The following is a 70,393-nucleotide window of genomic DNA, read 5'->3' as shown; positions in this document are numbered from 1 at the left end:
TGATGACAGCCATCCTAGTGGGTGTGAAGTGGTGTTTCACTGTGGTTTTGATTTGCATTTCCCTGATGACTAATGATGTTGTGCATCTTTTCATGTGCCTGTTGGCCATTTATACATCTTCTTTGGAGACATGTCTTTCAGATCCTTTGCTCATTTTAAAGTTGGATTATTTGGGTTTTTTATTGTTATATTCTAGACACCAGATAGTTATCAGATATATGGTTTGCCAATATTTCTTCCCATTCTGTGTGTTGCCTTTTCACTTTCTTGAGAATGTCCTTGGCAGCAAGTTATTAATTTTTTTTAATAGATCTTTATTGGAGTATAATTGCTTCACAATACCGTGTTAGTTTCTGTTGCACAACAAAGCGAATCAGCCATATGAATACACATGTCCCCATATCTCCTCCTTCTTGAGCCTCCCTCCCATCCTATCCCACCCGTCTAGGTCATCGCAAAGCATCGAGCCAATCTCCCTGTGCTATGCTGCTGCTTCCCATTAGCTAACTATTTTACATTTGGTAGTGTATATATGTCGATGCTACTCTCACTTTGCTCCAGCTTCGCCCTCCCACCCCATGTCATCAAGTCCACTCTCTATGTCTGCCTGTTTATTCCTGCCCTGCAACTAGGTTCATCAGTACCATTTTTTTTTAGAGCCCATATATGTGTATTAGCATACGGTATTTTTTTTTCTCTTTCTGACTTACTTCACTCTGTATGACAGACTCTAGGTCCATCCACCTCACTACAAATAACTCAATTTCATTTCTTTTTATGGCTGAGTAATATTCCATTGTATATATGTGCCACATCTTCTTTATCCATTCATCTGTCGATGGACACTTAGGTTGATTCCATATCCTGGCTATTGTAAATAGAGCTGCAATGAACATTGTGGTGCAAGTGTCTTTTTGAATTATGGGTTTTGCAGGGTATATGCCCAGTAGTGGGATTGCTGGGTCATATGGTAGTTCTATTTTTAGTTTTTTAAGGAACCTCCGTACTGTTTTCCATAGTGGTTGTATCAATTTACATATCCATCAACAGTGTAGGGGGGTTCCCTTTTCACCACACCCTTTCCAGCATTTATTGTTTCTAGCTTTTTTTGATAATGGCCATTCTGACCGGCGTGAGGTGATACTTCATTGTAGTTTTGATTTGCATTTCTCTAATAATTAGTGATGTTGAGTATCTTTTCATGTGCCTCTTGGCCATCTGTATGTCTTCCTTGGTGAAATGTCTATTTAGGTCTTCCGCCCATTTTTTAACTGGATTGTTTGCTTTTTAGATATTGAGCTCCATGAGCTGTTTGTATATTTTGGAGATCAATCCTTTGTCTGTTGTTTCATTTGCAAATATTTTCTCCCATTCTGAGGGTTGTCTTTTTGTCTTGTTTATGGTTTCCTTTGCTGTACAAAAGCTTTTAAGTTTAATTAAGTCCCATTTGTTTATTTTTGTTTTTATTTCCATTACTCTAGGAGGTGCGTCAAAAAAGATCTTGCTGTGGTTTATGTCAAAGAGTGATTTCCTATGTTTTCCTCTAAAAGTTTTATAGTGTCTGGTCTTACATTTAAGTCTTTAATCCATTTGGAGTTTATTTTTCTGTATGGTGTTTGGTAGTGTTCTAATTTCATTCTTTTACATGTAGCTGTCCAGTTTTCCCAGCACCATTTATTGAAGAGGCTGTCTTTTCTCCATTGTATGTTCTTGCCTGCTTTGTTGTAAATTAGGTGCCCATATGTGCGTGGGTTTATCTCTGGGCATTCTATCCTGTACCATTGATCTATATTTCTGTTTTTGTGCCAGTACCATACTGTCTTGATTACTGTAGCTTTGTGGTATAGTTTGAAGTCGGGGAACCTGATTCTTCCAACTCCATTTTTCTTTCTCAAGATTGCTTTGGCTATTCGGGGTCTTTTGTGTTTCCATACGAATTGTAAGATTTTCTGTTCTAATTCTGTGAAGAATGCCATTGGTAGTTTGATAGGGATTGCATTGAATCTGTAGATTGCTTTGGGTAGTATAGTCATTTTCACAATATTGAGTCTTCCAATCCAAGAACTTGGTATATTTCTCCATCTGTTTATGTCATCTTTGATTTCTTTCCTCAGTGTTTTATAGTTTTCTGAGTACAAGTCTTTCACCTCCTTAGGTAGGTTTATTCCTAGGTATTTTATTCTTTTTGTTGCAATGGTAAATGGGAGTGTTTCCTCAATTTCCCTTTCTGATTTTTCATTGTTGGTGTATAGGAATGCCAGAGATTTCTGTGCATTAATTTTGTATCCTGCAACCTTACCAAATTCATTGATTAGTTCTAGTAGTTTTCTGGTGGCATCTTTAGAATCTTCTATATATAGTATCATGTCATCGGCAAACAGTGACAGTTTTACTTCTTCTATTCCAATTTGTATTCCTTTTATTTCTTTTTCTTCTATGATTGCTGTGGCTTGCACTTCCAAAACTATGTTGAATAAGAGTGGTAAGAGTGGACATCCTTGTCTTGTTTCTGATCCTAGTGGAAATGCTTTCAGTTTTTCACCATTGAGAATGATGTTTGCTGTGGGTTTGTCATATATAGCCTTTATTATGTTGAGGTAGGTTCCCTCTATGCCCATTTTATGGAGAGTTTTTATCATAAATGGGTGTTGAATTTTGTCAAAAGTTTTTTCTGCATCTATTGAGATGATCATACGGTTTTTATTCCTTAATTTGTTAATGTGGTGTATCACATTGATTGATTTGTGTATATTGAAGAATCCTTGCATGCCTGGGATGAATCCCACTTAATCATGGTGTATGATACTTTTAATGTGCTGTTGGATTCTGTTTGCTAGTATTTTGTTCAGGATTTTTGGTTCTATGTTCACCAGTGATATTGATCTATAATTTTCTTTTTTTGTGATATATCTTTTTCTGTTTTTGGTATCAGGGTGATGGTGGCTTCATAGAATGAATTTGGGAGTATTTCTCCCTCTGCAATTTTTTGGAAGAGTTTGGGAAGGATGGGTGTTAGCTCTTCTCTAAATGTTTGATAGAATTCGCCTGTGAAGCCATCTGGTCCTGGACTTTTGTTTGTTGGAAGATTTTTAATTACAGTTTCAATTTCATTACCTGTGATAGGTCTGTTTATATTTTCTAATTTTTCAGTCTTGCAAAATTGTACCTTTCCAAGATTTTGTCCATTTCTTCGTGGTTGTCCATTTTATTGGCATATAGTTGTTTGTAGTAGTCTCTTATAATCCTTTGTATTTCTGCAATGTCAGTTGTGATTTCTCCTTTTTCATTTCTAATTTTATTGATTTGCGTCCTCTCCCTTTTTTTCTTGATGAGTCTGGCTAAGGGTTTTTCAATTTTGTTTATCTTCTCAAAGAACCAGCTTTTAGTTTTATTGACCTTTGCTATGTTTTCTTCATTTCTATTTCATTTATTTCTGCTCTGATCATTTTGATTTCTTTCCTTCTACTGACTTTGGGTTTTCTTTGTTCTTCTTTCTCTAGTTGTTTTAAGTGTAGGGTTAGATTGTTAATTTGAGATTTCTCTTGTTTCTTGAGGTGAGATTGAATTGCTACAAACTTCCCTCTTAGAACTGTTTTTGCTGTGTCCCATAGGTGTTGGGTCATCGTGTTTCATTGTCATTTGTTTCTCTGTATTTTTAATTTCTTCTTTGATTTCTTCAGTGTTCTCTTGGTTATTTAGTAGCGCACTGGTTAGCCTCCATGTATTTGTGTTTTTTACAGTTTTTTTTCCTGTAATTGATTTCCAATCTCATAGCGTTGTGGTCAGAAAAGACGCTTGATACGATTTCAATTTTCTTAAATTTTCTGAGGCTTGATTTGTGACCTACGATGTGATCTATCCTGGAGAATGTTCCATGTACACTTGAGAAGAAAGTGTATTCTGCCACTTTTGGGTGGAATGTTCTATAAATATCAATTAGATCTGTCTGGTCTGTTGTGTCATTTAAAGTTTGTGTTTCCTTATTTATTTTCTGTTTGGATGATCTGTCCATTGGTGTTAGTGGGGTGTTAAAGTCCCCTACTATTATTGTGTTACTGTCGATTTCTCCTTTCATGGTTGTTAGCATTTGTCTTAGGTATTGAGATGCTCCTATGTTGGGTGCATAAACATTATAATTGGTATATCTTCTTCTTGGATTGATGCTTTGATCATTATGTGGTGTTCCTCCTTATCTCTTGTAACACTCTTCATAAATTATTAATTTTGATGGAGTCCAGTGTATATATTTTTTCTTTTATTGATTATGCTTTTGGTTTTATATCTAAAAAAACTGTTGCCAAATCTGAGGTCACAAAGCCTTATACCTATGTTTCAAGTTATAGTTCTTACATTGAGGTCTTTGTGTTAATTTTGAGTTAATTTTTGTATATGATGTGAGGTAGGGGTCCAAATTCATTATCTTTTGCATGTGGCTGTCCAATTATTCCTCCACTATCTGTTAAAAAATACTATTCTTTCCCCATTGAGTGGTCTCGGTGTCCTTGTAGAAAATCAATTGGCCATAAGTGTATGGGTTATTTCTGGTCTCTAACTTCTACTCCATTGATCTATTTGTTAATCCTCATGCCAGAACCACACTGTCTCAATGACGCTAGCCTAGTAGTAAGTTCTGAAACCATGAAGTGTGCATCCTCTTTTCAAGGTGGTTTGGCTATTTGGGCTCCCTTTCAATGAGTTTTAGGGTCAGTGTATCCATTTCTGAAAAACAGGAAGTTAGAATTTTGATGGGGATTGCATTGAATCTGTAGATCATTTTGGGGAGTATTGCCTAAAATATTAAGCCTTCCAATCTATGGACACAAGAAGTCTTCCCATTTATTTAGGTCTTTAATTTCTTTCAACACTGTTTTTTATTTTAATATGTATTTATTTATTTGGTTGTGCCGGGTCTTAGTTGCGGCAAATGGGCTCCTTAGTTGCAGCATGCAAACTCTTAGTTGTGGCATGCATGTTGGATCTAGTTCCCTGACAGGATTGAACCCAGGCCTCCTGCATTGGGAGCATGGAGTCTTATCCACTGTGCCACCAGGGAAGCCCCTCAACACTGTTTTGAAGTTTGGTTAAATTTATTCTTTGGCTAAATTTATTCTTAAGTATTTCATTCTTTTTGATGCTATCAATGGAATTATTTTCTTGGATTGTCCATGGATAGTGTATAAGAATACAACTTATTTTTGTGTGTTGATCTCATATCCTACAACCTTGCTCCCCTTTTTAGTGACTCAGATGTTTCAGTGGATTCTTAAGGTTTTCTATATATAAGATCATGCCATATGTGAATCAAGATAGTTTTACTTCTTCTTTTACAATCTGGTTCCCTTTTATCTTTTTCTTGACTAATTGTCCTGGCTAGAACTTCTAGGACAATATTCAGTAGAAGTGATGCTCTTGCCTTGTTCCTGGTCTTAGGGAAAATCTTCCAGTCTTCCCCACTGAGTATGACGGTAGCCGTGCTTGTCTCATAGACACCCTTAATCAGGTTGAGGAAGTTTCCTTCTGTTCCAGTTTGTTGAGTGTTTTCATCATGAAAGGGTGTTGGATTTTATGATCATTTTTTAATCTCTTTTATCTCTTTTGTCCATACTGGATAATTTTTATTGCTCTATCTTCAAGTTCACTCACTTATTCTCCCATCATGTTCGTTCTGCTACTGAGTCCATACAACGAGTTTTTTATTTTGATAATTGTATTTATTTTCAGTTCTAACATTTTCATCTAGCTCTTCTTTATATCTTCTATTCCTTTGCCTAGATTTTTAATCCTTCTTTTCAGTAGTGTCCACCTTTTCTTCTTCGGTTATTTTTGCAATATTTGCCTTAAGTTTTAATCGGACAGTTATGACATCTTGGCATTGGTATCTGTTGGTGGTCTCTTCCCAGGTAAGTTGAAGTTTTCCTGGTTCTTCGTATGCCAAGTAATTCTGGATTGTATCCTGGACATTCAGAATATTATGTTATGAGACTCCGAGTCTTGTTTAAATCCTATGGAGAATATTGATATTTTTGTTGTAGCAGGTAATGGATCCGGCTGGGTCCAGCTCACAAGGATCCACCAGCTTTCTGTGGGTTGTGGTTTTAACATCAGTTCTGTTTTCAGTCTTTGCAGTGATTTATCCTGTGTGTGCACCACCCAGTGGCCAGTCCAGGACCTGAGAGGCTGTCTGCCTTAAATGGGTTCTCAATGTCTTGTTTGGCTGTTTATGATCAGATCTACACATGTGCAACCCAGGGGGCAAGCCAGGGGTTCAGGAACAGTGTTATGATGTCAGAGTCCAAGTTCCTTCCTCTTCATGATGTTCCCTGAGGTCCCCTCCTCTGTCTTTTAGCTGAAAGGCTAGGGCTCTATTTACCTTGTTTTGCTATACATTTCCTGGGACTACACCTGAGTCTAGGGCCAAGTAGTGGGAGAACAGGGGAAAAAGCAATTGGTTTTGTCCCACCCTCTTGGATTTCAGCTCCTCTGACTGGCAGAGGAAGGTGTGGGCACCTGTGGGCTCCCACTGCCACAGTTGCTAGTGCTGCCACTGTGGTCTGAGAGAAGCCTGGGTACAGCCCACCTGCCAGCACGGGTGGAGGCCTGGCACCTGGAACTCCGTCCTCAGATACAGCCCCCACATTCTCCCTTAGCCGTCGTCAGTCAGGTGCCCACCCACAGGGGCTTCTCCCTGCTCTGCTGAAAGCTTTCCCTACATGCAGGCTTCGTCTTGTTCACCTGGCAGCCCGCTGAAGCTCCTGAGACAGGCTGAGCCTCAGCTCCACTGCAGGACATCTGTTGGCTGACTCTTTTCAGGGGGAGCAATATTCCCTGCTCCCCCACCCCCTCTACTCCTTCTCTCCCTCTCCTCTTCCTCCCCCCCAACCTCTCCCCTCCTTCTCTCCCCCCTTACCCCCTGCCTTCCACGTCCATGTGGCACTCAGTCACACCTGAGCACACCTCACACGCACAGCCCAGGGCTTCTTTGTGTCCATCACTCCTTAGAGTCTGCAGTCCTTAAGGAAAGAGCTCTTAGAAAACCAAGGCTCAGAGAAGCTGAGGAAGTTACCCAAGGTTGCACAGTTCATCACGGCCACAGCTGGGCCTACAAGCTGCATCTACCAGACTCTGCCTTCCTTGCTCTTTGCACCACTGGTCTCCAGAGAAGTCACTGTCTTCCCTCTTATACTCCACACTGCCTTCCTCCCCTCAGGCCAGGCTGCAGCTTCTAGATAACAGTCAGGGTGAAATACAGGAAGATGCTTCCTGCTGATGTGCAGTGTCTAAGCAACAGGGCTACTGCTCCCTCCCTCTGTCCCTCCCTCCCTCCTTCTCTTCCTATCTTGTTTATCATTTGGATGCCGTATCAATGGCTCACACTGTCCTTGACCTACCAGGAAAACCAAGAGAGATATTCATTCATTCACTCACTCATTCACTTATTCCGGAGACAGGGTCTCTGGGTTACAGCAGAAGACCAGGGTTCCATCTCTGCTCTGTCCTGTGGGACCAGGGCTGGTGGCTCAGCATTCCTGCCTGTCCCTCCCACTTGTCCTGGCTCAGCCCTCCTTCTCCCTGTGGAAGGTGCTCCTGGTGGCCTCATGGAGCCCTTGTCACAGCTGCAATTTTCCATGTGGGTGGGCAAGTGTTTGCTAGAGCCCACCCCCCACCCCCAGAACTGTAAGTCCCCTAAGGGCAGGCATTGGATCTGGTTTTCTGCACCACCACCCCACCCCTGGCACATAGTAGGCGCTCAATAAAAAATGATTGAATTGGAAACTTATTTTTGGGGGTTGTGGGAAGAGGGGTCCTTTCTTGACCATTCCAGAAGAGGAGGGGCAAGAGTGTACCTGGACACCTTCAGCAAAGGATCCTGCCCCTTTCCGAGTTCCCACTTTATCAGGTCATCTCGAAGCCCTCACGCTCCACCCCCACCCAGAATCCAGCCTCTCCGCCAAGCGTCTGTGTCCACAGGGCAGAACCCTCACCCAGGCCGGTCCTGAGCCTCCCCCTTCCCACTGCCCACTTCCCTGGACAAGTGTCCTGGGGCCGCACGGCAAAGCCACCCCTGAACTCGCTAGTCCCCCATGGATTCCTCCTCCTGCAGTGGAGCCTTAACCTCTATCTTTTTATTTGGTTTTAGAGTCAGCACACACATTTCTCTGCCCCAAGACAAGAAAAAAAATAACAATGAGGGTAATGACCGGTTACTGCTGCGGGAAGAGTTCTCAGCGCCTCCCGTGCTTTGTCTCACCTAGTCCCCTCAGCAGCCCTAGGAGGAGGGTTGTTATGACCCTGTTTTACAGAGGAGGGGAATGAAGCACAGAGAGGTTTAGAAAGTTGCCCAGCATCACACAGCATGGCAGTGCTGCAGTCTGGGCGTGTGGGCACTATGTGTGTTGTCTCCACATGTGTGTCCTGTCAACCCCTCCCTAAGTAGCAGAAGCCTGGAGTTTCACACTTGGTAGCATCTCTAGGAATTTCCCATGGCTGCAGTAGCAAACCACCACAAATTGAGCATCTTTTTTTTTTTAATTTTAGAATTTTTTTTATTTTTTTATACAACAGGTTCTTATTAGTTATCTATTTTATACATACTAGTGTATACATGTCAATCCCAATCTCCCAATTCATCCCCCCACCCCCCGACCACCACTTTCACCCCTTGGACAAACTGGGCATCTTCAAGGAGCAGACATTTATTCTCTCACGGTTAGGGAGGCCAGAAGTCTGAATTCAAGGTGTCAGCAGGGCTGTTTCCCTCGGGACCCTTCCTGCCTCTCGCAGCTTCTAGTGGCCGCTGGCAACCCTTGGCTTGTGGCCGCATCCCTCTAATCCCTGCCTCCATCATCACATGGCCTTCCTCTCTGTGTGTCTTCTCTCCTTTTCTTCTCTTATAAGGATTTAGGATGCGTCCTAATCCAGGGTGATCTCATCTCAAGATCCCTAACTTGAGATGGGGTTGGTGGTCCGGACCGATGGCCTGGGCGCCCTGGGGTGGGTGCCACAAGGCTGGGCGTTCACATTCTCTCTCCTGCAGGCAGTGGCGACTGGAGCCCCCATCTTCTGGAGAGCAGGTTGTTACATATTCAGGAATGTCGGGAGCAGCTGTAAAGGGCTGGTCACTCTGAATCAGCCAAGGTGGGCGTATTTACACCATGGAAATTGTCAAGCTCTACAAATCAGGGCTATTCCTTCTTCCCTTTCCTGAGGGGGTTTGCCAGCACCCTGCACAGGGAGGAGAGACGGGGTCTACCTACGCTCCCAGGACCTTCTCTTCCTGCTAGGCCTCACATCACACCTGCCACCAGCTTCCACCCCCCAGAACACTTGTACTGCCACCCACGGATTTCAGACAGCTCCATCTGGCAAGCACCTGTGAGCACAGTTCGTGTAATAGCATCTCACACGAAATAGGGCTTTGTAACGCTGTTGGTAAGTGAGCACAGTGGGATAGAGGCCTGAGCCCCACAGCTGGCAGGTGGCAGGGCTGCGACTCACCGCCCTGGACGGGGGAGGGCTGAGCTCAGGCCCTTCTTGTGCCCTGACCTTGCCCCCAGAGCCCAGCAACCGGCCTGGTTGGCCATGGGGCTTGGTGAGTAAATGTTGAGTGGCAGGATAAATGGGTTGAATCCACCACCTTGCAGGTTCTTCCTGCTTGAGGTTCTCTGATTCCGAGTCTGTCACCTTCTGGAAAGTGTTCCCAGCTGTTCTTCCTGGAACTCAGAGGACAGAGAGCTCCCTGATCTGAAGGCAGCTGGACCCCAGGGCCCATGGTTGGCAAGCAGTTCTGCACGGGGGACATGTGCCTTCTGCACCACATTGCATGTGGGGTGAAGGTCCGGGGAGACATGGGGGGTTTTCAGATTTCATTGTGAGCCCTTATCTGTAGCTGCTCTGTACCTACAATGACTTCAGCTCTCATGAGCAGCTGATCTGTAATTTCCTGGTCTGAAAAACAGAAACCCATCCAGGTACTCAAACAGAGGGGATTTAACACAAGGTGCTGGTCACAGTGCTGGAAGGAGTAGAGGAGCAGGGGAAAGGAGGTGATGCCCTGAGATCAGAAGCTGCTCCCTCCACTGGACTGAGCCCCACGTCCCTGCACAGCGGTGAAGATGCTGTCACAGCTCTGGGTCCGCTGAAGCAGTGCTGCCTTGACCGGCGGGGACCACAGCTGAGGCTGCCACTGCTGTCAACTCAGGTGCCTAGAGACACTGTGTGAAACTGGAACAGCAAAGAGTTTGCTTCTCCACCTGCCACCACCCCCCCCCCACCCACCCCCATCCACATCTCCCACTACTGGAGCTTAACTGGAGGCCACCTGGCCTGGGAGCCTGAGAAATGCCCCCATCACACAGAACAGGAGTGAGGCTGGGAGTAAAGCAGCAGGTGCCCAGCACAGTGGTAATGTACTTGTTAAAATACTCCATTTCCCAGCTTTCCTTGTAACCCAGGGTGGTTAAAGAGATGTAATGGAGGTCACTGTATGTGGCTACTGGGAAATCTTAAAAGGGGGACAGGCTACTTGTATATATCCTCTCTCTTTCCTTTCCCCTTCCTTCTGCTTTCTGCCTGGAATCTGAATGTGATGGCTGGAGCTCCAGCAGCCATTTTGGACCAGGAGGAGACCTAGAAGATATATGTCACTCTCTAAGGACAGTGAAACAGAAGGATGGTGCCTGGGTCCCAGATGACCATGGAGCTGCCTACTGCCCTGATTTTTCTTCCCTCTGGACTTTCATATGGGAGAGATGAAACCTCTGTCTTTTTGAGCCACTGACTGGGTTTTCTCTCTTATGCAGCTGAGCCAAATCCTGACTGGTGTCTTGATTTTCATTATCAACCAAAAAAACTGAGACACAAGTGCCCTGTCTATAAAATGGGGGCAGTATATGTCCATGTAGTCAGTTTATTGGGAAGACTGCATTGCTGGTGGCCAGCCACTGCTTGGCCCCTGGCTTATGAATGCCAGTTCCTCTGGGAAGGGGAGGGGTGTGCAGCCAGGGAAGCTGGGCATCTTTTGTTTGGGAATAAAAAATGAGACTCTCTGTGTGGCTCTCACTGGAACTATATGAATTCATGATCAGGTTTCAGGGAGGCAGCTCTGGGCCTGGTGTGGGGATATGGTGCTGCCAAGATATAGGGCTTGGTGCCCAGAGTTTACTGGGGGGAGGGCACATGTGAGCAGGTGATTATACAGCTCTGACAGGACAGGGAGGGGCATGGAACTGTTGGGCTCACGTCCTCCAGGCTGAGGAAGGGTCTGTGATTTCCAGGAGGTGAGACCTGAAGGAACTCAGAGCCAGCCTGAGCAGTGGAGCCTGGAACAGACTGGGGACAGTACACCAGGCAGAGGGCCTGGCATGTGCAAAGACAAGGTGAAGAGGAAGAAGCTCCGAAACATTCGAATAAGGGGATGAGCCCCCTTACAAACAAGTGAGTTCCCCATTCCTGGAGGCATCCAAGTGAAGGCTGATGTCCAAGGAGATGGACAGGACCTGCAGCTGGCTTGAGGAACAGCAGAAGGGAGTAGGAGTCACAGATGCTCCAAGGATTCTTGGGGTGGTGGGAGGACGGGGCTGCCCTGGAAGGGAGGGAACCTGGGAGAGCCTGAGGGTTGGGGGGACCTCAGTGGAGGTGGCTGGGAAGGAGCCGTGCAGAGGGACGAGGGAGGCTGGGGTCAGTGCTCAGCTGAGAAGTGCCACCCATCAGAGTCCTGCCCCTGGCAGGGTCCAAGACGGTGGGGGTCTAAGAAGAGGTGGATCCTGGGGGGGGTCTCCACTCTCAGCGGAGGGGTGGTCTCCAGAAACTCCCAGGACGAGGTTTGTCTGGCCTGCAGGCGGTAAGATCTGCCAAGTCAAGGTGCCCTTTGCCACCTGGGGGTGTGTGCAGAGAGGTCCGCAAGTGGTCAGTGAAGTCTTACGCTGCTTGTAGGCAAAGCTGCTGCTGGTGGAGGGGCTTGCCCCAGCCCTGCAGCCCCTCCAGTTGTGCTGGCATCACTGCTATGAGCGACTGATGTTGGGGACCACGGTGCGTCTGCTATATGCCCTGGGCCCAGCGAGGGCCAGCCCGGACCCAGTGCCTGGCACACGTTTGTTGAATGAATGCAAGACCCTGATACTCATCCAGTAACTCACCAGAGGCCTCAGCTGTTCGCTTCACCAGCGGAGGCTGTTTTCTGGTGTATGAAAGGGGATGAGGCCTCTTTTCTTCCAGGGTGGTTGTGAGGATTGAATGAGAAATGCATATAAGTAAAAGATCCTCAGGGTCCCCATGTCCTGCCCATAAAAGGAGGGACAGTATCAGCCATGGCTAAGGGCGCGCTGTGGCATCCCAGGATCGCAGAGCTGGGGCCTGGCCCAGATTCCGGGGCAGCTGGGTGGGGAGTGAGCCCCACAGCCAGGAACCAGACCAGACTGCCACATCAGCCATCTTGCCCAGCATGGCCGGGCCTCCAAACCAGCTGTTTCCCGCATTAGCCGCCCCCCTGGGAGGGCCTCCAACTCTTGAAAAATGGGAAAGAAGGGGTCCTGGGAGTCTTCCAGGCATTCAGGGTGGTCTCGGGGGTGCAGGTGGCCCGCAGTGAGGGTTCTGGGCTGTGTCCGCCTCCGCTAGGACCCAAGGGTCACGTTCCTTGCAACTGCACCCCCTCTGACCTCTGGGCCCTGGCCTCCCTGCCCGTGGGCTCTGGCAGGCCTGGCTGGGTCAGCTGGGCCCTGGAGACAGCTGCGTGGAGTCAGGGCAGTGGCCGATGCTGCAGGGCTGGGCACTGACCACAGCCCTGCTAATCAGGCCTAAGTGGCTGAAAACTTGGGCCAGTGTCTCCAACGACTGTGCCCAGGGTACGTGCGCTAATTCCTGCTAAGTGCTCAAGGGGTGAGGCTGCATGAGTGAGTGGCGGGTGTGAAGGCAGAATCCTGAGGTGACCCCAAGATGCCATTCCCTGGCGTGCAAGCTGAGATCATCAGCGCCCCTGGAATGTGGGCCCGGCCCATGAATCTGATAGGACTTCACTCTTGACTTCAAGAAAGGGGAAGTATCCTGGTGGGCCTGACCTAATCAGGGCTCCTCCTGAAGAGAGGGGTTCTACCTGGGGGATGTTCTTTGTTACCAGCTCTGGAGGTGGAGGACCACATGGCCAGGACCAAAGAGCAAGCCCCTGCCCTCAACCCCATGAGCTCAGAAAAGGACCCCATGTTCCAGGTGGGACTACAGCCCGGCTGTGTGAGACCCTGAGCCCAGGACCCAGCTAAGCCCTGCGCAGACTTCTCACCTACTGGAATGGAGATGATGAATGGATGTCGATTTAAGTGAGTAATTTGTTAGGCAGCGTAAACAATGAATACATAACTAAAAAGGACCCGAAAGCCCCTGTTTCACCTCATGAAGTCCCACTCACCCATCTTCACAGGAGCCAACCAGGGCCCTGCTCATTTCCAGGCCACCCAACCCCCAGCCCAGGCTCTGCCTTGAGGGTCTCCCATGGTGTGGATTGAATTAAAGAATTTTCAGAACTGCCTGGTTCCTGGAGCCCCCTGAGGGCAGGCCTGCATCCGGGAGGGGGTTGCTAGGAGAAGCATCCCTTGGCAGGCGAGGCTGGCCGGCCTGCAGAGGGTGCCCTGGCCCCGTCACCCAGGCTGCAGAGGAAACGACCTCAAGCTGTGCTTCAAGACTGGAAGTATCAATAAAAGAACAGATGCATATTTCTCCATGGCTTCTCTGCGGGTGATCATACAGAGAATTGTTGTGAAAATAGTATTTTTGTTTTTTTAAATAGGATCTGCATATCATTAAGAAGTAAAATAAATACACAGGAGATTAAAAACAATTAAAAAAAATCAGACCATGTCCTGTTCCTAGAGAAATCAATGTTGAACCTTTTGGTGAACCTCATGTCAGCTTTTTATGGGTACACACAAATCACCCCCCACGTGCATGTATGCTCACCTGCACACACCTGCACCACACACACACAGACATAGGTTCACAGTGAAACCCTACCATAATATGTGATACGTGACTTCGTGTGTCTTCTCTTTTTGTTAACTCAGTAATAAGCCTGGACAGATTCCTGGGCCCATTTCGACCTGAACCATGGTTCCCTGGCTTCGCAACTAATGGTGAGGAAGCAGTCTTTCCTTTTTCCCTGTGTAACTTTGATCATTAGGAACCTGGAACAATGTTTCACATAGTTATGGTTCCTGGCATTTGTATATTTGTATCTCTCTCTCTCTCATTCCAGTTTGTTTACTGCCAGTTTTTCTACTATTTTTCATCCCTTTAAAAGACTTCTGAGTGTGGAGATTTGTTCAAGATGGTGGAGTAGAAGGACATGCTCTCACTCCCTCTTACAAGAACACCAGAATCACAACTAACTGCTGAACAGTCATCAGGAAGACACTGGAACTCACCAAAAAAGATACCCCACATCCAAAGACAGAGGAGAAGCCACAATGAGACGGTAGGAGGGGAGCAATCACAATAAAATCAAATCCCATAACTGCTGGGTGGGTGACTCACAGACTGGAGAACACTTATACTGCAGAAGTCCACCCACTGGAGTGAAGGTTCTGAGCCCCACGTCAGGCTTCGCAATCTGGGGATCCGGCAACGGGAGGAGGAATTCCTAGAGAATCAGACTTTGAAGGCTAGTGGGATTTGATTGCAGGACTTCGATAGGACTGGGAGAAATAGAGACTCCACTCTTGGAAGGCACACACAAAGTAGTATGCTTATCGGGACCCAGGGGAAGGAGCAGTGACCCCATAGGAGACTGAACCAGACTTACTTGCTAGTGTTGGAGGGTCTCCTGCAGAGGCTGGGAGTGGCTGTGTGTCACTGTGAGGGCAAGGACACTGGCAGCAGAAGTTCTGGGAAGTACTCCTTGGCGTGAGCCCTCCCAGAGTCCGCCAATAGCCCCACCAAAGAGCCTGGGTATGCTCCAGTGTTGGGTTGCCTCAGGCCAAACAACCAACAGGGAGGGAACCCAGCCCCACCCATCAGCAGACAAGCAGATTAAAGTTTTACTGAACTCTGCCCACCAAAGCAACAGCCAGCTCTACCCACCACCAGTCCCTCCCATCAGGAAACTTGCAGAAGCCTCTTAGATAGCCTCACCCACCAGGGGGCAGGCAACAACAGCAAGAAGAACTACAGTCCCGCAGCCTGTGGAACAAAAACCACATTCACAGAAAGATAGACAAGAAGAAAAGACAGAGGGCTATGTACCAGATGAAGGAACAGGATAAAACCCCAGAAAAACAACTAAATGAAGTGGAGATAGGCAACCTTCCAGAAAAAGAATTCAGAATAATGATAGTGAAGATGATCCAGGACCTCGGGAAAAAGAATGGAGGCAAAGATCAAGAAGATGCAAGAAATGTTTAACAAAGATCTAGAAGAATTAAGGAACAAACAAACAGAGATGAACAACACAATAACTGAAATGAAAACTACACTAGAAGGAATCAATAGCAGAATAACTGAGGCAGAAGAATGGATAAGTGACCTGGAAGACAGAATGGTGGAATTCACTGCTGCAGAACAGAATAAAGAAAAAAGAATGAAAAGAAATGAAGACAGCCTAAGAGACTTCTGGGACAACATTAAATGCAACAACATTCGCATTATAGGGGTCCCAGAAGGAAAAGAGAGAGAGAAAGGGCCCGAGAAAATATTTGAAGAGATTATAGTCGAAAACTTCCCGAACATGGGAAAGGAAATAACCACCCAAGTCCAGGAAGTGCAGTGAGTCCCATACAGGATAAACCCAAGGAGAAACACGCCAAGACACATAGTAATCAAATTGGCAAAAATTAAAGACAAAGAAAAATTATTGAAAGCAGCAAGGGTAAAACGAAAAATAACATACAAGGGAACTCCCATAAGGTTAACAGCTGATTTCTCAGCAGAAACTCTACAAGCCAGAAGGGAGTGGCATGATATACTTAAAGTGATGAAAGGGAAGAACCTACAACCAAGATTACTCTGCCCGGCAAGGATCTCATTCAGATTCGATGGAGAAATCAAAAGCTCTACAGACAGGCAAAAGCTAAGAGAATTCAGCACCACCAAACCAGCTCTACAACAAATGCTAGAGGAACTTCTCTAAGTGGGAAACATAAGAGAAGAAAAGGACCTACATAAACAAACAAACCCAAAACAATTAAGAAAATGGTAATAGGAACATACATATCGATAATTACCTTAAACGTGAATGGATTAAATGCTCCAACCAAAAGACACAGGCTTACTGAATGGATACAAAAACAAGACCCATATATATGCTGTCTACAAGAGACCCACTTCAGACCTAGGGACACATTCAGACTGAAGCTGAGGGGATAGAAAAAGATATTCCATGCAAATGGAAATCAAAAGAAAGCTGGAGTAGCAATACTCATATCAGATAAAATAGACTTTAAAATAAAGAATGTTACAAGAGACAAGGAAGGACACTATATAATGATCAAGGGATCAATCCAGGAAGAAGATATAACAATTATAAATATATATGCACCCAACATAGGAGCACCTCAATACATAAGGCAACTGCTAACAGCTCTAAAAGAGGAAATTGACAGTAACACAATAATAGTAGGGGACTTTAACAACTCACTTACACCAATGGACAGATCATCCAAACAGAAAATTAATAAGGAAACACAAGCTTTAAATGACACAATAGACCAGATAGATTTAATTGATATTTATAGGACATTCCATCCAAAAAACACAGATTACACTTTCTTCTCAAGTGTGCACAGAACATTCTTGAGGATAACTCATATCTTTGGTCACAAATCAAGCCTCAGTAAATTTAAGAAAATTGAAATCATATCAAGCATCTTTTCTGACCACAATGCTATGAGATTAGAAATCAATTACAGGGAAAAAAACGTAAAAAACACAAACACATGGTGGCTAAACAATACGTTACTAAATAACCAAGAGGTCACTGAAGAAATCAAAGAGGAAATCAAAAAATACCTAGAGACAAATGACAATGAAAACACGACGATCCAAAACCTATGGGATGCAGCAAAAGCAGTTCTAAGAGGGAAGTTTATAGCTATACAAGCCTACCTCAAGAAACAAGAAAAATTTCAAATAAACAATCTAACGTTACACCTAAAGGAACTAGAGAAAGAAGAACAAACAAAACCCAAAGTTAGCAGAAGGAAAGAAATCATAATGTTCAGAGCAGAAATAAATGAAATAGAAACAAAACAATAGCAAAGATCAATAAAACTAAAAGCTGGTTCTTTGAGAAGATAAACAAAACTGATAAACCATTAGCCAGACTCATCAAGAAAAAGAGAGAGAGGACTCAAATCAATAAAATTAGAAATGAAAAAGGAGAAATCACAACTGACACTGCAGAAATACAAAGGATTATAAGAGATTACTACAAACAACTATATGCCAATAAAATGGACAACCTGGAAGAAATGCACAAATTCTTAGAAAGGTATAAGCTTCCAAGACTGAACCAGGAAGAAATAGAAAATATGAACAGACCAATCACAAGTAATGAAATTGAAACTGTGATTAAAAATCTTCCAACAAACAAAAGTCCAGGACCAGGTGTCTTCACAGGTGAATTCTATCAAACATTTAGAGAAGAGCTAATACCCATCCTTCTCAAACTCTTCCAAAAAATTGCAGAGGAAGGAAAATTCCTAAACTCATTCTATGAGGCCACCATCACCCTGATACCAAAACCAGACAAAGATACTACAAAAAAAGAAAATTACAGACCAATATCACTGATGAATATAGATGCAAAAATCCTCAACAAAATACTAGCAAACAGAATCCAACAACACATTAAAAGGATCATGCACCATGATCAAGTGGGATTTATCCCAGGGATGCAAGGATTCTTCAATATATGCAAATCAATCAATGTGATACACCACATTAACAAATGGAAGAATAAAAACCATATGATCATCTCAATAGATGCAGAAAAAACTTTTGACAAAGTTCAACACCCATTTATGATAAAAACTCTCCAGAAAGTGGGCATAGAGGGAACCTACCTCAACATAATAAAGACCATATATGACAAACCCACAGCAAACATCATTCTCAATGGTGAAAAACTGAAAGCATTTCCCCTAAGATCAGGAACAAGACAAGGATGTCCACTCTCACCACTATTATTCAACATAGTTTTGGAAGTCCTAGCCACGACAATCAGAGAACAAAAAGAAATAAAAGGAATACAAATTGGAAAAGAAGAAGTAAAACTGTCACTGTTTGCAGACGACATGATACTATACATAGAGAATCCTAAAGATGCCACCAGAAAACTACTAGAGCTAATCAATGAATTTAGTAAAGTTGCAGGATACAAAATTAATGCACAGAAATCTCTTGCATTCCTATATACTAATGATGAAAAATCTGAAAGAGAAATTAAGGAAACACCCCCATTTACCATTGCAACAAAAATAAAATACCTAGGAATAAACCTACCTAGGGAGACAAAAGACCTGTATGCAGAAAACTATAAGACACTGTTGAAAGAAATTAAAGATGATACCAAGAAATGGAGAGATATTCCATTCTTGGATTGGAAGAATCAATATTGTGAAAATGACTATACTACCCAAAGCAATCTACAGATTCAATGCAATCCCTATCAAATTACCAATGGCATGTTTTACAGAACTAGAACAAAAAATCTTAAAATTTGTATGGAGACACAAAAGACCCCGAATAGCCAAAGCAGTCTTGAGGGAAAAAAACGGAGCTGGAGGAATCAGACTCCCTGACTTCAGACTATACTACAAAGCTACAGCAATCAAGACAATATGGTACTGGCACAAAAACAGAAATATAGATCAATGGAACAGGACAGAAAGCCCAGAGATAAACCCACGCACTTATGGTCAACTAATCTATGACAAAGGAGGCAAGGGTATACAATGGAGAAAAGACAGTCTCTTCAATAAGTGGTGCTGGGAAAACTGGACAGCTACATGTAAAAGAATGAAATTAGAACACTCCCTAACGCCATACACAAAAATAAACTCAAAATGGATTAGAGACCTAAATGTAAGACCGGACACTATAAAACCCTTAGAGGAAAACATAGGAAGAACACCCTTTGACATAAATCACAGCAAGATCTTTTTTGATCCACCCCCTAGAGTAATGGAAATAAAAACAAAAATAAACAAATGGGACCTAATGAAACTTAAAACCTTTTGCAAAGCAAAGGAAACTACAAACAAGACGAAAAGACAACCCTCAGAATGGGAGAAAATATCTGCTAACAAATCAACGGACAAAGGATTAATCTCCAAAATATATAAACAGCTCATGCAGCTCAATATTAAAAAAACAAACAACCCAATCAAAAAATGGGCAGAAGACCTAAATAGACATTTCTCCAAAGAGAACATACAGATGGCCAAGAAGCACATGAAAAGATACTCAACATCACTAATTATTAGAGAAATACAAATCAAAACTACAATGAGGTATCACCTCACACCAGTTAGAATGAGCATCATCAGAAAATCTACAAACAACAAATGCTGGAGAGGGTGTGGAGAAAAGGGAACCCTCTTGCACTGTTGGTGGGAATGTAAATTGATACAGCCACTATGGAGAACAGTATGGAGGTTCCTTAAAAAACTAAAAATAGAATTACCATATGATCCAGCAATCCCACTACTGGGCATATACCCAGAGGAAACCATAATTCAAAAAGACACATGCACCCCAATGTTCATTGCTGCACTATTTACAATAACCAGGTCATGGAAGCAACCTAAGTGCCCATCAACAGACGAATGGATAAAGAAGATGTGGTACAAATATGCAATGGAATATTACTCAGCCATAAAAAGGAACGAAATTGGGTCATTTGTAGAGACGTGGATGAATCTAGAGACTGTCATACAGAGTGAAGTAAGTCAGAAAGAGAAAAACAAATATCGTATATTAACGCATATATGTGGAACCTAGAAAAATGGTACAGATGAACCGGTTTGCAGGGCAGAAATAGTGACACAGATGTGGAGAACAAACGTATGGACACCAAGGGGGGAAAGCAGTGGTGGTGTGATGAATTGGGAGATTGGGATTGACATGTATACACTGATGTGTATAAAATGGATGACTATTAAGAACCTGCTGTATAAAAAAATGAGTAAAATTAAATTAAAAAAAAAAAAAAAGACTTCTGAGTGTTCCTCCCCACTAGGCTGGGCATGAGGGTCTGAAGGCAGGAGCGATATGTGAGCATTTTGCTGCAGAAAGGAAGGGTGCGACCCCCCCCAAATGCAGAAAGGAAGGGTCGGACCCCCCCCCCCCGCCCGGGTGGGACCCCCTCCCCCCTGGCGGGTTGGACCCCTCCCCACGCCGGCGTTCCTTCTCCTCACCCCAGGGTGGAGGCGGCCACCCGGGGTTCTGTGTGGATGCAGAAAGTAGGTTCCAGGAAGGAACTTGTAGTCTCAAGAAGGTTCTCAGAGAGCCAAGCCTTCTCGGTGTGCAGAGAGAGAAATGACTCGCCCCAAAGCCGATAGGATGGAAAGGAAGCCAAGCCGGGAAGGAAGGGGGGCTGCGGCTGGCCTCAGTTTTCTCATCTGTGAAACGGGACTCGTGACTTTCCTGCCTTGCTAGGTCCCAGGCCCTGTCTTCTCATCGGCCGCTGTGGTCCAGAGCAGGCGCTCAGTGGGTATTTATTTAGGGAGAGTGTGGATGGACAAGACCTGGGGGTGCAGACCTGCCTGGTCAGCTCGCCCGCCCCACCCCTTCCCCATCCTTCCCAGGATCGGCTTACTGGTTTGGCACAGAATTCAGCTTGTTTTTTTTCCACTGAGAGGAGAACGGGCAGCTCGTGTTCAAAAGACCCAAACTCCCACAAGGTGAGCTTTCAGGGAAGGGTTTTTAAAAGACAGCGTGAGGGAGGGGTTCGCGGGGTGCGTGATCAGCTCGTGCACAGCTCTCTGATTGGTTGGTGGTGAGGTAACTGGGTGACGTTTCGGGAATCTCAACCATCAACCTTCTGGTTCCAGCCAGTCTGGGGTCTACGTGCTGGTGGGCAGCCTGCGTAACTTCTTCCACCTGGTGGGGGTCTCAGTACCTGCAGAACAGCTCAAGGACACGGCACAGGATGTTATCTAGAGCCCCTGAGGAGGAACTTAAAGTCCTTGACTTTGTTTTAGGGCTAAGCTATAATTATTTTGTCTTGCTTGACTGCTTTCCTTTGTTTCTGCATTTTCTCACTTCTCTGATTCAATTTGCTCTTTGGAACTCAGGGAAGGCCTAGGAGGCTAAAGATTTTCTACAAACAAGAGGAGGGGGATACTGGAGGTTCTGTTCCCAGGAAGGCCTCACGGGGTCCTGCTCAGTCTCAGCTCCAAGCCCAGTGTCTCCTCCACACCTCGGGCTGCCCTGTGGGTCAGGACCCTGAAGCTCTCCGATAAGACACACACTGCGCTGAGGGGGCGACACGTTAGAAAGTGGGCGGGGGGCTCACGGGGGCTCTGCTTTAGCCACCACAGAGCCAGGTCGCAGGGATGGGACTGGACAGGTACATTTTGATGGAGGGAAGGAGGGAGGGAGGAAGGAGGTACCATTGGAGCTCAGGGGGTCTGAATGGCATGGTGCTGCAGGGCGCCTGGGAATGTGGCCCATGCTTAGCAGGGAGCGGGGCAGCAGAGGATCAAACAAATTAGAGACCTGAGCTTCACCCGATTTGCTGTGGGCGCAAGGGGCCCTTCGCAGAGCTCTGGCCTGGCAGTCACCACCCACACATCTGAGGGCAGCAGCGTTCCCTGGAACCCCTCACCTCCTAGGATGGAGGGAAGACCAAGGCGCAAACCCCAGCCTCGAGGGGCTGGCCGGGGAGACAGCTGGGCAAGCAGACAAAAGGCGGTGCATTGGTTGTTTTGACTCTGATGAGCTGCAAGTAACATCTCACCATTGGTTAAACTTGGTGGCTGTCATGATGGTCAGTTTTATGGGTCATCTAGGCCAGGCTATAGATTCCAGCTGTTCAATCAAATGCAAATCTAGATTTTGCTGGGAAGGTATTTGCAGATGTGGTTAAAGTCCACAATCAGCTGACTTTAAATAAAAGAGATTATCCTAGGTCATCTGGGTGGCTGATCTAGCTCCCTGCCAAGGGAGGAATCCGCTGTGGCCGCAGCCTCACCTAGTGCCCCAGTCCCAGCTGGCTCTTCCCAACCACCTGCCCCATGGATTCCAACTTGCCTAGTCAGACCCCACAATCACGCAAGCCAATTCCTCGAAAAAAATCCCTACGATAAACCTCCTGCTGGTTCCGCTTCCCTGGTTGATGGACTGATATGGTGGTTATAATCCAGTAATGAGAACCACACTTTTAAAAATACTCTTTCATTCCACAAGTATTTGTTGAGCACCTACTAAGTGCAGTCTCTGGAAGGACCTGGGGTCCAGCAGTGGGGAGGGGAGCAGGGCCATCTCGGAAAGAGCTGGGCACAGAGGACAGGGGCATGCTGGGCCACCAGCCTCTGAGGGCCCTCACAATCTTTGTTGAGTGATGAGTGATGGGCGCTAACACATTTGATCAAATCTCGCTTTGGCCTGTGGGTCAGTCTGTTTGATGTGCAATGACCTGTTTCCCTGCCCTATTCACAGGAACCATCTGAGCACCCCCCTGGCCTCCTGTCTCCAGAAATTCCTTCTTCTCTCCTTGGCCACTGAGCCTTCCCGGGCCTGGCATCACACCCAACCCTTTTCCTGTGGGGTCTCAGCCATTCTTGCAAGAACCACTGAGGGAAACAGCCGTATCTCAGCTCCAACACCAAATACCTGCTAGATCTTGGGTGAGTTTTTATCCTCTCTGTGCCTCAATTTCCTCAACTTTAAAATAAAGATAATCGCAATATCTACCTCACAGGTGAGAGGATTGAGTGGGATAATATATCCAAAGGACTTAGCTGGTGACTAGAACGTGATGGATTCTCATTAAATGTGTATATTGACATCGTAACACCATCATCACCCTCATTATCACCACTACCATCATAGTCACCATCACCATCGTCCTCATCATTATCACCATTATCATTATTAAAACCACCGTCTTCCTCACCATCATCACCATCACCATCGTCATCACCATCATCATCACCATCACTATCATCACCATCATCATCATCACCATCATCATCACTACCATCACCATCACCATCATCACCATCACCATCATCATCACCATCATCATCATCACCATCATCATCACTACCATCAACATCACCATCATCACCATCGTCATCACCATCATCATCACCATCACTATCATCACCATCATCATCATCACCATCACCATCACTACCATCAACATCACCATCATCACCATCACCATCACCATCATCATCACCATCACTACCATCAACATCACCATCACCATCATCATCACCATCACTACCATCAACATCACCATCATCATCATCATCATCATCACCATCACCATCATCATCACCATCACTATCATCACCATCACCAACATCACCATCACCATCACCATCACCACCATCACCATCATCTCCATCATCATCACCTTCAATATCACTGAGCCCTGGTTTTGTCCCTCCATGTCCTCATACCTGCATCAGATGTTTCCTGAATGAACCAAAGAATGAACAAATGGAGTATTTATTTTAAATCTTGTTTCCATGGAGACGAGTCTCAGGTCGAGGGCTTTCTGTAGCCTCGCACATCCCTTCCCTCCTACTCTCCACATCGTCAACATTTTCTTTACAATGAGCTTCAGTGGAAATATAACACAAGTCTCCCCAAGCTGTGATCTGAATGTTTGCATGCCTCAAATTCACATGTGGAAACCCTAACGTCCGTAATGTGCGGGATCAGGAGGTGGGACCCTTGGGAGCCCCCCGATGGCATTAGTGTTCTAACAAGAGAGACCCCACAGAGCTCTCTCGCCCTTTCCACGAGTGAGGACGCGAGAAGTCTGCAACTCAGAAGAGGGACCCCTGAGGATCCTGACCGTGCTCCAGCCTCCAGACCTGTGAGAAATAAATTTCTGTGTTTATAAGCCACCCGGTCTGTGGTATTCTGTCATAGCGGCCTGGAGGGACTGAGACATTCCCCAGAGGCTAAGCCCCCAACCCAGACGAAGTGATGGCTACTTGCTAAATCGTGTGTGTGCAGCCAGGAGGGATGCGGAGGGAGGGGGGGGTCGTCTCCTGGTCTCTGCTCGCCCTGTCTTCCCACAGTGAATCTACTTTCATGGAGACAAAAGTGAGGGGTTTCTCTGACACATGGGAACCAGGCTGCACAGGGATTGGGACGCCGGGCCTCTGCGGCTGGTTCCCAGCTTGGCTGTGTGTCTGTTGTGTGGCCATCGATCCAGATGTGCTATGAGGGTGCAGATGCCCGTAGACAGGGTGGTCCCGTCTTGGACTGCTGTCACTCACAGGATGGGACTCAGTGACCCATCTGGCACAGCTTGTGATCTCTGGAGCAGGACAGAAAGCAGCGTTTCATCTTAGAGCCATTTACAAGGCATTACCTCTGGGGAATCTGGGGTTTCCGGAGCACTCCACGTGGAGTTCCCAGCCCTGGAGCCGGATGCGCCTGTGCTCCTCTCTCTCAGAAAGGGAGTCTTTGCCCATCAGCCTGGTGCCTGCAGGGGCTCCCACTGGTCGGCGCTCAGTATACACGTTTGACTGAATTGGAAAACCTGAGGTCCAGACTTGGCCAGTGGGTCCACCTTCAAGCTCTCCTAATACCATCACACTGGGTGTTAGGATGCTACATAGGAATTTTGGGGACACAAACATTCAGCCTGTGGCAATGGTGTTCCCATTTTACAGACAAGGAAACCGAGGCTCAGGTTCCCAAGGCCTCACTGCTCAGAAGGCAATGAGCCAGGATCGGAGCCCAGGCCACTCGCTTCCAGTGCTCAGGACGCCTCTGGGAAGAGCTTTTGGAGAATTTCGAGCACTTCAGGAGAAGGAGGACAGACTCAGGGCTGGGCGTGATCTAACGGCTGTGGGGCTGCAGGATGAACAGAGGTGGTCCAGGTAGGCAGGGCTCCAGGCTGATCATTGACCTTGAGCTGCTGCCTCCAGGACCTCCTGAGACTCTCCTGGCTCCCCACCTCCTTCCCCATCCCGAGAGGGTCTTCATACGGGCTGCACACGGGCTGGGTTCCTGCGCAGAGGTGGCCCTTACCTGCTCAGCACTCCTAGCACTGACCAGACCCCACAGGCCTCCAGGGCTGCCAGCCTGAGGGATCCAGAGCCTTTAGGGACAAACCTGGCTCGTGTAGCCCAACATGCAGGTTTCCTAGGGTCTGTGCCCGCCACAGGCTACGATTATCTATCTTACTTGCTCCTTCTTGGCCTGACTCTTGCGTCCTTGTTCTGGGGAGACCCAGGCCGGGTTAGGGGCCACACCCAGGCTCCCCCAGAGCCCTGGGTCTCCCTCTATCACAGCCCTGATCCTGCAGGGGGTCATGTCCAGGCTCTGGCTTGCTCTCCATCTTATCTGCATCCTGTGAACCCCAGATGTGACTCATCCAGCATCCGCAGGTGCCGGCTCCCTGGTGCTTGGGGACTCCTCCCTGATTCACAGAGGACTTAATTGTTGTTAATGCAGACGAGGGTGATGGCTGAGAAGTCTGGACAATATCACCAACTTCAGTACTTTTTTACCCCTCTGTGATTTTAAGGAATTCTACCCCCTCTCTCTTCCTCTCTCTCCCTGACTCTTGCCCCCTGCACCCCACAGGAAGGTCACGTCTACCAGATTTTGCAAAACTAAGATGCTCCGACACCTGAAACTAACACAACATTGCAAATCAACAATAAAAAAGTTTTAAAAAGATTCTCCAAACCTGGGAAACAAAAGTCAGCCATGATGGGCAGACTTTGAGGTGTGGAAGGTATAGCATTGCTCCAGGTTTTGACAGAGGACTTGACCTGGATCTTTCTTTTTGAATTATTTCCTGATTTTCAAAGCAGTTCATGCTCTTACAAAAAATGTAAAAGTTATGGAATGTATAAAGAAACAGAAAAAAAAATCCAGACCCAAACACAATTCTACCAACCACAGGTGACCATTCCTAGTGGTCTGGCACATTTCCACCCAGCCTTTCCAGACCTTGCTCAGAGTTGAGATCCTAGCATGTTTTCACACCATGATCAGTGTTTTTCACTAAATAATACTCAGTAAATGTTGTCCTGCCTTTTAATGGCTACATGTATTGTGCTGGAGGATACAGTACTGTATTTGCCATATTCTGTTGTTGGGTATTTAGTTCATTTCTCTTTCTTTCAGATTTCCTGCCTGTGTGAGCAAGCATTTCTGTCTCAGGTCGTTTTTTTGAGGTGCTTGCCTGGAAGGCAGATCGCTGGAGTATATGGAGAGACATCTTGGTAGATCTGGAGACATTCTGTTTGCTCTTCCCTGAAGCCCACAAAGCGTCTGGGCTCAGATCTCGCCAGCTAGGCTGCCCCCCATCACCTGGGGTTGTAGGTGGTGGTTTTGAGTCCTGTGGTCTTATAGTACCATTTAATCTTCTTCCCCTCAAATCTCATTCCTGATGAAAAATTTAACTCCTCTGTAGCGTGGCATACAGGGTCTAGCCCATGTATCTTCCAGCCTTAAAAATAACTTTATTAAAATGTTTAAGGTTTTCACCTTGACTTAAAAATGTTGCTCTAAAAAGTTAGCGTGTGCCCTTCACTACTCCATCTTGCTCATTCTTGCTGGGAGACCCATCTCTACGGCAAAGCTCAGACTCTAGGAGTGGGCTCCTAGAGTCTTCCCTGCTCAGTAATATTTAACGGTTCCACATTGCCTGAGACATCCCTCAGTGACCCCTCAGAACCCTCCAGGATCTGCTGGCTCCTTTTGCCACTGTGATCTCACACACCCACACACACGCACAGACGCCCATTCAGTCACATCTTCGATGCCTAGGCTCTGACTTCATCTATGGCCTTGCCTTGTCCTGGAGAGCTCTCCCTGCTTGTTTCTCCTAGGCCTTACCCCACCTGTCGGCTGGAAAAGTGCCAGCTCCTCTGTGTACCCGCTGACACTTTTGTTTCAGCCCAAATAGAAGACCTGGGCTTGAATGATGGTGCTTCTGAGACTTAATCACAGGCTAACTGCTCCAAATTGTTTCCTGATCTGAAAAACTGGGGCAGGAATGAGAATTAAATAAGCTCAATAATAAAATACTCTTAAGATTAAGTAAAAATCAAAAGACTCAGTTAACACTTGTTCTTTTTCTTCTTTACTCATTTTTTTCCCTCCCTGATTACACATAGCAAGGTCTCAGTGCACGTTCCTGGAAATGAATTGGTTCACATAGGACTGTGCTTCAATTTGATATAAATGATACAATTCACTTGTCTTAAAGAGCAAGACCAGGGCTTCCCTGGTGGCGCAGTGGTTGAGAATCTGCCTGCCAATGCAGGGGACACGGGTTCGAGCCCTGGTCAGGGAAGATCCCACATGCCGCGGAGCAACTAAGCCCCGTGCACTACAACTACTGAGCCTGCGCTCTAGAGCCCGCGAGCCACAACTACTGAGCCTGTGTGCTGCAACTACTGAAGCCCGCGTGCCTAGAGCCCACGCTCTGCAACAAGAGAATCCACTGCAATGAGAAGCCCACGCACCACAAGGAAGAGTAGCCCCTACTCGCCGCAACTAGAGAAAGCCCACGTGCAACAGTGAAGACCCAACACAGCCAAAAATGAATAAATAAAATAAATAAATTTTAAAAAAAGAACAAGATCATTATTTCTTATAGGAGGTCAGGGCGGTTGCGTTTATCAGATCTTATTTTGCCCAAATGTTCTCTCTGTTGTTTAATCTCCAGAGTCTATGTAGTGTCCACAGGGTCCCTCACACATGCTGGGCACCCAATAAATCCTTGTGGAGGAGTGGATGGCTTCTCTTTGCATAATACGTAATCCCTCCTCCTACCTCATCTCCCCTGGGTGAACTTCCTGGAATCTGTCTCTCCCTGGAGACACTTAGAGGGGTCGGCGTTTGTTGTAAGTGGCTGGACTGAAGCCTCCCTGTGAAGCTACCTGACACCTCCATTGATCCGTGGAGCCTCAGACAGTCACTCAGGAGCCTTGTAGGAGTCTGTTCCCGCTATTTCCCTGAGCCCTTGACTGATGCCAGGGGCTGCAGACCTGCCTGCTCTTCCTGGGAAAATCATCAAGGCTTGTTCTGTTATTGCACTATAATTGCTTTACAATGTTGTGTTAGTTTCTGCCACACAGCAAAGTGAATCAGCCATACGCATACACACACCCCCTCCCTCTTGGACCTTCCCTCCCTCTCTGCATCCCCCCCATCTAGGCCATCACAGAGCACCGAGCTGAGCTCCCTGTGCTATACCACAGGTTCCCACTAGCTGTCTATTTTACACGTGGTAGTGTACTTATGTCAAACCTAATCTCCGAATTCGTCCCACCCTCCCCTTCCCCCTCTTGTCCACACGTCCATTCTCTATGTCTGCCTTTCTATTCCTGCCCTGCAAATAGGTTCATCTGTACCATTTTTCTAGATTCCACATATATATGTTAATATATGAGATTTGTTTTTCTCTTTCTGACTTACTTCACTCTGTATGACAGACTCTAGGTCCATCCACATCTCTACAAATGACCCAATTTCATTTCTTTTTATGGCTGAGTAGTATTCCATTATATATATGTACCACATCTTCTGTATCCAGTCATCTGTCAACGGACATTTAGGTGGTTTCCATGTCCTGGCTATTGTAAATAGTGTTGCAATGAACATTGGGGTGCATGTGTCTTTTTTAATTATGGTTTTCTCAAGGTATGTGCCCAGTAGTGGGATTGCTGGGTCATCTGGTAGTTCTATTTTTAGTTTTTTAAGGAACCTCCATACTGTTCTCCATAGTGGCTGTATCAATTTACATTCCCACCAACAGTGCAAGAGGGTTCCCTTTTCTCCACACCCTCTCCAGCATTTATTGTTTGTAGATTTTCTGATGATGGCCATTCTGACTGGTGTGAGGTGATACCTCATTGTAGTTTTGATTTGTATTCCTCTAATAATTAGTGCTGTTGAGCATCTTTTCATGTGCTTCGTGGCCATCTGTATGTCTTCTTTGCTGAAATGTCTATTTAGGTCTTCTGCCCATTTTTTGATTGGGTTGTTTGTTTTTTTGATATTGAGCTCCATGAATTGTTTGTATATTTTGGAGATTAATCCTTTGCCTGTTGCTTCATTTGCAAATATTTTATCCCATTCTGTGGGTTGTCTTTTCATCTTGTTTATGGTTTCCTTTGCTGTGCAAAAGCTTTTAAGTTTAATTAGGTCCCATTCACTTATTTTTGTTTTTATTTCCATTACTCTAGGAGGTGGGTCATAAAAGATCTTGCTGTGATTTATGTCAAAGAGTGTTTTTCCTATGTTTTCCTCTAAGAGTTTTATAGTGTCTGGCCTTACATTTAGGTCTTTAATCCATTTTGAGTTTATTTTTGTGTATAGTCTTAGGGAGTGTTCTAATTTCATTCTTTTACATGTAGGTGTCCAGTTTTAACAGCACCATTTATTGAAGAGGCTGTCTTGTCTCCATTGTATATTCTTGCCTCCTTTGTCATAGATTAGGTGACCATAGGTGCATGGGTTTGTCTCTGGGCTTTCTATCCTGTACCATTGATCTGTATTTCTGTTTTTGTGCCAGTACCATATTGTCTTGATTACTGTCGCTTTGTAGTATAGTCTGAAGTCAGGGAGCCTGATTCCTCCAGCTCTGTTTTTCTTTCCCAAGATTGCTTTGGCTATTTGGGGTCTTTTGTGTTTCCATACAAATTGTATAATTTTTTGTTCCAATTCTGTGAAAAATGCCGTTGGTAGTTTGATAGGGATTGCATTTAACCTGTAGATTGCTTTGGATAGTATAGTCATTTTCACTATATTGATTCTTCCAATCCAGGAGCATGGTATATCTTTCCATCTGTTTGTGTCACCTTTAATTTCTTTCATCAGTGTTTTATAGTTTTCTGAGTGCAGGTCTTTTGCCTCCTTAGGTAGGTAAATTCCTAGGTATTTTATTCTTTTTGTTGTGATGGTAAATGGGATTGTTTCCTTAATTTCTCTTTCTGATCTTTCGTTGTTAGTGTATAGGAATGCAAGAGATTTCTGTGCATTAGTTTTGTACCCTGCAAACCTTACCAAATTCATTGATTAGTTCTAGGAGCTTTCTGGTGGCATCTTTAGGATTTTCTATGTGTAGTATCATGTCGTCTGCAAACAGTGACAGATTTACTTCTTCTTTTCCAGTTTGGATTCCTTTTATTTCTCTTTGTTCTCTGATTGCCGTGGCTAGGACTTCCAAAACTATGTTGAATAATAGGGGCGAGAGTGGACATCCTTGTCTTGTTCCTGATCTTAGGGGAAATGCTTTCAGTTTTTCACCATTGAGAATGATGTTTGCTGTGGGTTTGTCGTATATGGTCTTTATTATGTTGAGGTAGGTTCCCTCTATGACCACTTTCTGGAGAGTTTTTAATCATAAATAGGTGTTGAACTTTGTCAAAAGCTTTTTCTGCATCTATTGAGATGATCATATGATTTTTATTCTTTAATTTGTTAATATGGTGTATCACATTGATTGATTTGCATATATTGAAGAATCCTTGTATCCCTGGGATAAATCCCACTTGGTCATGGTGTATGATCTTTTTAATGTGGTGCTGGATTCTGTTTGCTAGAATTTTGTTGAAGATTTTTGCATCTATGCTCATCAGTGATACTGGTCTGTAATTTTCTTTTTGTGTGTGTGATATCTTTGTCTGGTTTTGGTATCAGGGTGATGGTGGCCTTGTAGAACGAATTTGGGAGTGTTCCTCCCTCTGCAATCTTTTGGAAGAGTTTGAGAAGGATGGGTATTAGCTCTTCTCTAAATGTTTGATAGAATTCACCTGTGAAGCCACCTGGTCCTGGACTTTTGTTTGTTGGAAGATTTTTAGTTACAGTTTCAATTTCATTACCTGTGATTGGTCTGTTTATATTTTCTAATTCTTCCTGGTTCAGTCTTTGAAAGTTGTACCTTTCCAAGAATTTGTCCATTTCTTCCAGGTTGTCCATTTTATTGGCATATAGTTGTTTGTAGTAGTCTATTATGATCCTTTGTATTTCTGCAGTGTCAGTTGTAATCTCTCCTTTTTCATTTCTAATTTTATTGATTTGAATCCTCTCCCTTTTTTTTCTTGATGAGTCTGGCTAAAGGTTTATCAATTTTGTTTATTTTCTCGAAGAACTAACTTTTAGTTTTATTGATCTTTGCTACTGTTTTCTTCATTTCTATTTCATTTCTTTCTGCTCTGATCTTTATGATTTCTTTCCTTCTACTAACTTTGGGTGTTCTTTGCTCTTCTTTTTCTAGTTGCTTTAGGTGTAAGATTAGATTGTTTATTTGAGATTTTTCTTGTTCCTTTTTAAAAATTATTTATTTATTTATTTACTTTTGGCTGCATTGGGTCTTCGTTGCTGCACGCGGGCTCTCCTAGTTACAGTGAGCGGGGGTTACTCTTCGTTGTGGTGCGTGGGCTTCTCATTGTGGTGGCTTCTCTTGTTGTGGAGCATGGGCTCTAGGCGCATGAGCTTCAGTAGTTGTGGCACACAGGCTCAGCAGTTGTGGCTCGTGGGCTCTAGAGTGCAGGCTCAGTAGTTGTGGCGCACGGGGTTAGTTGCTCCGCAGCATGTGGGATCTTCCCGGACCAGAGTGCGAACCCGTGTCCCCTGCATTGGCAGGTGGATTCTTAACAACTGTGCCTCCAGGGAAGCCCTTTTCTTGTTTCTTGAGGTGAGACTGAATTGCTATAAACTTCCCTCTTAGAACTGCTTTTGCTGCATCCCATAGGTTTTGGATTATCATGTTTTTGTTGCCATTTGTTTCTAGGTGTATTTTTATTTCTTCTTTGATTTCTTCAGTGATCTCTTGCTTATTTAGCAGTGCACTGTTTAGCCTCCATGTGTTTGATTGCTGTTCTGGTTTCATGCAAAGTCTGATTGGGTGAAAATTTCTCTTGGATTTGAAAGCAGATTGGCAGGAAGGAGGGGGCAAGAGGAAGCTGCTGCATTTAATGGAAGGAGGCTGGGCTTGGAGCTGGTTTGGTGGCCTCTCTGCGTAGGGATGATAAGGACATTGGGGTTGGAGCCAGAGTGATTCCCAGCACTCCTGGTTTCTAGTTATGGAGCCTTGGAAAAGACACTTAACTTCCCTGAGTCTTCCTTTCCCCAGCTATAAGGTGGGAATCATAATAGAGGCTGACACTTCTCTGAGTGCTCAGTGTGGCGTGCCGGGCACTGCTCTAAGCCCTTTATGCATATATGTTAGTTTAATCCTAATAGCAGCCACACAAGGAAGATGCAATTACTAGCTATTAATATCCATCACACAGATGAGAAAAGGAGGCCCAGGAGGTCAAGTGACTTGCCCGAGGCCACGTGGCGGGTGATGGGACCAGTCTGCCCTGCTGCATCCTCCAGCCCCCTGTCCTCTCTCCAGGCCTCACAGCACTGGCACTCGGGAGACTCCCTACTAGCCACACTTTGTTCTTCAGAAAGGGCTAGGCTGGCAGAGCCTCCGGGTGAGGGTGGGTAGGAAGGAATGGGGAAAGGTGGGATGAAGGTTTGTCTTCTGGCTCTTATGTCAGGGCTGCCACTGCAGAGAAGATGCCAAGAAGGTTCCTGGAACCAGTGGCCTCCAAGTGCCTTCCCCTCATCCTTGTCCTGCCAGCTGGCCATTGAAAGGATTGGAAGATTCCCACAGAGTGACTAGGTTTGGAAGCCGAGAGGGGTCGGGGAGGTGGGGAGGGAGAGAGACCCTCCCCTAGAGGCTCCAGGAGCCACGTGGGGCAGCAGAGCTCCAGCTCCAAAGGTGCTTCCAGACTGTAGGACGCTGGGAGCAGCCCCTCCCAAGTTTTCAGCCTTTCTTTCTGTCTCTCTGCGTTTCTCTTCCTTTCCCCCTCCATCTCCTGATGTCCTCCTCTCCTCTTTACCTTTCCTTCCTCATCTCCCTCCTCCCCTCACCTCTCTTCCAACCTTGTTTCCACTTCTTGCCATGCTTCTTGGTTCAACAAGCATGGATCCAGTCCCTGACCCTGAGCTGGGGGTTGCGGAAGGGGGACGTGACCCAGCCAGTGCGTGCTTTCTCTCTAGTTCCCTCCTTGTAACACCCTCTGCCTGCGCTGCACAGTTCCCTGCCCCCTCAGTCTCCCTACTCAGAGCCCCCTGCAAACCACACCGGTTTGGTGCCAGCGAAGAGGAGAATGAGGCGCACGGTGAGGGGCATTGGAGGAGGAGCTCACTGGCTGGCCAGCATTTCAACTGTGCGTGAGTCACCGCGGAGCCTCCCGTGGAGGTGTGACCACTGCACGGACCGACCTGGTCCGGAACAGAGGGGCGCAGAGCCCCCTCCCGCCACTGCACGAGAGGGAAGTAAAGGCAAAGCAACAGCCATCAGACCTCTGGGTCCCCCACACGCTGCGCCCTCCTGCCTAGCTTCAGGGGCTAGACGGTGCCAGGGGCAGATCTGCGCCGGCCGCGGGGACGGCGAGCGCGTTCAGCACCCTGGACAGCGCCGCAGGCGGTGGCCTCTGCGGCGGTGTCCGCGCTCCGCCCTCCCGGGAGGCGCCCCGCTCCGCAGCGCAGCGCCTTGGTCAAGGCACTGGAACCCCGCGCTGGCCGCCGCTCCGAGTGCCGCTCCGGACCTGCCCGCCGACTCCGGATCTTCGGACTCCGCGGGCGCGCCCGCTGCCCCGCCGCGCTTGCGCCCGCTCGCACCCGGTCTGTCCCACGCCGCAGCTGGGTGCCTGGCGAATCGCTAGCGCCACGGGTCGGGGAGAGGCGGTGCCGGTGGCGCTGGTGTTGGCCGTGTCGCCGCTGTCCAGCGCGCCGCTGCTGCCCTGAGCCTACGGTGCCAAGCTGCGCGCGCACCTCAGGCGTCTTCCCGGTGAACCTGTGCCTGGGCCACGGGCTGCTGCCGGCGGCGGACTTGCCCTTCACGCTGCTCGGCGTGCTGCGCGGGCGGTCGCCACAGGGGCCTGGCCCGTCGGCTTCCTGGACACTTTCTCGGCTTCCAAGGCAGCGCTGAACGTGGCGGCCCCGAACGCGGACCAGAGGCTGGCGGTGGGTTTCCCGCTGCGCTGCGCCCTACGCCCGGAGCCTGCGACCGCGCGACACCCACCTGCTGCTGGCCTACTGGGGGGAGGGTCGCTGGCCTTCGAGCTCACCGCGCGTCTGCTGGTGGCTCGGCTACCGGCGCCTTCGCGTCCTGCTCGCTGCGCGGGCGCTTCGGGGGCCTTGGCCTCCCTGCTCCACACCAGCCGCTCCGCCCGCCGCGCAAGGTGCTGCGGGTTGCACTCGGCCACTTTCAGCGCAGCGACGTCGTCACCACGCAGGTAGCTGACCCCACCCCATCCCACATCCCCAGCCCCGAAGGCTGCATCCGAGCTCCTGTACTCCCCTGGCAGGTGGCTCAGAGGACCGGGCGGGCTCGGTCACCTGCTCAGGCGTTGCACTCAAGGGCTTCCCCTGCGCGCTGCCCATGAGCTTCCACGGTGGCTTGTTCATACACTCCTCTGTGTGCCCACACCCCCAAAGGCATGGGTGGAACATGGCCCTGTGGAACATGTGTTGCAGCAGACGGGACATTTTGCACCAAGCTGTGAGGTCTGTGCCATGGGGGAGGGCTGCCCCCGCCCTGATGTAGGGGCATCAGCCACGCCTACCCTGGGGCAGGTGGGTGTGGATCGGAGCCCTCCCCATTTCTGTCCTGCTGACCCTGTGCCTTTGCCTGACCTGGGGACTCGAGTCTTGGGGAGGACCCGCCGGGTTCCGTCGGCTCACCACTGGGCATGCACGTGCCCACTGACTCTCCAGCTGGGGTCGCTGCTAAGTGCTGCCCTCTCCCACCTGTGCACGGAGCTCCCGCAGCCCCTGCCCCACGCTGCCCCCTCCCCATGTCCCCGCAGGCCCAGGTGGCTTCTCCTCACGAGGGTCCAGCCTGCTCCCCCCCGAGCGGATCTTAGTTCTCTCTGCACTGAGCGGAAGGAAGCCCCGGGGGGAGGGTGGGGGAGGGACTTAGAACTGGGAAAGGGGGAAAAGACCATCCCCTCCTTCCTTCTGCCCATGCCTCCACCATTTCACCTTTACAAAAGAAACCCAGCTCTCCCTTGCTCTTTCTCTCTCTTGTTCTGTCCCTCTGTAGCCCTTGGGCCTGAACGTCCCCTTGAACCTGCCTGGTTCAGCTCTTGGCTCTGGGCTCAGCTCTGTCCCCTGCCCTCCTGGGCACAGCTCTGTCCCCTGCCCTCCTGGGCGCCCTGACTGCTGGCCTCTCCTCTCCCTGCAGCGTGCGGTGGGGCTGCCTCTGTGAGCAGAGGCAGGGCTGCCCGGGGGCTGCCAGGAAGACCGGCATCTTCAGCGGGTCCTTCATCATCTGCTTTGCCCCATGTGCTGTGACTAGATGGGTCTTGGCTGTCAGGCCCCTGTCCTGGGAACTGCTGGGCGGGGTGGGCTCTGGCACAGTCGGCCTCTGAGGTCTTCCAGCCGGGGACCTGGAGGGAAGCCAACATCCACAGGCCCCTCCTCAACACCTGAGGCACCAGGGGCCTCATCTCAGCTCTTGTCAAAGGCGCTGGGACTGGGATGTCACCAGCCCCACTTCCCGTGTTTTAAATGAAGAGACTGCCCCATCCAGGGAGACTGACCCATCCAGGGAGACTGACCCGGGCACAGTCAGTGGGTCCGTCTGAGCCAGCACCTGGCTCTTTCTCATCCTAGGAAGTTTTCAAAATCAGTTAGGCAAACTGGGAGCAATCTAAGCCTGAAACTGAGCATCCCCTGGGCATGGGTTGCAGGCGCCCTGGGTGCAGGGCCAGGCCGGGGCCTCAGGATTGTCACACCTGGGGGGGTGGTCCCTTTGCTCCTTCTCCCATCCCTTTCCCTGGACACCCTGGCCTGGAGCTTGCAGGAGATTGGGAAAGAGCCCGTGTCAAGGGCCTTCTGGGTACCATTGTCACGGTCCTGTGAGGAGGGCAGCGTGGGTCTGCGTTCTTGGCATTCTCCTTCCGTGGCCAGGGCCCTGCTGTGGTCAGACTCCCTGGGTGGTCCTCCCTGCCCATGGGGGGGGGGATGGCGGTCCTCAGCCTCATGGGGCTGCGTCACCCATGGCCCAGGCCACAGCCCCAGGGCAGAAAGCAGGCACGGGGCGCGGGTCCCGGCGCCCGGCTTTGTTCACACAAGGTTCTCCTGGGGCTCTAGGACACACTGTGAGGTCAGGCTGTCTGTCTCCTCAGGCCATTTGGTTTGTTAGGTGGTGTTGGAGGGGCGTCCACAAGCTGAGGAGGGGCGTCCCTGAGCTTCGGTGCTGGCTGGAGTGGGCTCTCTCCTTCCTGTCAAGCTCCTGCTGGGAATCAGTGCTCAGGACCTGAGTCACGTGACTCTCGGCCGCTGACCCCATCTGGCTCAGGCACGTGGTGTGGGTTTCTCCTGGATCACGGGCGCCATGCTTCCTCACATGAAACCTGGCAAGGACTCTGGTTTGGGGAAACTGCATGGGAGCCATCGCAGACGGAAGGAAGGGTGGTGTTCTCCATGAGCCAGCGGTTTACCTGACCCAGGATCACGTCTGCGTGTGCACACATGTGCACGTGTGTGTGTAAGCACACGTGTGCAGGTGCACGGGGACACATTTGTGTGTGTGTGTGTGTATGTGTGTGTCTGTGCTTAGGACATAAAGCCTGAGTTTCAACAGCTCGAGCCAGGCATCGCTTTCCGAACACTAACCCGCTGTGCTGCTCCCAGACTCACTCCCTGGACACCTGTGCCTGAGGCCCAGAGCCACTCAGCCAGTAAGCATCAGGGCTGCCATCTGTACTCCCCTGTGGTTCTGTGGGTCTAGAAACTTCCAAATCTCTAGAGCACAGGTGTGCTTGTGTGCGCGCGGTCACTGCTGCCGAACTACCTGCTCGATTGCCCAACAGGCCGGTGGAGCTCGTGCCCTTTGTCACCATCAGTGCTCACTTTGTCACAGGGGGGATCGTTTCAGCTGCAGGCTTGGGCTTGTGGCTGCGGGGTGGCCCTTGGACAGTGGCTTGCCCTCTCTGAGCCTGTTTCCCCACCTCCTTTCTGAGGTGGTTGTGGTGCTTCAAGATGGTGGGTCAGCAGGCACCCTGCGCAGTTCCAGGTACACGGTGGGTCTCCTGTAAGTGACAGCTGTCGTTACGGGTAGGGTGACTACGCTCGCTTAGGGTCTGCTGGGGTGGCCCAGGTTAGCACCTGTTGTTCCAGCCCAGTTATTAACATTGCCCCCCTTGCCTCTCAGAATTGTCCAGGTTAGGGAGTTAAATTCTGTGGGGGGTCTAGTTTGTTGGGTCCCCCACTCCTCACGTCCGACAATCTGTGGTCAGGGTGGGATGCTCCAGTGCGGGCAGGGGCGGGTCCCCTGAGAAATCTTGCCGTCGGCTCCCTCTGCCTCCACTTCTGTTCATCGTGATGCTCGGGGGCTGGACTCATTGGTCACACCTGCACCCCGTCTGCCTTTTTTTGGTCTATTTCCTCCAAAGGATCAGAATCTTGACTGGGGAAGGACATAAAGAGTGTCTGTGTCCCAGCCTTTTCTGATGAGGACATAAGAGCACGTGGGCCCGTCCCCATCTCCCAAGGCCACCGTTGGGCCTCTTGATGACAGTCATGAGAAGGTCAAGAGAGTAACAGCAGGGGGTAGAGCCCAGGAGTCCAGGGGGGCAGCGGCCGGGAGGCTGGGGGCCTCCCTCCCCCACTGCGGCCACTCTCCTCAGCCCTGGAGCCCAGAGAGGGTGGGGCTTCCCTGGAGTGGCATCATCCTCAGTCTAGTGGGCCATCCAGGGGAACGCTCCCGGGTAGGGCCACCCGCTGTCGTTGTTGCCAAATGGACCCAGGGCACAGTGTCCAGGAATGGCGTGCACATCTGTCATATTTCACAGTTCGAAGAGAGAATGGTGCCCAGCATAGAAGTCTGCCCTCTGTAGAGGGAGGTTGTACAGGTGAGTGAGTGAATGAATGAATGAATGAATGGATTCGATTCCCTCTTCAATCCCGTTCATCACTGTTTCCTTCCTCCCGGCCCCGCGCTACCCCCTGCAGAACCAGGGGTGGGCGGCGTGATTGGGGGCGGGGGGCGCCACCTGGTAAGATGGACTGTCTGACAGGGGCCCGCCCACAGGACCCTGCAGAGCCCGCAGCGCTGGCCCCCGCCCAGGTCCAGGGAGAGGTGGGTCCTGAGTTCGTTCCTTCCAAACACACACACGGCAGTCAGCTCTTTTGGCCTCTCAAGGCATTAGTAACAGTTTGTAGCCTGGTGGAGCCGCCTTGACAAATTCTTTTCCAACTAACTGGGTGTCGTTGGCTGCTTTGGCTGATTCTCCAGCACCTCCCGCCAGCAGGATATATTTAAGTGCTCATAAAATATAAGGTGCAATTCAAATGAAGCAAATTACTTGAGAGAATAATAGCTATACATACGGGGTCAGGAAGCAGTTAAAAAATAAACTACTCAGGCAGTTCAATGAAAGCCATCACTCCAGCCCTGGGCGGTAGGCTGCAGATACGAGGCGGTGGCGGGCTTCGCTGCCCTCATTCACAGGAGGCATGTGGACCCAGAGCCCCCGGGGCTCTCCTGGGCACCCCCAGTTCTTGCAAAGGAGAGCGTGGTCCCCTTGTCTGTGACTTCAGAGCCAGGCCATGGATCTGCGGGTCAAACCCGCTTCTCCTTCCTGGGAACATCCCCAGGGTGGGAGAAGCATGCCAGCCGGCGGGGCTGGGCCCCGTGCCACCCCATGCACAGGCTTGCAATGTTAAAATCCACTCTTGGAGCCTTAAATCCACTTGAGGAAATGTGTGCACAGGAAACCGTCTCTGGCCGGCGGGGAGTGGATTCCCATCACCTATGGGCTCCTGGCTGCTGAAAATGCCATGGTTGGAAAGAGACAACACTTATTAGAGGTGGTGGCTGTTCCTCTCCCTATTTTGCCTTCCCTGAAGCCCCACGGAATTTTCTAGAAGACCGCTCAGGCACAGGCCCCTCCTGGGGGAGTGCTGTTAGCTGTGGCTGTGCTGGGCATTCTAGAACATTCTCTCTCTCAGCTGATGTGGCTTACTCACCGTGTTGTCTTTCTTTTTTTTCTTTATAAATTTATTTATTTATATGTTGGCTGCGTTGGGTCTTCGTTGCTGCGCACGGGCTTTCTCTAGTTGCGGCGAGCGGGGGCTACTTTTCGTTGTGGTGCACGGGCTTCTCATTGTGGTGGCTTCTCTTGTTGCGGAGCACAGGCTCTCGGCGCACGGGCTTCAGTAGTTGTGGCACGCGGGCTCAGTAGTTGTGGCTCGTGGGCTCTAGAGCGCAGGCTCAGTAGTTGTGGCCCACGGGCTTCATTGCTCCGCGGCATGTGGGATCTTCCCGGACCAGGGCTCGAACCCGTGTCCCTTGCACTGGCAGGCGAATTCTTAACCACTGTGCCACCAGGGAAGTCCCTGTGTTGTCTTTCATCCTGGGCTTGTGGTCTTTTTTTTTTTTTTATTTGAAAGATACTTTTCATGTGCACTTAAATGTATTGCAAAACGGTGTTGTGTCCCAAGAACTCTGTGCACCAATAAACACTTTATTCAAAGAGTCTCTCATTTCTCTGGGAAGGAGAAACAGCTGCCTTTGCATTAGCCCGAAGCCAGCTGTCCGTGACCAGGGGGGCGGGTCCCCTGCTGGGCCTCCAGGATGACCCCGACTAGACCCTGCACCACGTGTGCCGGGAGGGGCACTTGGTTCTCCTGCACAGCTCGTGCTTTCCCAGTGCTCAAGCCAGCGGCACCCAGCGCAGCACATGCTCTTCTGGGGACAGTCCCTGGCTCCCCTCCGATGCTCAGAGGACCTGCAACCCACAGGGCGGGAATGACTCGCCTCTGCACAGAGGGTGGCTGCCAGCTTCCTTGTTGGCAACTCCAGGCAAGGCCTGCATGAGAGGAGGACGTCTCTCCAGTGCCCGGCAGGGGCGGCACCGAGCCTGTGTCTGGAGAGCCCTCACGCTTGAATTAAACATGGTAAATTTACTGAATTAAGCGCTGTCCCAGAGGAAGCATGGGGAGGGGCTCCCGGGGAGGTGGGGGCATGGGGGTGGCTCCCCGAGGCTTTGACGCTTCAGCCAGGCACTGAAGGAGGGGCGCACAGGAAACCATCTCCGGCCGGCGGGGAGTGGATTTCCATCACCTATGGGGTCCTGGCTGCTGGGCACCCCGCCCCGGTCATCAGGAGCCCCTTGCTGAGGTCAGTCTCTGGCTGAGCGTCCTTCGAAGGGTGAAGTGGCAGATAAGGAATGGCAGAGTCTCTGCGCTTTCCGAAACACCGTGTGGCTTCTCGCGCAGCATCTTATTCTGCAAGCAGCCACCACGGGCTCGTCTGCCGGCCCAGGCATCCGGGTGCTTGCAGACTCAGGTTCCCTGCATCTCCTGGCTCACCTGCTCCATCCTGATGCGCAGGTCTCGCTGCAGGCTGCCCCCACCCCTCTGGCCCATCATTCGGTGGCAGGGATTCAGTGCATGCGGAGGATTTGGCCCTTGGAAAGGGTTAACCTTGCCTGTGACTTGCCCCCGACGAACGATTTGGATCGTTCGGATCAGAACGATCTGATTTGGATCAGAACGATTTGGTGCATCAACCTCTTGGCTAAAAAGCTTTTGCAAGAGGTTGTTCCTTCCAACTTCATTGGAGAGGAAAGAGGGTAGTCCTGGAGGGGATTACCAAATTCTTCTCACTGGGTCTTTAAAAACAACAGCTAACACTGATCTTTTTCATCCAAGCCAAAACGCCTCTGGTTTAAAGCTGTATCTTTACTGTTATGCACCACTCAGAGAGAAAAACAAACCGGATGAGAGGGCTGTAATCGGAGGCGTGAAGCTGACCACCTAAGGGCTCAGGCTCAGAACTGAACCCGTCGCGGGAGGGGACAGCCAGGAGACTCACCTGTGCCCACGTGGGCGCATGGGGGTGAGGGAGGGGGAGGGAACACACCTCCCCCAGTACAGGCACCACCAGCTGGCACTCAGGAAGACTGGGGTCTGCATTCACACTCCCAGTGTGGGCCAGAAGCCTCAGAGGGGAAGTCAAAGGAAAGTGCCCGGGAGACTGCCCGGAGAAAGGCCAGGGGCTTCTGGAAGGACAAGGCTGCAGTCCATGTGGACACAGGGTAGCATGGAGGCCAGCGCCCCAGACTCTGGAGGTGCTGACGTGAGTGGAGTGAGCGGCTCCTTCTCTGAGCCAAGGATGGATCAAAGCCCTCTTCCCACGTGTACTCCACAGTAGGTACTGTCACTGTCACCCCAGCCTCTGGGCTAAGCGGCTCGTCCCAAGTCTTAGGGCTGGGTGACATCTGGCTCCAGGGTCCGGCCTCCCTGCCAACCAGGACAGTTGGTGAAGGAGGCCCATAAAGGAACCTGGCTCCAAAGATGGTCTGGGCCAATGGCCCAGCTGGGGAGGGACCTGCCCCAGGGGACGATGCGGGGCTGAGGACCTCCGTGTCTGGCCCGCAGTGTTCCCAGGGCTCAGGGCACGAGCACAGCGACGTACACGCCGGCTGGACCACAGCTGTGGGGCTGTGAGAAGTGGCTGGCAGGCAGATGTGTGCACATCTGGATGGCAGGGTGAGCACCTGTCCAGCTCCTTGGGGGGGGGAGGGGTTTCAAAGGCAGCTCCTTGCGGGGGGGTTTCAAAGGCAGCTCCTTGGGGGGGGGTGTTTCAAAGGCAGCTCCTTGGGGGGGGTGTTTCAAAGGCAGCTCCTTGGGGGGGTTTCAAAGGCAGCTCCTTGGGGGGGTGTTTCAAAGGCAGCTCCTTGGGGGGGGTGTTTCAAAGGCGTTGGCTGAACCCCCAAGCAGTCCTGACCCTGGGAGGAGAGAGGGGCTCTAGGAACCACCTTTTTCTCACCTTGGGGCTGAGGTCCTGGGCCTCCCTCCTCCCAGGCCCCTCAGGCCTGCTGCCCAGATGGCTCCTGGTGATGCAGGCAGGAGCATGGGGGGGGGGGAGGGGAGTGAGAAGGGGCTCTCTCGCACCCCCAGGTGTAGACAGGTCCCCCTGGAGTTAGAGTGTCTGCGGTGGGCTCTCTGCCCACCTCTGAGCTGCTTTTGCCCTGTCATCTGGTGGGTGAGGGGGATGGAGGAGACACCCCAGTGAGCCTTTATGCCACCACCTGGACCTCTATTGGCTCCTTTAATGGGCTGAGTGGAGGGACTGCCACATTTCACTGAGGACCCCTGGTGCCAGACTCCCTGCCAGGTCCTGCTGGGAGCAAACCAGGAGGGGGCTCTTCCCCAGGGTGCAGGCTCAGAGGTGGGGAGTCACCCAAGGCTACCGAGGAGCTGCCTGCCCTTCCTGGTACGGGGCCCACCCCCCTAGACCCTTCAGGTGCATCCACAGCCTGCGACAGCGTGGGGAGGTGGGGACACTCCATCACTCCTCTCCTGGGACCCAGGCCCAGAGCTGGGGATGATTTGGCCTGGCTCACCGCCAGTTGGGTCCAGCGCGGGCCAGGACCCCTTCTTGCCCACAGACCCCTCGGGTCCAGGAATCAGGGTTTGTAGGCAGGATCAGCAGGGGATCTGGAGGTCAGGTGGGAGGCAGAAACCGAGCCCCAAGGGGGGCACCCACCCCTCGGGGCGGAGCACCGGCCCCGGAAGCGGGCTGAGCGCTCCTTGGTCCCTCCCGCCGCATCGCTCTGCGCGGTTCCTGGCGCCGCCGTGCTGTAACCCGACTCCGCGCTCGTGGGGGGCGGGAGCCCGAGCGGCGCTGCGCCCCGGCCCGAGTGCCACATCACTGCCCGCCACCCTGCCTGCCGCCCACCATGCGGACCCCGCCGCCGCCGCTTCTCTTCGCGATGCTGGTCCTCGCCGCCGCCCGGCCCTGGTGCGAGCCCAACACGGACGCCGCGGGTAAGGCCGTACCGCCCGCGCCCTGGGGTGGAACTCGGCGCCCCGGAACCGGGAACTTTTCCCCGCGTGACCCATGGTCCCCAAGTGGGCACCCTGTTACCTTGGACCTCGGGGTCTGCCCAGGAGGGGGCAGCCGGCTCTCTGAGCGCATCCAGGCTGGGACCCCCGGGCGGAACGCACAGGCAGCTTGGGGGCAGCGGAGGTACCCAGTGCTCTGGCAGGGGGTTCTTCTCGGTCTGGGCACAGCGGGCAGGGCGCCCTGCAGGTGGGGTCCGAGGGAGCAGGTGCCAGAACTTTGCAGGAGGAGAGGTCGTCCGAGGTCCCCGGTCCTTCCAGGAAGGGGGCGGCCTCTGGGCCGGGCAAACTCTTGACCCCTCCCTCCCATCTCTGTGGCGTGGACAACAGCGTCTCCGGAAGTGGGCGCAGAGGGCCGGGGAGGAGGGGGTAGGATTCTGGGGCAGGGGGAGGGGGAGAGTGGCGGGAGCCAGGGACCCTCCCGGGGCGGTGCGCCTGGGAGTGTGGGGTGCCGGGCTGAGGCGGGGGCCAGCTGGGGGCCCGGGCTCCGGTCCTGACCACACCTCCCGTTCTGGAGTGGGCCTCGGTTTCCCTTTACGTTTAAAGGTGAGGGTGTATCTCAGGGTCCTTAGCAGCAGACATGTGTGCCCCTGGAGGGCGGGGGTCCCCTGGGGCACAGGGGTCTGCGCGTGTCAGATTCGGAATCTCTCAAGCGCTGGAGGTTTGTGGATACCTGAGAACTTGCGGGCACCAGCCAAGTGGGTGTGCCAGGAGCAAAATGCCTCTCTCAAATGTGCCAAGGGCCATCTTTTCCTTTTCTTTTCCCTCAGCCCAAATTGAATTTTCTCTCCTCCTCTGCCCCCCTTCACCTTTTTCCTCCCCCACTTGCTACAGAAAGACCCGGGCCAGGCAGAGTGTGTATGTGTGTGTGTGTGTGTGTGTGTGTGTGTGTGTTCACACGCACGCCTGCACATCTGTGCACGGGATGCAGATGGAACTTGCGTGGTGTCATGGATGGACCCTCCCCTGAACCCCTGAGGCCCCAGGAAATGTCAAGAATTATAGGCTTGTCAGGGATTACAGTCCCCTCTTCCAGGAAGCTCTCTCTGACCTCCCCTTTTTCCAGGGAGAAATGCAGCCCCCTCCTCTGGACCCAGGTTGCCCCTTCCTCACCTGGAGGGATGGGCAGGGTGGATCTCTGTCCTCCACTCCATGGTGGCATCAGTGACTGTTTCTAGAATAATTCCTTCCTCTAGTTGGATGTTCTCCTTACAGCTGAGCATGTGTGGTCCGTGGAAACCCAGTGCCTTTTCCAGACCGCACGCTGACGTGGGCAGGGCCAGGCAGCTTGAGTCCAGGCTTTTATGTCCAGGACTATATCCAGGTCCCTACTGTCCCAGGGCTCAGAGCGGGCCCAGACCCTTACCCTGTGCCTGTCCCTTGCCTCCCTCAGGTCTTTATTGGGAGCCTGGGGTTTGAGGCAACTTTCATGCTCCTAGGGGCCAGGCAGGTCTGGGTTCAAATCCTGAGTCCTCTACACTGCTGTGTGGTCTTGGGCAGATGGCCCGACCTCTCTCACCTCATTCTATTATTGTTCCTCGTCTTTAAGACCTTCAGCCCCAGGTCAATCTTGCTCCCTTGGTTGAAGACATGCTGACACCTTGTGGTCAAGAGGTGTAACGGTCACGTGTGGACTGCTCAAAAGCAGCCTTTGGACCAGCGCTGCCCAACAGAATGATGCCAACTACATACATCATTTCACATTTCCCAGAAGCCACACGAGTGAGATAATAAGAAACAGGTGAAATTAACTTTAATAACAAATTTTATTTAACCCAGTATATCTGAAACATTGTTTCAGTATTTTGTCATCAATGTAAAAATTATGAATGAACTGTTTTACATTCTTTTTTAAGTGCTAGATCTGAAAGTTGATATTTTGCACCTAAAACAGATGTCAATTTGGACTCACAGCATTTCAAGTGCTCAATAGCCACACATGGCTAGTGGCTACCGTACTGCATGGTGTGTCCTCTCTTGACACCACCTCCAGCCCGAGCTCCCCAAAGGCACCCCCGGGGGCTTGCTTATCGTTATGGGTTGAGTTGTGTCCCCCAAAGATATGTTGAAGTCCTATCCCCCACTTCCCCCATACCTGTGACTGCGACTTTATTGGGAAACAGGGTCTTTGCAGGTATGGTCACATTAGGACTGGTTTAGGGTGGGCCCTGAATCCAATGACTGGTGTCCTTAGAAGAAGATGGAAATTTGGACACAGACACACCAGGAAGGACGTGTGGTGACAGAGGCAGAGATCAGGGTGATGTGGCCACAGCCAAGGGTTGTTGGGGGTGGAAGCCGGAGGAGGCAGGAGGACCCTCCCCCGGACCCTGCGGAGGGTGTGGCCTGCCAGCAGCTTGATTTTGGGCTTTTGACCTCCAGAACCATGAGAGGAACAATGTTTGTTGTTCCAATTGTGGTTCTTTGTTGCAGCAGCCGCAGGAAACGAGTCCACCCATCTCTCTGTCTTGCTCCTGGTGCCCACCCTGGAAGTGTTGGTGACCAAGTCAGCAGATGCCGCACCCTTGTCCTCCCACTGGGCATCGCTGTCTGGCAGGAGGGTCACAACGGGCCGTCCCTCCTTCTCCCCGTGCGACCCCGAGCCACTGTGTGTTGAGCCCTTAGTGGGCCCAGGCTCTGGCCTCAGCACCACCTCATCGGACCCTCCAACAACAGTGGGCACTCTTATTATGATCCCCATTTTACAGATGAGGAGACTGAGGCACAGAGAAGAGCTTAATTCCCGAACTTCAGTTTTCTCATCTGTGACTCAGGGAGGCTCGAAGCCACGTGAAACCGGGAGGATCCACTTGTCAAATCCACTCAAATCCAGGCGGCCGTGTGGCATCTGATGGCTTTGAAGGAGCAGGTGTGGGAGTAACTGTGCTCCGGCCTCCCCGCCACGCGTTTGCCTGAGGCCAGCAGAGGCCCCAGGGCCAGCGGGGGTTCTGCTCACTGAGCGCCTGCCGAGAATCTGAGCAAATCTTCAGGTTCGTCCCCTCGGCTCTGGGCTGGGCACACGGCAGGCGCAGCCTCGGCGTGGTGGGTGCAGGCATAAGGAGGGGGCGGGGGCCTTGGCTGGAGTCATCCGCCTAGGGACGCCTTGGGCTCCTGAGCTGACTGAGTCGTGGCGTCCGTATGGGTCCGAGCTCGCACGGGCTGTGAGGGCGGGTCGGCTGAGTGTGAATTCTGAGTGTGAGCCCTGGGCACGGATGCTCCCAGGGGGTCCTGCTCCAATCGCGTCCTTTCTTCTGTTCTCCCGACATCAACGCAGACAAGCAGATAACACTGCAGTGTTGCAAGCTGAGTCCTGGGCCGGTTTCTGCTTCTTTATTTCCCTTATGTTTTGATTCATCCTCACGCCTCCTCATTCCGCAGAGGGCAGTGGGCACAAGTCTGGAGACACTTTAGACCGTAAAGGCGTGGAGTCGGGTGATGGAGTCGGGCGGGTGCGTGGAAATTCCCAGGCTGCAGGCTGAGAGCAGGTGTCCTCACTCACCGCCAGCCTCCTCCCAGCGGGCACTGCGGGGTAGCCGAGGGCACGGGTGGTGGGCACGCAGCAGCCCTCTCTGTTGCATTAAGGGCGGCAGCCCCATTGCCTGGATACTTGAGGAAAATTATTCTCTTGCCCGTTACTTTGCCAAGTGGTGCCAGCCGGTTAGGACAGCCTGAATCCTTGGCTCACCTGGTGGTAAGAGGGCACCCTGAACGTCTCCATCCCATGAGAGCTTCGAGAGCTGGCCCGAGGGGTCAGGGACTGCGGCCGCCTTGTCCACAGTGGGGGAACCGTGTGCAGAGGTCGTCATGGGGGGCTGCCTGGCCCCCACCGCGTCCCCGCCACGTCCCTGCCACTGGGGACTGACATGTGCTCAGGCAGGTTTCCATGACCCCCAGATCTTAAGGCGAATCCCTAGGAGCAGCTCCCACCCTTGCTGTGGTCCAGGTCTAGTTCCCGATGAGGTTACGGGGTTAGACACAGCCTTTCCCTCTGGTCCTAGCCTCCTTTCACTGCTCTTTCCGGGCTCCCCCTGCGCCCACTTCCCGCTTTCTGTTTGTTTGTTTATTTATTTATTTACTTACTTATTTGCCCCCGGTCTTAGTTGCTGCAGCCGGGCTCCTTAGTTGTGGCATGTGAACTCTTAGTTGCGGCATGCGTGTGGGATCTAGTTCCCTGATCAGGGATCGAACCCGGGTCCTCTGCGTTGGGAGCTCGGAGTGTTAACCACTGCACCACCAGGGAAGTGCCCTACCCCCCCCCCACCAGTGCTTTCTTGTTTCCTGCTGCTCCGCCACCCAGCCTGCCCTCCCCCTCCCAGGACCCCTGCACCAGCTGAGCTTTAAATCTGATTTCCGTCTCTTGGAGCCAGTTTTTTCCTCTTAGCTCTCACAGAGCACTTGGGACCTGCCTCTGATGGGGAACCTGGCAGGTAGTGTTGGTTGAGGTTGGTCTTAGTGACCTTCCCAGGGGTCTCACTGTTGGGTCCATGTGTCTGGGCCTTGGGGAGGACCCTTGAAACCCACAATTCCAAGGACAGTTCATGCGTTGGTCGTCTTCTCGGGAAACAGGAGACAGCGCACTGCAGAGTGTTCTGGAGGGGAGAGGGCCGCTGCCTGCCTGACTCTCGGGGGAACTTGGAATAGCGTGGGGTGAGAGTCACTGGCGGGGTGCAGCCCCTGGTACAGCCTCTGAGGGCTGCTTGTTAAATATTTGGGAATTTGGTGAGAACCAGTTCAGCTGCAGGAAGCTGAAATTGGCCACAGTGGAAGTATTCACACCACGGCGATCGGCCAACACTCTTGAGTCAGGGCTCTTTCGTCCTGGCTGTCTTCCGTTAGGGGAGTCATGTGACCTCTTCGAGACTCAGTCTCCCCTCCTGTGAAATACGGGAGGACGGCCATGAGGACATCAGAGGGTGGCTGTGAAGGGGAGGGTGGGCAGGGGGCTGGGGGCCTGGCCAGTACCCAGGGAGAAACAGCAGTGCCTTTGTGCACATTTGGGGGATGACTGATGGGCAGGGGTCCGCTCCCCTGATAGCACCGCCCTTTCTCTCCCCAGGTGGATGCCTCAGGGCAGCAGCTGCGGACAGCGGTATGGTACACGGACTTCCCGGTTTTGTTTTGTAGGAGTGATGCAGGCCCTTCACACTATAAAAGCATTTTAGGGGGTGGAACCCACCATTCTAAAGTGGGTGATGAATAAGGTGGCCCATCGATTAAATCCAGACCCATTTTAAACAGCTAGAGATTAGACAAAACGAGACAAGGAGGCCCTTCCCTGTGTGCAGCTGGGCTCCCGACCCTGACTCTGCCCCGGGCTCCTGTAGAAGGTCCTCCCATTCCCCTCCCCCCACCACTCCCCGCTTCCCCCCACCCAAGGCGGGATCTAAGTGAGCTCGGTTCCGATCGTGAGGTGTGCACACACCCGCTGCATTAGCTCTTTATCCTGTGCGTTCCCAGTTCTGTGCCCGGCACCTGCTGAGTCCAGGGCTGGGACAAGCCCCTTCCCTCCCTGGCCCTGAGTTCCTCCTTTGTAAAATGAGGAAAGGAATATTGATCTCAGGATGATTTTGGAGATGACGTGGGGTCTGATCTATCAGAGGTGCTCAGAAGCAGACGTTTCCTCAATGCTCCTCCTGCCAGATTTAGGCATCTGGTATATTCTAAATGGAGGGACTAGATTTTTTTAAAAGTAGGAAAATATTTTCCCCATACAGAAGTCAATGACATGCCCTAACGTGGCAGACCCTCGGCCAGGGTGGCTTTCCTGCACCCCTTTGGCAGACGTGGAAGCTGAGACCCAGAGCAGCCTGCCCCGCTCTCTCACCAGTGAGCCCTGGGAGCCTTCTCTGGTCCTCCCACAGGCCCTGGCCTCTCCCTGCCATGCTGCAGGTGCCCATCCCGTAGGCCCCGGCCCTGAGTGGGGTCGGCTTGGGCAGGCCCTTAGTAGGTGTCTGGGTGGGCCATCGTGGGAGGGAGTGACGTGGTGACGCCCCCTCCCCCAGCTACATGCGTGGACCTGCAGCTCCAGACCTGCAGCGACGCCTCCTACAACCAGACGACCTTCCCCACGCTGCTGGAGCACCGGTCCCGGGCGGCGGTGGAGTCCAGCTCCGAGTACATCCTGCTGAGCGTCCTGCACCACCTTTTGGAGGGCCAGTGCAACCCGGACCTGCGTCTGCTGGGCTGTGCCGTGCTGGTCCCACGGTGTGAGGGCGGCCGGGCGCGCAGGCCCTGCCGGCATGTCTGCGAGGCGCTACGGGACGCCTGCCAGCCCGCCTTCGACGCCATCGACATGGCGTGGCCCTACTTCCTTGACTGCGGCCGCTACTTCGTGGGCCAGGAGGAAGGCTGCTACAACCCCCTAGAGAAGCTGCGAGGTGGGCTCTGGAGTCCCGTGGTGGTGAGCAGCTGGGGGGCGGGCGGGCGGATAGGACACACGTCGGGCGGGAAGTGCCTGGGCCAGGGCGCCGACAAGGGGGCCCTGGATGCAGGTGCCCGGCTGGGAGGGCAGAGATGTGTGAGGGCCCGAGTCCTCGACGGCACCCCTCCCCCGCCATCAGAGAACAGAGGGCACTGTTGTGAGGAGGGCTTGTCCCCCCGTGAGGCCTGCCAGCAAAGCCTGGTGATGCCTGTGGTCAGTCCTGAAAGATCACACATAGAATATTGGCCAGGAGTGGCAGCCAGACTCCTCAAAGTGGGGTCCGTGGAGCCCCAGGGGAGAGGGGAAGAGGGGCTGCAGAGATGGGCTCTGGTTTCTTGTGTGGACAAACCAGTGGAGGTGGAATGGGCAGCCCTGGGTGGTGGTGTTGGAATGAGCAGGTGAGCCCCCCGCCTTGGGGGGTGTGCAAGGAGCTCCTGGGGCCCCGCTTGGCAGAGATGCTGGAGGGGGGGAGGCGTGCAGGCTAAGTGCCTCTGCAGGCCTCCCTACCCCCTGGCTGGCCTTCCAGACTGGGTGAGAAGGGATAGCTCCAATGCACAGTGGAATCCGCAGCAGCCCCACTAATAGAACCCTCTGTGCCACCGCCACCCCAGTCAGCAGCCACTGGTCACACGTGGCTCCCGAGTGTGACTAAGCATCTAAATTTTGATTTGATTAGATTTTAGTGAGTTTGAGCTTAAATGCAAATAGCCACATGTGACCAGTGTGTGACACTGGGTGGTGCAGAATGACATCGGCTTCTGGCTTCTCACGTGCTCATGTCATGGAGCTCACGGGGAGGTTCACGTGATCTGGGGCCAAGTGCTATACACGTACGATCGCATGAAAACCCCACAACGACCCTGAATATTGGTGTAACCATTTTACAGATGGCAAAGTGGAGGCTCTGGGAAGGCCAGTGGCAGCAGGCGGCCGGCTCCTGCCTGGTGGAGCTGGTGTGAGCCAGGCCAGTCACTGGTGGATGGATCCATCTGTCCATTCACCAAACAGCTCTTGGGCACCTGCTGTGTCCATGGCTCCCGGCTGGGACACCGAGGATGGCGGGGGGTGGTACACAGAGGTGCCTTGGGCTGGCCTCCAGTGAGCCCTGGGTTGCAGCTCTGCCACTCGCTGGCTGTGCGGGGCTCAGGGCTGATCCTGGAGTTGAATCTGGGGGGCTGGGGGGTTCCGTCCACCTGCACCTTCTGTGCGATGCAGTGGCCCATGGGTGGCACCTTGCAGGCAGACAGGAGCCATCTGCGCGTGAGGACGCAGGAAGCGTGGACAGCGGGGGCAGCTGGGTGGGGAACGAGAAGCAGAGGAAGGAAACCAGTCATCTCCGTGGGGTCCAGCCTGCCCGCCCTGAGAGAGCCCGCAGAGCGGGCTGGAGAGAGTTTATTTTGGGCAATTCTGCCACCAAATTGCCAGTTCCAGCTGCTTGCTTCTCCCTCGGAAACCATTTTGAGGAGAAACAAAACCACAGGGCAAGTGAGACGCTTGGGAAAAGCATTCCCCATTAGTGCTCCCCCAGGACCAGCCTGCGGGGACCTGCGTCTTTCTGCACAGAGACCCCGGGGAAGGGGGTGGGCAGGGGCCACTGGGGCCGGCCTTGGGGTGCTTATGTGGGTGGGAGGGGACAGCCAGCTGGCCTGTGGATTGTGCTAAAAAAAATCCTTCCCTCGACCTGGAAGCCCAGGAATTTCTCCTAAGAAAACTTTAAATTTGGGGGAAAAGCTTTTCTATTGCCCCCCCTCCTCTTTCTCTTCCTCTTTCCCTCCCCCTCCCATCCCCCTCCCTCTCCCTCCCCCTCCCTCTCCCTCCTCCTCCCATCCCCCTCCCTCTCCCTCCCCCTCCCATCCCCCTCCCTCTCCCTCCCCCTCCCATCCCCCTCCCTCTCCCTCCCCCTCCCATCCCCCTCCCTCCCCCTCCCCCTCCCATCCCCCTCCCCCTCCCCCCCTCCCCCGCTTGCTCACTGTTGTGTGGGTAATAACAGCTAACGTTTGGCCTCAGGAGGGTAGTGGAATAGTGGACAGAAAGGAGCCTTTCAGAGCCTTGTTGCCTCCCTGACCAGACGTTGAAACTGTGTCCACCACGATGCTGAGTCAACAAAGCAGAACAGGAACCTGCATCCGCCCCCAGTTATAGCTTGATGCTCCCGGGACACAGAAACACCCAAAGTCAGGAGGCGGCAGCTGAACGGAGGTTTTGCTTGGGTTGAGGATTCTGTGCGCCTCTTCCTTCGTGTTCTACTGTTCTGTATTTCGTAAAATTTCCAAACTAACTACATATGATTGTTATTCATAGCAACGCTAGGAACTGTGTTGCCGTATACATCTGTTGGGGGCTGTTATTAGGTGTTGATATTAAGCATTATACAGAGAACTTTCATTACCAGCAAACACCGACTGGCCGGGGAGCCATCCGAGGGGGACAGGTGGATCCCTACCCCCAAGCTGCCACGGTGCAGTGTGGGTCGGGGTGAGGGCACCGGGAGTGGTCAGGGGCCCTTGTCGTCATCGTGGGGGGGGGCAGGGGGCGGGCAGGCCCCAGCTGACCCCCGGCACCCGCGTCCCTCCCCCAGGAGGCCTGGACGTCGTCGAGGAGGCGCTGCCCTCAGGCCACCCGCCAACCTTCCTTCGCTTCACCCACCACTCCTACGCCCAGATGGTACGCGTGCTGAAGCAGACGGAGGCCCGCTGCACCCACATAGCCAAGACCTACAGCATCGGGCGCAGCTTCGACGGCCGGGAGCTGCTGGTCATCGAGTTCTCGAGCCTGCCTGGCCAGCACGAGCTGAGTAAGCCGCTGTCGCCGTCGGGGGCAGGGGTGAGAGGCCTGGGCCAGGAAAAGGCTCTGGCCGGCTTGGCCTTGGGGTGCACGAGCCAGATCCGGGGTCCTGATCAAAGTCCCCGATGTCTGGGGGACAGGGCGCGGGCGGGGGCTTCGGGGTGTGCTGGGGGCACTGGGGTGCATGTCCCGTCCCACCGGGCATGTGTGACCGCTGTCACAGCCACATTGCTGGAAGCTGGGAGGAGCAGCGGGGAGGGCCACAGTCCTGGAGAAGTGGGCTGCACAAGTCAGGGGGCATGAGGTGAGGGTGTACAGTGGCTGCAGGCACGTTGGGCCTTGTGCGTCTGTAGTGCAAACTTAACTGTGCTTTGTCTGTACCTTTTGTTGTTTTTGCAACCTTGCCCTGGCACACCCGGACCCCAGGCAGGTATGTGGGGCTCTGGGTCCTGGCCCTTGACGTTTCCTCCTGTAAGTTGCGCGGTCCGCATTCAGAGAGTGATGTGAATACAGCAATTTTTCCAGTTATTTAAAACCCACGTCCATTTCAGCTCATATCAGGCTTAGGTCCTGTTTGGAGATGGGGGACCACGTGGAAAGCGCCACATCTTACTGTCCCTTGGAGCCGTGTTCTTGCAGGGCTGAGGAGGCGTCAGACTCCACCACAGTCCTGGGTCTTCCGCCATAACTGAGAAGGGTCTGCAGTGCAGATGCTGAAAAAAAATTACTGTGAAACTGAATTTCAGGGCCAGGTAGAGGAAAGGCAGTGGGCCCTGGGGGCGGGGCTCGGGGCTCTGACCCAAGAATCCAGATGTTCTAGCAAAGACTCAGCGCCCTGGCTGCAGCCTGTTTCCAGGGTGGCGGGGAGAAGATGACCATGAGCCCCCCCTCCAGGGCACTGAGAGCATCGGGCACAGGGGCCCCGTTCTGGCCTCTGCCGGGGAGTCGATGAGTGAGGATCCCAGTCCTTCCTCGTCTGGTGTCTCAGCTTGTCTGTCCCTGTGACTGTGGAAGTCAGACGGGATTGGTCTAGAAACAGCCCCACTTGACCTTGGTCCTTACCCCTCGTCTTGGTTAAGTGCCTCCGACCCCTTTGCTGGGCTGGCCACACTCAGCCAGTTTCCATCCTGGTGGCTTGGGCAGCATGGACATCACGAGCCCTAAGCCCTGTCTCCCGTCAGGGGTCAGAGGTCATCTAGCCCCACTCCAGCCTCCAAGGCCCACCCTGTCTCCTACCCCTCCAGCCCTGGGCTGAAGACAGGACTCTGGCTTTCAGACTGATTGGTCTGCAGCTTTGGAACATGTGGGTGAGGGGTGTCCCCTGTGAGAGGGTCAAGGGCGGTGGCCAGTGTGGAAAGCCTCAGGGTTGTTTATACCCTCGGAATGTGGGAGGGACATGGCCGCTTGTTCCCACAGCTGGCGGTCCTTGGGCTGCGCACAGCCAGGGAGGGAGATGCCATTTTCCATGTGAGCATTGTGAGGCTCAGAGAGGAGAGGTGGCTTGTCCTAGGTCACACAGGTAGTAAGGCTGTCAGGCTCCTGGTCTACTCTTCCATCCATCCATCCATCCTCCATCCATCAGTTCATCCATCCATCCACCCATCCATCCATCCATTCATCCTTTCATCCTTCCATCCATCTTCCTTCCTTCCGTCCTTTATTCCATCCTTCTATCCATCTTCCTTCCTTCCATCCATCCATCCATCCACCCATCCACCCATACACCCATCCATTCATCCTTTCATCCTTCCATGCATCTTCCTTCCTGCCTTCCTTTGTTCCATCCTTCTATCCATCTTCCTTCCTTCCATCCATCCATCCATCCATTCGTCCTTTCATCCTTACATTCATCTTCCTCCCTTCCTTCTTCCCTTACTTCCTTCCATCCCTCCAGCCACCCATCCATCTATCCATTCTTTCATCCATACTTTCATCTTTCTGCCTTCCTCCTTCCCTCCCTCCCTCCCTTCCTTACTTCCTTCCACCTACCCATCTATCCATCCATCCATCCATCCAAGGGCCAGCTGCCTTCACATCTAAGCACCGATTTATACCCTACTCTATTGCACAAACATGAAGAGTGGCCATGAATGAAATTCCCACAGACCAATGATAACTTATATTATGATTAATCAGTATCTTTGATCCATCATGCTAATAGTTATGGCTATACATCACAGATGTGCTCAACAAAAGTGATGACCTTGATGAGACCTCATTAGTCACAGAGTCGCTTGGGCCAAAACGAGTAGGAATAGGTTCCAAAACAACTGGCCACCCTTGCCGTGTGGGCCCTCAAGTCTCTGGGGACCCCGGGGCTTTGAGACGATGCCCCCAGGTCACTATATCCCCCCCAGTGGAGCCCGAGGTGAAGCTCATCGGCAACATCCATGGCAATGAGGTGGCGGGCAGGGAGATGCTCATCTACTTGGCCCAGTACCTGTGCTCTGAGTACCTGCTGGGCAGTCCCCGCATCCAGCGCCTGCTCAACACCACCCGCATCCACCTGCTGCCCTCCATGAACCCCGACGGCTATGAGGTGGCGGCCGCCGAGGTGAGCGCCCCCGGGCCGGCCCCGTAGCCGCTGCCTTCCACCCTCCCCTGTTCGTTCACACCCTAGCGGTGGTGCAGGGTCTCTGTGCGCGAGGACTCAGTGGGCGTCAACATCGGCAAGGTCCTGCTTGGGGGTGGGGAGGGCCGACAGACACTGGTAGTTCTATGGTGGGTTGAAAGGTGACGCGCGCCGTGGAAACAGGGTGACGGGGGTGGGAGGGGCCGGAGCGTGTGCTGGCTGGAAGGGCGGGACTCCGGGAGAAGGTGACCCTGAGCAGGGCCTGCGGGGGGTGGGAGCGAGCAGTGCAGCCCTGGCGAGGGGTGTTCCAGGTGGGGCACAGCCAGTGCAGGGCCTGAGGTTGGAGGATCAGCCCAGAGGCTGGAGAGATGGCAGAGGAGGTCAAGGGCAGCTCCCAAGTTCATCGTGTGAAGCCAGAGTGAAACCACAGCCCTGCCCGCGACTCTCAGCCCAGCCCTGCGCCTCCCTCCAGAAGGATCAGGCTGGGCGCGCTGACCCCTGGTGGGGGGCGACCTGTGTGTTCAGGGTGCCGGCTACAACGGGTGGACGAGCGGGAGGCAGAACGCACAGAACCTGGACCTGAACCGCAACTTCCCCGACCTGACGTCCGAGTTCTACCGCCTGGCCTCGGCCCGCAGCATGCGCGGTGGCCACATCGCCATCCCACAGCACTACTGGTGGGGTAAGGTAGGAGCCGCCGCGCGCCCCGCTGTTGCAGCCGAGGGTCTCTGGGTATTCTGGGACCCTCGGGGGTCATCCTTCCCCAGGGCAGCAGAGCCTGGCGGTTAACAGCCTTAGCCTCTGAGCCTCGCTTTCCTGCCTGCAAAATGGGGATAGTCCTCACTGGGCCGCTGGTGGGATTCGGGGAGCATGTACCGAAAGCACCCAGAGTCTGGCAGGTGCTCAGGGGCAGTGCCCCGGAGGGCTGCCTGGAGAGGGTGGCATCCCCAGGAGGTGGGCAGGAGAGTTCCAGGCCAGAGGACGGGCACGTGCGAGTGCCCGGTGGGGCCTGAACGGATTCCTGAATCTTGGGCATGGGGCTGGGTGGTCGGCGGGGACGTGCCTGGTCCTGAGGGCTGCCTCGTCTGCCTGGGCAGGTGGCCCCGGAGACGAAGGCAATAATGAAGTGGATGAGGACCATCCCCTTCGTGCTCTCTGCCAGCCTCCACGGGGGCGACCTTGTGGTGTCCTATCCCTTCGACTTCTCCAAGCATCCCCAGGAGGAGAAGATGTTTTCCCCCACGCCTGATGAGAAGGTGAGAGGCTGGGCAGAAGTGCTGTGGGTGCAGGAGAGGCAGCAGTGTGGGTGGTGCCCTCGGGGCCCCGGAGTCCTTCCGGTTCTGAGCCAGTGAAGCCCATGGAGCTCTGAAACATTAGGAACCTTCTAGGCCCACCTCCAAATCCCCTCCTCCAGGAAGCCTTCCAGCCAGCTGGAAGCAGCCCCTCCCTCTTCTGGCTGCCCCCCTTCCATCAGTGTCTCATCTCGTCTGGGAGCTCCTGGAGTGGGGACCCTGGCCGAGTGCCCTGCCCCGAGGCCGCCCCGTGTCTTCTGTCCTAGGGAGGCTGGGGTTCCGGGAGACACCGGCAGAGGGCAGCGCTGCATCGTGCATGGCGCCCGGCTGGCTCCTGGCGCCTCCCTCCTTCTTGTGGGTCCGGCCAGTTTGTTAAGGGTCAGGTACCCTGGGACTTGAGGATGCAGTGAGATCAGAGTAGGAATTTTGGCCCCAGCGGTTACCTGGGCCCTGAGGAGACCCTTCCCGCCTCCAGGCCTGTTTCACTCGCTGCTCAGACCAGCAGGGCATGAGACCCGTGATGATGGCCGGACCCCTCACCAACCCCGTTCTTCCCTTCCCCGGGGGCACCCCCTGCCCTGACTGATACTAGAGGCTGGTCTTCTGGGAAGGGCATGGGGGTTGAGGAGACTGAGGCCAGGCAGGGGGTGTTCTTCGGTGGGTCACAGCCGAGTGCACCGCAGCTTAGCTGCCCCAGCTGCCCTGATGACCCCCCGCCCCCAGGCCAGCTCCTGCCCTCCCTCCCCCGTCAGGAGGCAGGAGACTTTCCTGCCCTTCCGGGAAGACAGAGTTTGATAGTCTTTCCTCGACCAGCCTGGGGAGGCTTGGGCGGGTCTGAGCTGTCCGCTTGGTCACTCAGCAGGCCCCCTGGTGGACCGGACTCGGGGTGGAGAGCGAGGCCTGGCCTCTGCTGCCTTCTCGCACTTTCCACCTGGTACTGGGGGCAGGGAAGGGAGGGTGGGACTGGTCCTGGACAGACAAGTGCCCGGAGCTGGCTCCCTTCGTGTTCTCCTCCTGCGGCCACCCAGAGGTCAACCCTGCCTCACCCAGTCCCTCCCTGTGTGTGGCCGGTCCCATGGCCACCGCAGCGAACAGGACTGAGCCCTGCGCTGAGGGTCCTAGTTTAGGGTGGGAGACAGAGCCAGAAACGGGAAAGGATGCTCATCTACTTGGCCCAGTGAAGGTGTGGCCTGGCCAGAACAAGGGGCTGCCCAGGAGGCTGGGGACACGCAGGGATGCTGTGTGTGTGTGCGTGTGTGTGTGTGCGGTGGATCCTCAGCCTTAAGGTGGACTTTAAGGAGGGTGTCCTCAAGGGGCAGCTACCCCAGTGGAGCAGGTGGAGACTCCGCCAGGCCCCCAGGAGTGAGGCTTCAGGGGCCTGTGGGCAGTGGGGGCTGGGGAGGCCCAGCAGGGATGGGCTGGGTCAGCCTCCTCCAGGGCTGGGGGCGCAGAACCCGTGTCTCCTGCGATTGTTCCTGCACTTGTTCATTCTTGCTCCCACTCTCTCATTCATTCAGTCACTTGTTCACTCCCTCATTCATTCATTCATTCACTCCCCCACTGACCACTACAACCAGCATATGCCTAGCACCTGGAGGGGTGCCAGGTTCTATGCTTGGAGCTCAGCCAGGGCCCCCTGGGGTGGCTGGGTGGTCTCCGCTGTGCCTGGCCTCCGCCCGCTGTGCTGTCAGGGATCAGGGCCAATATCTGGGTGAGGCCTGCGTCCTCCAGGCAGGAGGAGCCCCTGGGCACTGGACTTAGCATCTCTGGATCTCAGGGGCAGGTGCGTGAAGACGCCTCTGGGGGGAAGTTCGCCTCAAGGAGTCCCCGCAGAGTCAGAACCCTGAAAACTTCCCCGCCAGCCATCAATCATCCATCATCAATCGATACTCCTTCAGCCCCGCAGCCAGTGGACTTCCCCACCAGCCATCAATCATCCATCATCAATCGATACTCCTTCAGCCCCGCAGCCAGTGGCGGCCTCTGTGGAAAGCAGGGTCCCAGGAGAGGCTTGGGGAGTTGGGGCACGTGAGGAGGGCTTGGCCAGGGGGTCCAAGTCACGTCCCCAAACTTCCACGGTGCCCGGTGGATGGGGGCCAGCGCCTCAGGGCAACGTCCAGGCCGGCCAGGGCTGCCTGCCTCGCCCCCCTCTGTCCCCCTCACACCTGCCCTTTCTGCCCAAATCCTACTCCCCAGCTGGGCTCAAGCTCCGTCCTGCCGACCAAGCCCTCCCTGACGCAGCCCACCCCGCAGTGGGAAGGAGCTGCGGTGTATCCGGGTCCCGGGCAGGCCGGTCCTTCTCCGTGGCCCTGACCTGTGATCCTAGGCCCCTCGTCAGCCCATGTCTGCCCCTCCTAGCAGCCCACCGCACCCCACCTTGTTTCATTTGGGGGGGTCATTGTCTCTGTGTCCTTCCCCCACCAATCCACCACCCCCGCCTGGACCCTGGGTGGAGATCCTCCCCCCAAGGTCGGGCCTGTTCCCAGCCGGGCCTGGGGCTCCAGCGCCCTGGGGTTGTAGGGACTGGTGGTGACTTTCCCTGCTCTCCTGAGGGGGCTGACTGACAGGTGACAGGAGGAGGCCCCAGGGCAGGATGGAGAGAGAGACCGGGAGGGAGCGTGGTCGGGGAGCAGAACTTCGAGAGGGGCTGGCCCAACCTACGCCCACCAGCCCAGGTCCCGCTCTGCAGACAGGCACTGGAGGCCCGGCCACAGTTCCAGAAACAGCCCCGTCACCACCTGGACGCCTGGCTGAAGATGGGTGACCACAGCAGGTGGCAGGGGCCGCTGGCAGGATGGCGGTCCCTGACTGCCGACCTCGGTGACTGAAGGACATGCGTGGGCTTGTATTTTGGGCGCTTGGTTTGTGTCTGTGGGACTGAGTTGAAACTGCAGTCTTACCCCTGAGAAAGTGGACTCATCCTTCCCCAAACCCAGGGTCCCGGGGTCTGAGTCGCCGGGAGAGACTCTCACTCTGGCCCGGAGCAGCTCCCCATTTCTGACCCCACCTGCCCACCTCCCCTTTTCTTAAGGAGGGATGCCCAGCCCAGGACAGACCTCTCTCAGGGCTGTAGGGCCTGAACAGGCCCAGTGCAGGTGGGCCCCTCCTCCATCTGACCTCTACTTGGAGCCTCCACCCTGGTTCAGACCCGTGTCCGGTCCTGGGACGCACAGGTGGCTGAGTCCAGCCTGGGAGAAGGACCTGGCGGCCCTGTGGGGCGGGGAGTGTAACGGGGGAGCTCTGGGCTGGGGGAGGTTAGTGGGGGAGGGGCTCTGCACCACCCAGGAATCGGGGTCGCACCCAGACGGGCCCTGCCCCCGAGGCTCCCCAACAGGGGGTGGCAGGCCCTGTGAGCTGCATCCCAACTGTGGTGGGAACTGCAGTGGTTATGGCAGCAGGCCGGTGGGCACCCGCAGGGGCTGGCTGTCTCCTAGGGAAATGAAGTGACAGTTATCATAGCCATTCGCTTGGGGGATGAAGTCAGTGAAAATGAGTCCCATGCCAGCCTCCCGCCTCTCCCGAGGCCTGCCCTCTGCACAGCGGCAGGAAATGCTTTATAAATTGCAAAGCCGACCTCCAGGTGCCCTGCCAGTATCCCCACAGGGTGACCCCTTCTCCAGAGGAAGCCCACGCTCCCTAACCAGGTGCGTAGGGACTCCATGATGCGCCCATGTACCCACCACGGGTGCCCCGAGCTCTGGCCGTCCCGCCTCCAGGCCTTTGCACGTGCTGTGCCCTCTGCGTGGACCCTGGTCCCCCTCCCACCCGAGCTGCAGGTGTTCCCTGCGGTGGCCCCTCCTCACCCCACTGCCTCCAGCTCGGAGGGCGTCCTGCGGAGCGCCCACCTTCCGGTCTTGCCCTCGAGGGGACCTCTCTCTCCATCTCCTTTCCAGATGTTCAAGTTGCTGGCCAAAGCCTACGCCGACGTGCACCCCATGATGATGGACAAGTCGGAAAACAGGTGTGGGGGGAACTTCCTGAAGAAGGGCAGCATCATCAACGGGGCGGACTGGTACAGCTTCACGGGAGGTGCGCCCGGGACCGGCGGGGGCGGGGCTGGGATGGGGCGGGTGCGGGCTGGTGCCTCCTCGCGACAGCTTCTCCTGGGAACTCGATTCTGGAGCTTCCGGAACGAGGGAGAGCAGCAGGGATGCCTCACGTGTGGGGAGACTTACGCTCTGGGGGTGGGAGGATTCGGGCGTGGCTGACTTCGGTTCCCTTGCGGCCTTGGTGAAGTTCACGTGCGACTGTCGTGGAAGGACTAGACTGTGACTTCCCCGTTGCCATTTTTGTGGTTTATTTAATGGTCACTTAACATCTCACGGTTCCACCCGTGACCAGTTCTTTTTTGCCTTTTGGGGTTTAGTAGGGCTGCCCGATGGAATATGGGATTCCCCAGTTAAATGTGAATTTCAGAGAAGTAAGGAAGAGTTTTTAGTTCTGTATAAGTACTGTGCAAGTCCCAGATATTACGCGGGGTGTACTTACGCTAAAACCATATTCGTTGTTTCTCTGAAATGTGGGAGCAGGTGACACCCTGTGTCACGGGGACACTGGAGGCTGAGCCCATGTGCTTCCACGTGCTGCCGGCCACCCCTCCACGCCAGCACGACCCTTGTTATTCATGTCACTTGGCAGATGAGGAAACCGGGCTCAGACAAGGGCAGGACCAGCTCGAGGGCCACGGCACGTGGTAGAGCTGGGACTCACCCTGCCTGTGCCCCCCTTCTCCTGTGGAGGCGGAGAGGGAGGCCCCTCAGCTCCCGTTAGAGCCACTTTCACCCCCTGCTCAGCACCCCTGCTGCCCACGATGGCACGTGTGGTCCTTCCCGGGGGTCAGGGCGGCTTCTCTCCCTCCCAGGACCCAGACGCACGGGTTCCCTGACCCTCAGGGGGTGGGCTCCGAGTCTCAGGCACGACCTGTTCCCGGGGTCTGCAAAGGCCCCACTCGGGGGCTGAGCCTGGGAGAAGCCAGCTGGGCTCCCCTCCCTCAGAACATGGACCCAGGGAGGGCATGGGGCCAGTGACCAGGGACAGAAGGGCCATCTGCAGGGGAGTGCGGCCTCTCTGTGGACGTGAACGTTAAGTCGGGAAGGTGGCCGCTGGGTACCGGAGTTCGGTGCAGGCTCTGAAGCTCTGAAGGCCCGGGGCTCCCGCTGCCCCATCAGGGCCCGGGGCTGCCTCAGAGCACGGCTGCAGCTTCTCCTGGACAAGACCTCCCAGAGCAGATGGGGTGGAGGGCAGACACGGGGGGGCGGTCAGCCCCACTTGCTCCGAAGCCTCTGCCGTCTCCCTGGCCGGCCATCGGCTTCGCTGGGCCAGGCTCCCCCGGAGATGAAGGTAGTAGGACCTTCTTCCCTGGGCTGTTCTCGGGACCGTCCAGGTAAATGGACGTTATCACTGGGGGTTCAGGCCAGGGGAGGGCCAGCAGCTTGGGCCCCAGGGGCACGTATGGCCCCCACATGCTCCCAGCTTCTCTGCTGGAAGTGGGCTTGCTCCTTACCCCCCAAAGGGCCGCAGGGATGCTGCGTGAGCCCGCGGACATGGGCGCCAGACTGCTTGGTCCACAGTGCAGCTGCCCGCTCGCTGGACCTTGGGTGGGAGCTGTGAAGTTCCCGGGCCTCGGTCTGCTCGTCTGGGAGGCAGGGTTAGGACCACAGCCCCTCCCAGCTGCCCGGCCCAGGGCCCTGCGGGGGCCGGCGTTGAGAGCCACCCCCTGTGCTGCAGGCATGTCCGACTTCAACTACCTACACAGCAACTGCTTTGAGATCACGGTGGAGCTGGGCTGCGTCAAGTTCCCGGCCGAGGAGGCCCTCTATACCATCTGGCAGCACAATAAAGAGCCGCTCCTGAACTTCGTGGAGATGGTGAGCTCTGGGCGGCCCCCGGGGCCTGGCACGGGGAGGGCCAGACCCAGGCCGTGTGTAGGGGCTCAGCGCCCACGCTGCCACATGAGTAGACTGCGCTTGTTTATTCGTTAACCACCTGTGTTCACGAGTGAAGATTCACCGGCCACCCTGCGGTGGCTGGGGACACCATGGGGCATACAACAGGGCCCCCAGTACAGGAGAGGTCTCAACAAGGGGAGTGCAGGGACCAGGGCAGCCCAGGGGAGGCGCCTGACCCAGCCTCAGAGGCCACGGGGGTCTTCCTGGAGGAGACGGCACCTGGGCTGCATCTTGAAGAAGGAGAGAGATCAGGTGACAGGACAGGGACCCCTCTGGCAGGGGGGACGGCACATGTTAGAATTCAGTGGGGCGTTTAGGCCTGCAGGGGTGCCGTGGGCGGAGGAATGGGGCAGGCCCTGGTCTGGGGCGGGCCCGGAGGTGATGGCTGGGCAGCGGGGTGTCTGTGCGGTCCAGGCAGGGCCTTGCGCACATCTGCCCCTGGGACTCAGAGGGGAGGGCACAGGCTGCTGGGGCGGCAGTGAGGCACCCGGACTGAGGGGTAACCCCCCCCCACCAGTTGTGGGGCTGAGGTCACCCAGAGGTGAGCAGGCTGTGAGCGGGGGCCTCAGAGAACGTGTCTACAATCACCCATCACTGGACCCCGAGAGCCAGGTCTCCCAGTGGCCTGGTGGCCGCGTGGGGACCAGATGCCGCAGGTCCCACTGCCTCTCCCAGCCCTGCCCCACCCCTCAGTCTCCCCAGCATGGCCCGCCACCAGGGGATGTGGTTCTGAATAGGATAACACTCATGAAAGGGACACAGGCATTCAAAATGGAACAAGACAGTGCTTTTGTATTGCAGTAGAAGCCTCTACATTTTGCTTATCCCCGAGCATTTTTAAGAATCATAAAACTGGCGTGTTGCTGCAGTGTCCCGGTGAGAAGCAGGTCCTGAGAGGAAAACAGGATTGCCCGAGGGAGACAACGAGGGGTTGTGAGTGCATTTTTTAGATGGAGGAACAAGGGTGCTGGGGGAAGGATCGTGCTGGTCAGGGGTCACTGGGCTCCCATCCTGGCTCACAGAGGCTGTGATACAGCCAGAGGAGGAGACAGAGGGTCAGAGAGTGACCGGGCGGGTCCAGTGTCACCAGCCACTGCGCAGAGCTCGAACTCAGATGTGCCTGCCCCAAACGCCAGTTCTGTTGTCGAGCCCCCTGCTTTCTAGAAAGATCAGGAACCTCTCTCCAGGCAGGAAGCAGGCCGAGCCTCCGGACCAGCAGCTGCAACAATAGGAAGGAAACAAGGCCGCAGATAATAACTGGGCGTTGTTAGCACGGTTCCTTCTTTGCGGCTGTGCCAGTGACCTCGCTGCGGGGCCTGGTCATCATCGATAATGGCTCGAGGCCAGGCCTCTTGGCTCGTTTCATTTTACGGCTGTCTGGTGAAAATGAGTTTTAAGGAGCCTTAAATGGAGCTGGGATTGCTCCGTGGATATTGTATGTGAAGGCTCGGGGTATAAAGATTTAATAGCAAGCGCGATACCGTGGAAGGCCGGGCAGCACATGGCCGGGCGTGGCCGGCCCCCCAGGATGGCCCCCAGGACAGCTGCCCGGGCCTCCTGATAAGGATCCGTCTGTCGTGTCCACTGAGGCCTTTTGCACAATGATCCTGACCAGGCCCGGGCGGGGGGCGGGGGGAGGGGGGCGTCTACTTTCCCCTGGTCAGGAGGGGAGGGGCAGGCGCGCCATCTCTCCTCCTCTGCCTGAGAGCTCCGCATCCCTGGTTCTGCATGAAGATGACTCCTCAGCCCGAGAGCGAGGCTGGACCAAAATCTCGCTGGTGCGTGCTGGTATTACATGAGGCCCTACTGTGTGCTGGCCTCTGTTCTCAGGCTGGGCGGGGGAGGGGAAAGGGCAGATGACATCGCAGTGAGGTCAGGGCTGGGAGAGTGGAAACCAAGACTGTGGGACCCCAGAAGAGGCCCCTGATGTGTCCAGTCATCAGGGAGGGCTTCCTTGAGGAAGAGGAGTGTGAACTGTGTCTCTAAGGGGGAGAGGAATAGGCCAGGTGAGGGAGCTGGTCAGGTGTTCTGAGCAAAGGAAGGGCCAGGATGGAGGCTGGGAGTCCGGGGGCAGCCCTGAAGGCGTGAGGGGCAGCCTCCGGGGATAGGACAGCGCCCACGCACTGAGTCTCCCCTTCCCCCCGGGCATCCCGGCCGCCTTTGACGTGAGCTTCAACCTCTGGCTGTTTGCAGCCTGACAGAGCAAGGGTGTTCAGCGTGTTTGTTGCTGATTGTTTTAGGAGAACTGTGCATGGGCTCAGGGTTCCAGGCGGTGATTTCTTTGGAAAGTGCGGCTTCCTAGTCTGACTGTGATGTGTGCAGGAGCTGCAGGGCGTGTGCTCGGGAGCGGCTGTGCTTAGGACCCATCAGGAGGGTGGGCCGTCCTGCCTCCAGCTCGGCCGCTGCACCTCACGTGTATTAATTCTTATTTCCTGAGGTGGGCACGGTGACCCTGTGTTACAGATGGGGAGAGTGGGCCGAGATGCCAGGTAGCTTTCCAAGGTCAAGGAGCGGGTTGGTGCCCGGCCAGGACTGCCGCCAGGGTCCAAACCCTCGGGCCCGTGTCCTCCCGCTGCCCCACGCTGCCTTCGGGACCTCGGCTCAGAGAGAACCTGCCATACCGGCTCTGCTTGTGAAGGCAGGGGGCTCAGATGTGTTCGCAGGTGGACACAAAGGGGTCTGGTGCTCAGCGCTCATGGCCCAGGAGATGATGTCAGCCAGACCCCCGAGCTGGACTGTGGGCCGTTCACAAACCCAGGACGGGGTTGCCTGCCGCAGGGGGACCCCAGAAGTGGGCTCACTGGTCACCCTCGCTTCACAGATGAGGAGACCAAGGCCCAGAGGGGGTGTGGCTTACTCAAGATGGCGAGGCGAGTGGTGCAGAGCTGGGCTTAGCCAGGCCGTTTCCCTGGAGACGGGTGGAGACTGGCTGGGCGGGCTGCTGGGCTCTCAGGAGGTGCGTGCTGTATCCATGCCCTGTCCTTGGTCTCCTCAGGTGCACCGGGGCATCAAAGGCGTGGTGATGGACAAATTTGGCAAGCCGGTCAAAAACGCCCGGATCTTAGTCAAGGGCATCCGCCATGACATCACCACCGGTGAGCACTTCCTGGGGCCACGTGGTGCCGGCACCTACAGTGCTCAGAGCATGCCCGCCACTCCATCCGTCCTGCGCCGGCCTGGGGGGTGAGGGTGGGGAGCCCTGGGGTCTGCGTCCACCACGAGCTGTGTCTCCTGCAGCATTGGGTCCAGCGGGGGGGTAGGGGTTGCGCTCACGTCCTGGCTGCCAGTGACCATCGATGTGGATTCCATGTTCCTCAAGAAGTGACTGCTGGGCAAACCTTCTCAAAGACTACAGGAGGGAGCCAGTTGGTTCCTGTCCTAGAGCTTACATCCCACTGATAAGCTGGGGTGTCCATGTGGGCTCCTGGTGCCCTCAGGGATTTCACAGCTGATTTGAAAAATACCGTACATTGTGATGTGAGTTCCTTGTGGAAACACAGTCCAGAGGAGGGAGGGATTGCTAACTGTGTGGGGGATGGAATGGCCTGTGAAGGCTTCAGAGAGGAGGTGCTGCCTAAGCAGGGTTTTGAGGGATGAATAGGAGTTTGACAGAGGGAGCAGGTGGGAAGGACATTCCAGGCCAATGCAGAGGTACAACTTTGGGGTCTGCTGCCCTCCAGGCTGATGCCCCCCTGCCCCGCATTACCCATCATCACAAAGCTATCTGAGCCCAGGTCTCAGAGTCATTTTCATTCCATTTGTCCATAGCCCCAGATGGTGACTACTGGAGACTGCTGCCCCCAGGGTCCCACATTGTCATCGCTCAAGCCCCTGGCTACGCCAAGGTCATCAAGAAAGTCACCATCCCTGCCCGGATGAAGAGTGCCGGCCGTGTGGACTTCATTCTCCAGCCGCTGAGCATCGGACCCAAAATGTTCCTTCTCGGGCCACGGAGAAGCTGGCCCGGAGGCGCCGGCCCACACAGGGAGCCCGAGGAGCCCAGCCAGGAGCCCCTGGGGGCCCGGAGACAGCCCGGGGCCGGCGGCAGCAAGCCCTGGTGGTGGTCCTACTTCACGTCGCTTGGCCAGCACCAGCCGCGCTGGCTGCTCAAGTACTAGGCGCCCCCGCCCCGCCATGCGGTCTCCTGCCCTTGATTCCATCTTCCAAAGACATCCCACAAAGCCGTTTCTGTTTTATTAAAGTGTTTCTATTCACCTCCCGCCGTGATGAGAGGCTCTGTGTGTGAGGCCCTGCAGGGGAAGACACGGTTCCTGGAGGAGAGAGGGCCACTTGGGCAAGGGCTCCTCTGTCCCACAGGTGACCAGTAGCGGTGTTGCCCTTCAAACCCTTCTGTGTGTGGCCCATTCCCAGAAAGTGAGGCCTTGAATCCAGAGGGGCCTCTACTTTACAGACCGGAAACCGAGGCTCAGCGGGGGCTGTGACACCCCAAGGGCACACGTGGAGAGGGTGGTGCCGGGCTGGGAGCCGAGACTCTGGGTCCTACAGCTGAAGGTTGTGTGTCTGGAAATACGTGGAGGTGGGAGGCCAAGGAGAAAGGTGGGGGGAGCCTGGCTGGGGGAGTTGGGGGTGGGCAGCAGGTGACCCCTTCAGGGTCACAGCCTCAAGGGCAGGAGAGCTGGCAAGAAGCGTCACCCAATGGTCACGCTCAGAGGCTCCTGACTCCAGGAGGGAGGGTCTCCCTAGGCCCCATCCTCATCCTATGTTGCCACCAACTTAGGTCCAGGGGCACCTGAGGCCCCAAACTCCCCACAGGACCCCCTTCTGGTCCACTTCTGAAGTTAGGTGGGTTCTGGGATCTATCAGGCAGGGAGTGAGGTAGCCTATCAGAGAAGGCTCGTAGAGAGGGTGCACTAGTCAGCTAGGGCTGCGTAACAAAGCACCACAGACCAGGCCTCAGACCACAGACACTTGTCTCCTGGTCTTGGAGGCTGGTGGTCCGAGTCAGGGTGTCAGCAGGCTGGTTCCTTCTGAGGCCGTGAGGGAGGATCTGCTCTAAGCCTGTGTCCTTGGCTTCTAGATGGCTGTCTTCACCCTGTCTCTTCACATCCTCTTCCCTCCATGCCTGTCTGTCTCTCTATCCAAATGTCCCCTTTTTATGTCTTATTGGATCAGGGTCCACCCTGATGGCCTCATTTTAATTTGATCACCTCTGTAAAGACTCTGTCTCCAAATACAGTCACATTCACAGGTACTGGAGCTTAGGACTTTGACATATAAATTCCAGGTGGGGGGGGCATGCAATTCAACCCATAAGAGAAGTGGGATCCTTGCTTGCTCTTGGCTGTGTTCTTGGGGTCCTTTGCATCCTAGTGTCCCTGGCCTGGGCAGGGTTGACCCCACACAGAAGTGGGGTATCCCTCTGGAGCAGTGCCTTCACCCCAGCTGGATACCAGCCTGACCCTTACTAGCACCATCAGCATTGTGGGATTGCTTCCTGTCAGCCTGGGCGAAAGCCAACAGGAACAGGCATGCTTCCGATGGTGGGTGGTGTTGCCTTTGGGGGGGAAGGTGCAGGAGGGGGCGAGGGCATCCTCCAGTCACACAATCCGGCCCCCATACAGCGGTTCACAGTTTGCAAAGCGAGGCACGTGTGTGTATCCAGGGATGATCTGGAGCTTTGGTCAAGCATCATGGCTTTCGGAGCCCCTTTACCTCACATTCACCCACTCATGTGTCAGTGGTCCCGAAGACCAGCACTTATTTGGCCCTACTGTGTACTGGGCACTCTATCCCTGCTGCACGGATACGGGTACCACCCAGAGAGCTTGTGGGATGAGCCCAGGACCTCGCAGCGTGTGGGCGGCAGATGGACCCCTCCTGCAGGACCCATGTGTGGGGCTCCTGCTCTCCCGGCATCTCTCATTTTCTCTGCTGATCACAGCCACCTCCCAGAGTCGGTGTGAGAGGCAGAGACAGCTCTGTCTGGCGCCTGGTTCATGCCAGGTGCTGAGGGCAGGGTCCCGGAAATGGGGATGAGGACGAGGAGATGGAAGTCCAAGAGGCCACCCCCAGCCCCTTGCTGGTGCTCACATCATCTGTCTGTGGCCAGCAGAGTCCCTGTGGTGGCTCCTATGTCCTTTCGATAGAAACCAGGAGTCCTTGGCCACACCCTTGCCCTCTGACAGCACCCTGAGCCAGGGTCCTCTGGCTCCACCCCGTCTTTTCAAGTCTCCTGGTTTCTATAGTGGGAAATGATGTTTAAAAATGTAACCTGCACACCTGGCTCCTCATTTTCCCCCGGGGGTTGGCCATGGCTTCCAGGCCCTGCAGAGGACATGTTACTGAGTCTAAGCTCATACTGCTTGCAGCGTGACAGGCCAGTAACCGAGAGACAAGTTGTTGGGACGAGGAATAGCAACTTTATTCAGAAAGCCAGCAGACAGAGAAGATGGTGGACTCGTGTCCCAAAGAACCGTCTCGCCTGAGTTAGAATTCAGACTCCTTTTTTTTTTTTTTAATAAATTTATTTATTTATTTTTGGCTGTGTTGGGTCTTCGTTGCTGTGCGTGGGCTTTCTCTAGTTGCGGCAAGCAGGGGCTACTCTTCATTGCGGTGCATGGGCTTCTCATTGCGGTGGCTTCTCTTGTTGTGGAGCACAGGCTCTAGGCGCGCGGGCTTCAGTAGTTGTGGCACGTGGGCTCAGTAGTTGTGGCTCGCGGGCTCTAGAGCGCAGGCTCAGTAGTTGTGGCGCACTGGCTTAGTTGCTCCGCGACATGTGGGACCTTCCCGGACCAGGGCTTGAACCTGTGTCCCCTGCATTGTCAAGCAGATTCTCAACCACTGCACCACCAGGGAAGTCCCAGACTCCTTTTATACTAAAAGGGGAGGGAGCAAAGTCAAACACTTCCTGGTTCCCAGCAGCCTCCGGAGGGGATGTGTTAATTTCTTCCTCCCTGCAGTCATTCACAGGTGGGCCTGGTCAGGATGTTTCCTGTGGGCTGCACAAAGGTATTTTAGCTTAATGCTCATTACCTGGGAGTCAGGGTTCCCAGAGATGGGCAGTGATGTGTAATTTAAGCTTATAGGCAACATCCCTTTAGTGATGAACTTGTAACAGAATACAAAGGTTCTTCCCTGTTACAGACAGAGCTGGAAATAGGTTTCCTTTGAAGGGGGAACATAGATGAGTTCACATTCATGGCTCCAATCCAAATTCAAAATTACTTAGCCCCCCATGCTACTCTGAGAAACCCGGTTTTCAACAGCGATGGGGAAGATAGAGTGAGTGTTTGTTATAATTGCTCATTTGCTTTATCCCGAATACATACACACCAGCCTCAGATGACACCACCACCCCACCGCCCATGGTGTGATGACTGAAAACAGCTCAAGATTTTCCTTTTTCTTTCTTTTGTCCTGGGAGACAACCCATTAAAGATACAAGGTCAAGTTATTAGATTTTACTAGTCCTGGCAGTTGAGCGCACAAAACTGAGGGGCAGCAAAGAATCACAGGCACTCGGTAGCACTGGCTGCAGGAACTGGTCCTTGCTCTCCTGCATGGGGCCGGGCACTGGGGAGGAATGGGTTCGAAAGGGAGCAGAGCTCACAGCAGCTGGGGGGGGGTGGTCACTGGTTGGGGGGAACGGGTCTTGATTTCCACGCAGAACTGGGAGTTTGATGTAGAAGCAGGAAAGGGAAGGTGACCCCTGGAGGAAAGAAAGAGCCCAGATGACTCACAGATGCTGATGAGGAGAAAGTGGGTGGGGGTAAATAGCAGAAAAAAGGAGGAAAAGGAAAAGATCACACAGCAAGGAAAAAGTAAATAAGCATAAAGAACACGGAAGGAATAAAATGCAGACCCACCAAAACTGTGCATGGGCTGAATTCCCTGTGAAAAAGCAGAGACCACCAATTTGGGTTTGGAAAAAAAAAGCCTATATGTATTTTATTTTATTTTTTATTCTCTTTTTAAAAAAGAAATTTTACTGAAATATAGTTGATTTAAAATGTGTTAGTTTCAGGTGTACAGCAAAGTGGTTCAGATATATATGTGTATATATATATATATATATATATATTATATATATATATATTCTTTTTTTTACATTCTCTTAAAGAAGCAGCCTTCAAGGCAAATGATAAAGAACGCTTGAGAATAAAGGGATGTTGAAAGGATACCAAGAGATGCAGACAAAATGAAAGCAAGGGCATCATTTTTAGTCCAGAGAAGGTGGAACTGAAAATCAAAAACATTAAATGGGAAAGAGGCATTCTGAAGGATTAAAAGGACAATTTATGAGTAAGATAAAATAATAAATCTGTATTATACACTAATCAACTTGGCTGCTAACTATATA

At 53.1% G+C, this 70,393-nt stretch overlaps 1 protein-coding gene across 1 annotated transcript; it reads left to right on the top strand.

Moving 5' to 3' along the window:
* Positions 1-42,785: 42,785 nt before the first annotated feature.
* On the top strand, positions 42,786-66,287 carry CPZ (carboxypeptidase Z). The gene is made up of 11 exons (XM_061191067.1): positions 42,786-42,981; positions 48,113-48,145; positions 49,059-49,433; positions 52,056-52,271; positions 54,619-54,815; positions 55,359-55,520; positions 55,931-56,089; positions 60,019-60,154; positions 61,853-61,992; positions 65,069-65,168; positions 65,842-66,287. The coding sequence occupies exons 1-11, from the start codon at positions 42,894-42,896 to the stop codon at positions 66,189-66,191; spliced, it is 1,956 nt and encodes a 651-aa protein (XP_061047050.1). The 5' UTR covers positions 42,786-42,893; the 3' UTR covers positions 66,192-66,287.
* Positions 66,288-70,393: the final 4,106 nt, after the last annotated feature.

This window comes from Eubalaena glacialis, chromosome 5, assembly GCF_028564815.1.
Source record: "Eubalaena glacialis isolate mEubGla1 chromosome 5, mEubGla1.1.hap2.+ XY, whole genome shotgun sequence".
Classification (NCBI taxonomy): Eukaryota; Metazoa; Chordata; class Mammalia; order Artiodactyla; family Balaenidae; genus Eubalaena; species Eubalaena glacialis.
The sequence above is the reverse complement of the archived record's forward strand: the minus strand, read 5'-3'. Positions and strand labels throughout refer to the sequence as shown.

Excerpts from the sequence above, each read along its gene's own strand:
- CPZ (XM_061191067.1), top strand. The coding sequence starts at position 42,894 with ATGCGGACCCCGCCGCCGCCGCTTCTCTTCGCGATGCTGGTCCTCGCC. Across the intron at positions 48,146-49,058 it reads GGCAGCAGCTGCGGACAGCG|CTACATGCGTGGACCTGCAG; the intron begins GTATGGTACACG and ends CCCCTCCCCCAG. Across the intron at positions 56,090-60,018 it reads CCCCCACGCCTGATGAGAAG|ATGTTCAAGTTGCTGGCCAA; the intron begins GTGAGAGGCTGG and ends TCTCCTTTCCAG.